Source organism: Akebia trifoliata, chromosome 15 (genome assembly GCF_017979445.1).
Source record: "Akebia trifoliata isolate Shusen 1 chromosome 15, ASM1797944v1, whole genome shotgun sequence".
Classification (NCBI taxonomy): domain Eukaryota; kingdom Viridiplantae; phylum Streptophyta; class Magnoliopsida; order Ranunculales; family Lardizabalaceae; genus Akebia; species Akebia trifoliata.
In genome coordinates this window covers 9,171,161-9,231,738 of record NC_141389.1, presented here as the reverse complement: position 1 = coordinate 9,231,738, position 60,578 = coordinate 9,171,161, and the positions used below count along the sequence as shown (strand labels likewise).

The 60,578-nt window shown below is 34.5% G+C and overlaps 2 protein-coding genes and 1 long non-coding RNA gene across 3 annotated transcripts; all 3 read left to right on the top strand.

Moving 5' to 3' along the window:
* Positions 1-3,388: 3,388 nt before the first annotated feature.
* LOC147384248 (uncharacterized) lies at positions 3,389-14,950 on the top strand. Its single transcript, XR_015172406.1, has 3 exons — positions 3,389-3,477; positions 14,565-14,679; positions 14,793-14,950. It is a non-coding gene; the product is annotated as an uncharacterized LOC147384248 (long non-coding RNA).
* A 21,045-nt stretch (positions 14,951-35,995) lies between these two features.
* On the top strand, positions 35,996-41,711 carry LOC147384247 (UPF0481 protein At3g47200-like). Its single transcript, XM_086424899.1, has 3 exons — positions 35,996-36,057; positions 40,368-40,880; positions 40,940-41,711. The coding sequence occupies exons 1-3, from the start codon at positions 35,996-35,998 to the stop codon at positions 41,709-41,711; spliced, it is 1,347 nt and encodes a 448-aa protein (XP_086281025.1).
* A 16,322-nt stretch (positions 41,712-58,033) lies between these two features.
* LOC147384246 (UPF0481 protein At3g47200-like) lies at positions 58,034-58,963 on the top strand. The gene has a single exon (XM_086424898.1). It carries the CDS (start codon positions 58,034-58,036, stop codon positions 58,961-58,963), a length of 930 nt encoding a protein of 309 aa, XP_086281024.1.
* Positions 58,964-60,578: the final 1,615 nt, after the last annotated feature.

Below are 60,578 nucleotides of genomic sequence, written 5' to 3'. Positions count from 1 at the left end.
TCACTAGTGGATTTGAACTCAATTTTATGGTTGCTGTTGATTTCACAGGTATATAGCTTCCATGCTCTACAATTGGATAACAGAAGAATAACAAAAATAGTAACTCTTCAGGAAAAAAAAAAGCTGTTAGAGGTCTAATGAAATTGCTCATCGGTAACTCATTGAATGCATGACAGGTGTTTTCCTTCCAACTCCCCCTTGTATGCACTGCAATTGGATAGAATTTAATTTCTTTTTGTTTTCATTTACCATTAGTCACTACTAGGAATATGGAGTTATATAAAGAGAGTTGGTGATGCGGATTAGAAACTCCGATGTCAGTTTTCAGTGTTCATGTTAGCGGCCTCTGGTGCAGTTGGCCAGCTTGTTGGACAATTTGCCAAGTTGATGGGTTGCTATGTGGTTGGAAGCACCGGATCCAAAGAAAAGGTAACTTTTATAGGAGGTTCATGTCACCTAGTATCTAAACATAAAAAGCCTCTACAATTATGAGTGCACCACCACATCATTTTTGTCACCTTTGTGTCATTCTAGCATTTTCCCATGGGGAACCCATTACTCTGTATGTAATCATAAATGAAAAGTATCCACTCTGTAGAAGTTGGTGGCATTACAAACCTTATGAATTTCATTTTGCAGGTTACACCAGGTAAACATTTGTGGGGTGTAATTAGTCCATCTGTTACAAAGGAAGAACTAGAAGATGAATTTTTGAAGTTTGGAAGAACAGAGGACTTTAAAATCCTCAGGGACCAAAATTCGGCTCATATCACCTATTGATTATGCTTCCTTCCATGCAAGAAAGATGGATAATCAGGGAGTTGGGAGAGACCAACCATATGGGTTTGGGCCACAACTAGATAGACTTCCAACTGTAAGCATGATTCTTCCTAAAGGCTTACTTATTATTTTTTGGTATTTGTTTATTATCACAGGTTTTATTTTCTAGACTATTTTCCATACTATGACTGCCCAGAGATAGTGATTAATTGGAATAGCTATGCTTTCCTTGTTTAGTCAATTTTTTTTTCATAGGAGATTCATGATGGGACAACTACTTCTCTCATCATTTCCCATGTTAATGACGGTATGTTGTATCATTTTTGCAGCCCCGAGATTGTGAATTGCTCTGCAAGAACATGATTGGATATGCTCACAAAACACTTTGTCGAGGCCAAGTGTTTTTTTTTTTTTTACATTTACATCAGCTCATGGATATAATTGAGTGTTTTTTTTTTTTTTTTTCATTTACATCAGCTCATGGAACTCTAGCTACATTAGTCTTCAATTTGGATTGAAGAAGTATCAATCTTCGATTTCAGATACTTATTCTTCTTGTAAATTTCTCTTCTTTGACAGGTCAAAGAAATGTACTATGGGTGTTGTTTGTTGCTGTTTACATGATGAGGACTTTGAAAAGTATGTAAATCCCAACAGTTTTGTTTACAGAAACTGTTTCTATCTCAGATGCTTTGTTCAAAATTGCTTAAATGCAGTATGTTTTTTAATTTTAAGTAATCCAGTTTTAACTTTTTTTATTTTTCCAGTTATCCGTTTTTTCTTTTTTTTTTCCGGCATTAATAAGAACCATAGGCAGTGTTGCTGACTGCATTTGTAGTTTTTGCCATTTTATTACATCTAACCATCTTGGATATATAGAGAATCTTCATTCTATCTTTCTAAAACCTCACTAGATCATGTGGTGTGGGAGAAGAGTAAGGAAGAGGGAGGTTAAATGTGGAAAGGTGAAGAAGGGGAGGTGGCAAGGGTTTGAAGCTACCTTGAATTTATTGGCTTCGATTTTCTTTTAGTTTTATTTGGCTTGGCCATTTCACCTATTTGCTGCCATATGGTTTAAAGTTTTGGTTTGTGTTGGAATGTAGTGTATTAAACTATATTAAGTGCATGCAATAGAACATAGTGTTCTAACATGTCTTTGTTCCTTGAATCTTTCCTTTTGAGAGCCATTAGTAAGAAATTTAAAGATTCTTGGACATAATATGGCTCATTTTCTGCTCTTTTTTTTTTTTGGTGCTTCCACAGCACCATCGATAACTAAGGTCTAGACATGACACACATTACAAATGGTTTGGTTCAAATTATAATCTCAACATTACAAAACATTATAATGGTTTGGCACATTTTCTACATTTTTTTTGGCCGCTTCCATGCTTTGATTTTAAGGCATGAGAGAAGGATGGTAGGAGTCCTAGTGAGTGTGCTGTTTGTTTGGAGAACTTCAAGTTGTGTGAGAAGTGTTGATTACTTCCAATATGCAAGCATAGTTTTCATGCTCAATGTGTCGATTCATGGTTGTTGATGACACCCATTTGTCCAATTTGTTGAACAAGTGCCAATTCTACGAAGGGAAACAACGAAATTAATCGTTCAGATGAGGTTGAATTTGAATTAAGAGAGATTCAATCAGTTGTAGTTGGGACTTAAATCAGTTCCCATTCATCTTCTGTGCATATAAGCATGTTTGAATTGTGAGTTATAGTTATGGTTAAGTGAAGAAGATCATGTTCATTGTACTGGCACTTAACAGGGAATTTAGTTGGTCAAACTTCATGTCCTCCATGTATTTGTGACTATTCTTCAGAGACCATGAGGTATAATTTGACCTTTCTAATATGTTTATTACTTGATAAATATGAAAATAGTGATGATTTAGTATCTAGGTATCTCTTACTTTTAAGAAATTCTGGAGTATTGGAGTGTTGACTTTGCTGGTAGACATATATACATGCTTGTTGCTCTTTTTGTATGTTGAGTTGAGTATTGGTTTATGCACCTATATGTATCCTGAACTCTGAATATTATACCAAATCAATTTCATATAAAGTAAAATGGTAGATCCAATCAGGTCTGGATTGAGCATAGATCTAACAAAGTTCTCATCTTTTAACAATTTACAGATTTGGATTTCATCAAACCTCCAAGAATAGTACTTGTGTACCATACACAAGCTGATTTTAGGCTTGCACTTCAACTGAACTAAGAAGCTCTTTAAGGTTTGCACTTCTTATTCTATATTTTTGTTTAATTAGATCCCATCTAACTAACAGGTTCAGCATGTAAATGCTTTATGTAGAAAACAGAAAGTCTAGCATCTCCATATATAATCTAACACCAATGCAGATAATCAAACACATTTAGTTTCTCAAAAACCTTAATCAAAGCAACATATTCACTTCTGTAACTTACAAGATTCATGACCATTCTCATTTCCTTTTTTTTATTTTATTTTTTGTTATTTGTTATTTATTACTTATTTGTAGTCTTTGCTTCTATTCTTATTCTCAATTAGATATCTTTTATGGTTTCCATAGTTTTAGTATTGGTTTAAATCTCAAACTCTTTTCAAAGGGAATTCAAGAGGTCAAGGATTGATGGTGCAAATGCCTCAAGTGGGGGGACCTTCTGGCTAGGGCCTTATGGAAATTGATCACTGTTGGCATGGCATTATTGCTAAAGGTGGAACTCCCCTCCAACTTCATTCTTTTTCATGAAATGTATCTCCAGATGTAGGGAAATGTTGATCAAAGGTTGTAGGTCCATCCCCTAATGAAGGGTCCCCAATTGAACTTTTCCTTAGGAATGCTAATTCAATATGTTTCAAGTGAAACATTAATGAAATTAATTTAAAATTTTGAACTAAAGAAATAAATCAATCGGGCTCTCATGAAAAATTATTGAGGGTTCGTGAGATATTTCTTTAAGGACCCCTCCATTTGGGGGTCCAAAGAATTAAATAAATAATGGAAGAGGCTTCTCCAAAAATTTAAAGTCAATCAAGCAAGACTAAGGTCAAGATATTAAAGTCAATCAAGTGAGACTAAAGTAAAAATTAAAGTTAATTAAGCAAGACTGAAGTCAAGAGATTAAAAGTCAATCAATTAAGACTAAAGTCAAAATATTAAAAGTCAATCAAATAAGACCAAAAGTAAAAATCATAATAGAATTCTAATTAAATTATAACTCTATCTAATAGAGTTCTAACTAAAAAACAATTCTACCTAAAATAATTCTAATTAAAATACAATTCTAACTAAAACACAACTCTAACTAAAAGAACTCTAATTAAATACTAACTCTATCCAAATCAATCCTTAAAAAATTTTATAAATAGAGGTGCTCACACCCTATTTTTGTATCAAATCATAAATCCTAGGAAAAGTAGGTCAAGAAGCCTCCCCAACCTTCCCAAAACCTTAATTTTGAAGTCCCAACTTCTTACCTAACACCCATACTTCGATTTTAGCTTTAAAAATACTTAAAAACCTTTCAAAAACACCTCAAAACCCATAAAAAATCTAAAGAATTCAGATCTAAGAAAGAGATACTTCAACTTAGAGATCAGAAATCAGATCCGGTGACAGAACGAAACGAGGAATACTGTACAATAAGTTGTTCTATTAGATCTGAGGGAAAAAAAATCATTGCGTTCGAAAAAGGTAAGTATTTTTTTATTTTTTTTATTGATTAGGTCTTTTTAGCAATGTAGTTCTATTTGGGAATTAGTAAAGTCAATGTTCGGTTCCAAGATCGTAATAATTAGGTGGCGACTCTCAAACCTCAAGGGTCAAAAGCGGATCCGCGTACCCCGCGGATCAAGGCGCTTTCAGTGGCGACTCCACTGGGGACTATTGAGGATTAGACTTGAAAAACCCCAAGTATGGGAGCATTGTCAGGATGACCTAATTTTTTTATTATTTAGTTCGATTTATTTTATTTATTTATTTATTTTTATGGCTTGATTGTGGATGATTTTGGGTATTACATTTTTTTCCCAATTAAGGATCACTTTTGATGACCCCTAAATATTGCAAGATTCAAATTGACCTATGAAAATGATGGAATAATGAAGGTTGGACAGAAATATTAAAAAGTTTTTATAGAATATTCTAGTAATAATTAAGTCTGGGAACCTTTTAATAAAACTTAGATCTCCTCGAGTAGATTAATTTAGAACCTGAGTTCACTCAATTTCGTTATCGGAAGCCTTATATATCATCGATGCAAGTTCAATCTGTAAATCTGAAATTGTTGCTAAATGAAGGTTGGGACAACAATATTAAATATTTTTACAGAATATTCTAGTAAGACTTAAGTCTGGGAACCTATTAATAAAAATTAGATCTTCTCGAGTAGATTAATTTAGAACCTGCGTTCACTCAATTTCGTTATCAGAAGCCTTAGATATCATCGATGCAAGTTCAATCTGTAAATCTGGAATTGTTGCTGAATGAATGTTGGGACAGCAATGTTAAAACATTTTTATAGAATATTTTAGTGAGAACTAAGTCTAGGCACCTATTAATAAAATGTAGATCTCATCGAGTAGATTAATTTAGAACTTGAGTTCACTCGATTTCGTTATCGGGAGCCTTAGATATCATCGATGCAAGTTCAGATTGTATTTTACTAATTCACAGAAAATCTGAATTTATCTAATGTTGGCACACTTAATGTTCCTGAGAGTGAGCTCATCTCAACAATTGTCATTCTATCATCAATGTAACATCTATTGGAATCTCGATTTATTTTGGATCACTCAAAAGTGATCATTGATTGGACCTTAAAATTTTTAAAAATTATGCCTATTGCAATGTTTGTTTGATCAATTATTATATGCCATGCTCATTAATTGATTTGCCATGATCTTGATAGATATATTTTAATGTGCATGCTTTGATCTTAATCTTGATGTGATGAATTATGTGGGTAATATTCATATGATATTCATGTTGTGATGGTTTGATTAAGCCTATGGGCCCATTTGTTTGAAAAAGCCCCGGGCATACCCCACCCTACTGTGCACACACCAATAACACGTTTATATTATTGCATGGCATACTTACACGTCCTATATAGCCAACGTGGCACTAGTGCGTGGCCCGGTCTCTTCGGAGATGCGACGTCATTCATGAAAACCACAACTCCAGTCACGTACCTTAGGGTATATCAAACTGGGGCATCAATACCGTCTGATCAGGTGATTCTAAGAGATGTATTGATGCACCCAGGCTGGAGCGACCTGAGCCTTTTACCTATTGTGAGCCACACAGTCACATGTCCCGATTGCTAACGTAGTACTAGTACATGGTCGGTCCCCTCGTGGGATGCCAAACCATTTATGAAAGCTACAATTCTTGATTCGTACCCATAGGTATGTAAATGATAATCTAAGTATATCAATTGCACTTCTTGGTCAAAATCGGTGCCTAAGCAAGATCTTGCCCTGCTGTACCCTACTGTACGAGGGGGATAGACTACGTCTATTCTAGACGAGAGGTATTTAAATGGGCCCTTGCTCAGCATTGTGCGCCACCTCTCAACTGGAGATCAAACTGGCTATTTTTGACTTCAGAGAAATGAATTGAAGTTTTAGATTATCACCTATATGGTATATCAGACCAAGTCACCACGTATCGAAAGGTATATAGGTGTGCTTGGGCAAGGATGGCCAGATAAATTGCATTGCACGTAGTAAACCTAGAGTCTAGAAGCCTTCCTATAGGTCATGACCTGAACTGACTATGGGTGTTCCCGGGTTGCTTTATTCAATCCAACCAACAGGTAAGTGGGCGGACTGATCCAGAATAATCAAACAAAACCCGTAATATCAGTCCGACCCAATCGGTGAAATGTACCGATTAATTTGAACTACTTAAACCAGTTGGCCCAATTGACAAATGGATAAAATTGATCAATACCAAATCAGTTGGACTAATTGGTTTCACTTTTAAAAATCCAGACCACTTTGTATAGAAAGATTCGATCTTAGGATCAAATTAATTTGTCTAATCAAAGGTTCAATCCCAATCAGGGGTAGACCCGCGTCTAACCTTTCTCATTTTCTTGGTCACTATAACTTATAGTGTATTTGGATTCGATATTTTCCACCGGACTTGGGCTATTCTATACCGAAATTTTAATCATGTGGTTAAAAGTCAAACATTCAGAATCGATAGTTAATTTTAAGTACTCCTAAAAGTTCTAAACCCTCATCTGTGTCATTTAGGATCCGTCAAAAGAGTCGTCTTGTCAAAGTACCAGTGTCAAGTCCAAGTAGTCCATCCACCCAGAAGGACCTTCTCGCTTTGTAGATAATTATCCTTGAGTTTTCTTTGAATTTCAATCCAATTTTCGTCAGTTTTTAAATCCAGTTAGTTACGTTAGTCTTTCTTCAACTTTCAAGTTTTAGTTGAGTTTGTCAGTCTATATTTTTCAATTCTAATAAAATATAGAAGCTTTTGATTATCATGTGTGTAATAATGATTTGAGCATAATATCTAACATGAGGATTGACGTAAAACTCACTAATCAAGCTCGATAAATATTTGAATTAAAGAATACACTCAAAAAGTGCAAATGGGTACTATATTTTCCTTAGAAGAACATGAGAGAATACTAAATTTACTTGAAAAATTCAACAACGTTCCTGCATGGTCTCGTGAGAATATATGGATGGATTGCACCAAAATAGATCAAATCCTAAATTGAGGGTGAACTTCAAAATCAAAGATTATCAAGAATGATGTACTTGAAACTATCGACAAAGGTGTTAAGATCCATAAGAAGGGATTCATCATGTTTTTCACTCAAGTGAAGAAAGTTTTCATTCACAAAAGAATATAAGATTTCTTTTGAAGTTTGGAAATAGTTGAACGAGTCAATGTCAAATACAAAGAACTCAATCACACTCAACTCCGTAGAAGAAGACTGAAGATTACTCCTTCTCAGAAGAAGACTGAAGAATATTTATTCTCCAAAAGAAAACCTTAGTTGACAGAGCAATCCAGATATTGAATTCCTGAAACTTTGATCAAGTTAAACAGCATTTACAAAAGGAGGCCTTCTTTGGTCGAACCATTTTCCTGTCTTACCAAGATGAAGATAACCTTCTTTAGCCCCTCGCAGTCTTTAAAAAAAATCAATAGCCTTTTTTTTCTAAACCAAGCCGACCAACCTTGGGAGGGAATCTTAGCATGAACTACGTTTTGACCTGATCCCAAAAAAAAAAAAATATTTGGGGTACGTAGGCAACCTGAGAAGTTACTTCAAGCCCGGTCATGCAAAGAATAAGGGTATTTTCTTAAGAAAAATGTCATTTAAAAAAATCCCCTATTGAAAGGTTCAAAAGAAAAAAATGCCAAACTAAGGGCATTAGAAAAAAGAATCAAAAGAATTGATAAAAAGAAAAGAATGCCAAACTAGGGGCATTTAGAAAAAATCAAAGAGAGAATATCAAACTAAGGGCATTTTGGGAAGTTGAGCCTTATATATTTTCTTTCTAAACCATATCCTAAGCCCACTTATTAATTCCTCCTGAATGCTAATTGACTCGGTTAAGGTGCAGGGAACTGAGAAGTTGTCGAATTTGTTATACAAGATCATCAAAGAAAAAAAAGAAAAGCCCGCTAAGTCGAAAACCTGAAAAGGTGATTTAGGCAAAATTTAGGGCATAACCATAAAAAAGAAAGCCTGCTAGGTTGAAAACCTGAAAATGCGACCTAGGCAAAAATCAAGGCATCATCAGAAAAAGAAAAACAAAGTCCACTAGATCGAAAACCTGAAGAGGCGATCTAGGTAAAAATTAGGACATCATCAAATGGGAGGAAAGATCCCATCAAGAAGAAAAATTCAGAAGGAAGCTTGTGCAGAAATTAGAAAATGCAGAACCATTCAAGCCACAATATTCATTTTTCAATCAAGAGCTCACATCCAACGAAGACAATGTTGAAGTAAAAAAAATCAGAAATCATCTTGAATATTGTAGGATCTTCAAAAGTATGTTTACTTGTTCAAGTGTTCGTTAATGGAAGATGTAGAATCATCAACCACTTTGAAGAGGAAGATCTTCTATTCTAATATTTATCAAGATTTTTTAAGTCCAGCTCAAGTATTTTTCAAAAGAAATTCGAAAGAAAATGATCAATTCTTTATTGCATATATGATAATCTTAAGAGTCTTAAATTTAAGAGAATGTCAGTTCTTTTATCTATCAAACATCAGAGTCCATATTTTTCAAACGTAATCCATTCCATCAGTCTCGTAGTCAAGTCCCAGTTAAAGCCAACCTTGAAACTAAGGGCATTTTTTAAGGTCATTTAATTCCAAAAATTTTGTTCTAAATCACATGATAAAAAGAAAATCATACAAAAGCTTAAAAGTCCGGTGAAGTCCAATGATAATTACGAATCCAGATGCATGATAAGCCAATAAAGGTCTGATCTTCCAAACTTTGAGCTCAATTTTGAATCATAGAATGAATTAATAGGATTGTGTAAGTTCCTATAAATCTAAGCCTGAGAAATGTGGCTTAGTAAGTTCGAGTCTGAGAAACGAGACTCCAACTTTTTGAATCATAGAATGAGTGGGCTTTTTGAAGTACTTATAAACCTAAGTTCGAGTTCGAGAAACGAGACTCCAACTTTTTGAATCATAGAATGAGTGGGCTTTTTGAAGTGCCTACAAACCTAAGTTCGAGTCCGAGAAACGAGACTCCAACTTTTTAAATTATAGAATGAATAGGCTTTTTGAAGTGCCTATAAACCTAAGTTCGAGTCCGAGAAACGAGACTCCAACTTTTTGAATCATAGAATGAGTGGACTTTTTGAAGTGCCTATAAACTTAAGTTCGAGTCCGAGAAACGATACTCCAACTTTTTGAATCATAGAATGAATAGGCTTTTTGAAGTGCCTAGAAACCTAAGTTAGAGTCCGAGAAACGAGACTCCAACTTTTTGAATCATAGAATGAGTGGGCTTTTTGAAGTGCCTATAAACCTAAGTTCGAGTCCGAGGAACGAGACTCCAACTTTTTGAATCATAAATGAATAGATTTTTTGAAGTGCCTATAAACCTAAGTTCGAGTTCGAGAAACGAGACTCTAACTTTTTGAATCATAGAATGAATAGGCTTTTTGAAGTGCCTACAAACTAAAGTTCGAGTATGAGAAACGAGACTCCAACTTTTTGAATCATATAATGAATAGGTTTTTTGAAGTGCCTATAAACCTAAGTTCGAGTCCGAGAAACGAGACTCCAACTTTTTGAATCATAGAATGAATAGGCTTTTTGAAGTGCCTAGAAACCTAAGTTAGAGTCCGAGAAACGAGACTCCAACTTCTTGAATCATAGAATGAATAGACTTTTTGAAGTGTCTACAAACCTAAGTTCGAGTCCGAGAAACGAGACTCCAACTTTTTGAATCATAGAATGAGTGGACTTTTTGAAGTGCCTACAAACTTAAGTTCGAGTCCAGAAACGTGACTCCAACTTTTTGAATCATAGAATGAGTGGGCCTTTTGAAGTGCCTATAAACCTAAGTTCGAGTCCGAGAAACGAGACTCCAACTTTTTGAATCATAGAATGAGTGGGCTTTTTGAAGTGCCTACAAACTAAAGTTCGAGTCTGAGAAACGAGACTCCAACTTCTTGAATCATAGAATGAATAGGCTTTTTGAAGTGCCTACAAACCTAAGTTCGAGTCCGAGAAATGAGACTCCAACTTCTTGAATCATAGAATGAATAGGCTTTTTGAAGTGCTTACAACAATAAGTTCGAGTCTGAGAAACGAGACTCCAACTTTTTGAATCATAGAATGAATAGGTTTTTTGAAGTGCCTATTAACCTTAGTTTGAGTCCGAGAAACGAGACTCCAATTTTAACAGAATTGTTTAAGTTCCTGTAAACCTTAGCTAGAGTCCGAGAAACGAGACTCCAGCTTTGTTTAAAATCATATTGAATTAATAGGATTGTTTAAGTTCCTTAGCCCGAGAAGCTTGGCTATAATAAGCTCGAGTCTAATAAATGAGACTCATACTTTTTCGAACTCTAAAAAAGAATTTCAAATAGGATTTAATGAAATTCCTACATTGTTATGACTCCAATTATCTCATTGTTCAACCTTGCCATGATTGCTTTCATTGCATAAGCACATTTCAATATTGAATCATTATTGTCAGTAAGAGAAGATCTCTAGGTCTTGACACATTTTTACTCAGTTTCACACAGTACACACACTCACACTTGCACTTTTTAGTCAAGGAGAATTCTTTAAAATTCAAGGATTTGATACTGTCAATGAGAACTCGCGCTCAAGGACCTGACATTTTTTAATTCGGGGAGAGCTTTACCCTCAAAGATTCGAACACCCCGACGAATTGCTAAATCAGACTGCAAAATGAACTGTCACTAGCTTTGGCATTCGGATATCGCACTATCTACCAAAATAGATTTGCTATCTAGTTTGTTTCAACCCTCTGCCAAAGAGGGGCATCTGTAGACACCCCATTTTTGCATCCGCCTGATTAATCAACTCGTCAACCCGATCGCAATGATTCCCAATGATGGATGTTATTTCCATTGCTTTATTTTGTTACCAGAAATGTTTCAGAAATCCGGATGATGTATCTCAAACTGACAAAACCTTAGAAACCACGCTACGCTAGGAAAATACGACTCCAGAAACATAGAAATCATCATCTTGCAGACCCAAAAAGAAGTTTTACGATAAAAATCACTAAAAATGACCAAATTACCAAAATACCCCTAACCTTAAAATATCCCTAGAGCCTACGTTACAATTAGGAAAATCCTTTTGAACACATAAAATAACAAATCGAAATCAAATAAATCATTTCACCAATTTTCATAAAATTTGATAAAATTACGAAAATACCCCTCGTAAAGGTCATGACCCTTTCACACGACAAATTTCATAAATGACACAAGCTAATATTTCCATTGAATTCCTTACGAAAAATCGATTCTAAAACATACAAAATCGACTTAAAACGTGAAAAGTCTTCTCCGGGGGTAAAATAGTAATTTCACAATTTTCATAATTAAAAAATTCAAAATTAATAAATAAAATATTAAATAATTAAAGTGAAACATTAATGAAATTAATTTAAAATTTTGAACTAAAGAAATCGATCAATCGAGCTCTCATGAAAAATTGTTGAGGGTTCGTGAGATATTTCTTTAAAGACCCCTCCATTTGGGGGTCCAAAGAATTAAAGAAATAATGGAAGATGCTTCTCCAAAAATTTAAAGTCAATCAAGCAAGACTAAGGTCAAGATATTAAAGTCAATCAAGTGAGACTAAAGTCAAAATTAAAGTTAATTAAGCAAGACTGAAGTCAAGAGATTAAAAGTCAATCAATTAAAACTAAAGTCAAAATATTAAAAGTCAATCAAATAAGACCAAAAGTCAAAATCATAATAGAATTCTAATTAAATAATAACTCTATCTAATAGAGTTTTAACTAAAAAATAATTCTACCTAAAATAATTCTAATTAAAATACAATTCTACCTAAAACAATTCTAACTAAAACACAACTCTAACTAAAAGAACTCTAATTAAATACTAACTCTATCCAAATCAACCCTTAAAAAATTCTATAAATAGAGGTGCTCACACCCTATTTTCGTATCAAATCATAAACCCTAGGAAAAGTAGGTCAAGAAGCCTCCCCAACCTTCCCAAAACCTTAATTTTGAAGTCCCAACTTCTTACCTAACACACATACTTCGATTTTAGCTTGAAAAATACTTAGAAACCCTTCAAAACACCCCAAAACCCATAAATAAATCTGAAGAATTTAAATCTAAGAAAGAGATACTTCAACTTGGAGATCAGAAATCAGATCTGGTAACAGAACGAAACGAGGAATACTGTACAAGAAGTTATTCTATCAGATCTGAGGGAAAAAAAAATCATTGCGTTCGAAAAATGTAAGTATTTTTTTATTTTTTTTATTGATTAGGTCTTTTTAGCAATGTAGTTCTATTTGGGAATTAGTAGAGACCGGCGTTTGCCGAGCGGGGTTGGTACCTAACACCTTCCAACTCTGTAACGTGATCCCCGAACTTAGTTTCTTATTTTTCGTAGATTAGTTTTTTTTGCCTTTTAGAGTCAATGTTCGGTTCCTAGACCGTAATAATTAGGTGGCGACTCCCAAACCTCAAGGGTCAAAAGCGGATCCGTGCACCCCGCGGATCGAGGGCGCTTTCAGCTAGCCTCAAAGGTACTCTACCAGTAGCATTACTCTAAATGCATTAAAGGATTTTTTTATCTTTTATTTATTTATTTTTTTATTATTATTATTATTATTATTATTAATTTTTTTTTGGGGGAGGGGGGGGGTAGTATCCATGTGAGGTCTAAAATCGACTTGATTTATTTGTGCTGGACTTTCTAATGCTCTATTGTAGATCAACTATCAGGTGCTCATCATGATCAAATGGTCAGGATTGTGCCTTGTAGTAATGTCAATAACTAGGCTTGGGTGACTGGGTTAGTCTGAATCAGCTCGTAATTGATGACCTTGCCCATGGCTTTTTTTTATGGGGTTGCATGCTTTGTGGTATGCACATTGATGGACACAAGGATGACTCTGGTGCTGTCAGTGTTTTTGGAACACTCAGGAGTCTGGATAATATGTTGTATCTCATAAATTGACAAATAAATTCTTGATATGGGTTGCTATGCTGACATATACAAGGTTCAGAAATAATAAGAAGTACCCAACTTGCTGGTGATTTGTATGTACATATACATGTTTCAATGTGTATAAACTTGTAACTCCCTCAAACTAAAAATAGTATCAGAGAAACCATACTGAAGTAGCCAAGTAAATGAAATGGAAATGGACCCATAGCTTGGTTGGTTTGACACATTACAAAGCAACTTTGAGGTCATGGGTTCGGGCATACCCATAAATAAAAGTGATGTCTTGTGGTAGATGTGGGAGAGCAGTCCTAGAGTGATATTGATAATGAAAAATTGGGACTCACCCCTCTATATGCTTGGTCATTTGTAGAAAGCCTAAGTTTGGCTCCATATAGCGCCTTGTAAGTGCATCATGATTTGATATAAACCCATACATACTGATCAATTTTATTCCTTCATTCTAAGGCTTTTCTTTCTTGTGGTGTATATTCTCTTTGTATTTATATTTTAAGGTATCGTTGGCTAGCCTCAAAGGTACTCTACCAGCAGCATTACTGTAAAAGAAATTGTTAAATTCTTTCCATAATTGAGTGTTGTATGTTAATTTGTATCATAATTTGTAAAACTGCTTTAATGCCTAATAAATTCCAAATATAAATTTTTACCACTTTAGTGATTTGCAAATTACAAGTATAATTTTTCTTTTTAAGAAAAAAAAAAAAAAACTTTCTCACAAATCTAGTGGAAGGTTTCTCCTTGTTATTCCTTGTGTAGGCATCAATGTTCTAATTATATTAAAAAAAAAAAAAAAAAGACATAAAACTACATTTAGAAATTCTTATAGATACTTCACATACAACACTCAATTATGGAAACAGAAATTGAGATGCAGAACTTAACAACATCATCCATTGCCAAACACCCCATAAAACCATTGTTCTGAACCCTACTATGTTCTAATTAAACCAATTAGTAGCATGTTTGAGGATTTATGGAGTTGCTTCTATGAGTAAGCACTCCATTCAATCATGTTCCTTAGAACTTTTTGCTTGCATACAAGTGAACTATACCTTACCCATTTATTCATTCAATACACAGGTATATTCCTTACAGGATCATAAAAGATGTTGATGATCAGACTATTGAATTGAAGAATAGGTTAGAAGTCCTCGTGATTTCTTCCCCGGATCGTAAAGATCTTGTCTTCCCAAAGGTAAGTTTCATTCCGCTTCCTTTCTAATAATTTTATTCAGTAATATTCAGATCTTCTTGTTACTTTATTGGTGAGTATTGAATGTGATATTATTTTCGTGATTCAGTTGTCAGGGTGGATGGGAAAATGATGAGACTGTTGGCCAAGCCGCATGTCGTGAAGCCTTGGAGGAAGCGGGAGTAAAAGGAATACTTGATGTATGTTCATCTCATAGCTTGATGTCATAGCTCAACTTCTCATTTTTCTTCACTTTGATTTAAACCATGTTCTTAACTGACATCTCATCAATCAGCTGGGTTGACCACATATCATGATCATCATAACTCTTATCTCGATTATATGGTCAGCCCCATTTTTTCACTTGATGTCACAAATAAATATAACTTAATTAAAATACCAAACAATCTTCGCAAACAAAAACAATCTAAACTTTAAACCTTAGCTGGAATGGGCTATTTTTTTCGACGGTTTTAAGCTGTCGAATATAGTTTTGTCGACAATTTTTAAGGCCATCGAAAATAATTTCTATGGCTTAAGGCTGTCGATTTTTTTTTCGACATGGCCCAATTCGACGGGTGAGACTGTCGCATTTTTCAAAATTCAACGGTTTTGGGCCATCAAATTTATCTTATTTTCACGTAGTGAGTATTATACTAAAGGCTTTTACATTTCTCTTTTCTGTTCTATGCATGCTCTTTTCTGTTTGAGTTTTCAATGTTCGTAGGTAGGAGGACATTGGTCATGTATATATATATATATATATATATATATATATATATATATATATATATATATATATATATATATATAGCATCGGATAATATTATGTGCCTCTATAAGTATTATATTCTATTTTCTAAAGATTGATCTATTGCAGCGGATATCAAGATCCGCCACTATATGTATAATTAAAAATGGATCTCTTGTAGTGGATTGTGAGATCCGCCACTATATGTAGTATATTTTATTAATTAAAAAACTGATCTATTGCAGCGGATATTAAGATCCGCCGCTATAGGTAGCATATTTTATTAATTAAAAAACCGATCTATTGCAGCGGATATTAATATCCGCTGCTATATGTATTATATTCTATTTGTTAAAAATTCGACCTATTGCAGCGGATATTAATATCCGCCGCTAAAGGTACTACCTGCAATAGCGGAATACATTATCCGCTGCTATAGTTAGCGACGGAGGAAACAACGACGGATCTTTGGTTCCGCTGCTCATCGCCGCAATAGCTTTTATCGGTGGAAAAATTACCTTGTAGCGGCGGAAAAATCCGTCGCTGTAGATTAAAAATGTTGTAGTGGAACTACATCGTCAAAATTCAATTTCTAAAATCTGTGGGCCTTGGCCCGTCAAACTTTTATGTCGAATTTTCCAGTTTTCACTGTGAAGTTGTCACCTAGCTAATGACTTCGCTTGATCGATAGTTCTACCTAAGGCCGTACTCTACGATTTTCTTTTTCTAGAGTCATCACGTAATGAAAAAAAAAATATTCGTAGAAAATTCAATTCAGGATATCACAGAATCTTGGATTGGCCAATCACATGAACCCGCATATCTTGAAGGCATCCCAAATTTAAAACTACCCTCATTAGTGCAATTAACTATTCTGTGAGCGAAAAATCCCTGATTGACTTTTTTGTGAGCCAAAAATATCTCATCTGTCTCACATTATTAATCTTTATTCCTAACTTGTAACTACTGTAAGGATTAGAATATGACAAAGGCGAAAAAAAAATAATAGATCAACCATTTCCTTTACTTGGTATGCGAGGAAGATATGATACTTCAAACTTCCATGCAATACTATTTCTTAATTGTACTTCACTTCACTCCTATATGTATATAAAAACTCAAGTACATTTTGCAATGTCCGTACATAACTGGTAACTGCAACTCGGTTTGAGCTGTATTTCATGGCCCAAAGCGATGAAATTAGTTCGGTTCGACGAGAAGAAGTCGGAGAAATGAGCAACAAGGATGCTTGGTTGGTCAACTTAATGAAGATCGACAGTGGTGATATTAAGCCTCGAATTCAAAGCGTACCACAATTGCTGCGTGAAATCACAGACCAAGAAACATGCTTTGTTCCTAGGGGGCATCCATTGGTCCTTACTACCATGGAAAACCTGAGTTTGAGATGATAGAGAAGATCTATGCTGATGGCTCCATAACTCACTTTAACGACGAAGAATTCAGTCACATAATGTTCTTCGATGGATGCTTTGTTCTGAATAACATTTATTGCGTTGTAAATAACAATTACAATGATGAGTTGTTGACATGTCGCCATGTTGAACATTATTTATTGAGAGACTTATTCTTGCTTTAGAACCTACTCCTATACGTGGTTCTAATGGAATTGATGAGCTTGAGATGTGGCACCCCGCCGAACACTAACACAAATCCCCATGTCAGATTTCAAGGTACGAGGTGGCACCTCGAAATTTCGGCATGGTCTCCTCTGTTTATGTTAGCATTCCAAGGCGATTCAACCTGCTCCTGATAAACGACATACAATCCTGCATATAACAAACAAAATATAATACTAGCGGAAGCCTATATACGTCTAATAATGTCCGATAGATCAGAGTGCGGAAGAAGAAAATTATATACAGGATTATACAAAATTCCTCACTCTAACATAATTCCTAACACTCAAGACAGAATCCATAAGACTACCTGGAGAAACTGACACCACTAGGGGGTATAGCCCTAATACTTACCAGGTGACGGACTCTGGTTGTCTATCTGACCAACCAGATGATCATCGCTCTTGTTCTACACTTGTTTCGCCAAGCTTCAGATCTGAAACTAAAAAAAATGGAGAAGGAAAGGGTGAGTAACAATGGTTACCCAGTAAGGAAGCAACAATTTCTGCCAATAACCTCTCCTAACATGAACGAATAAACATACTGAATCATTTTAAAATAAACAAAATTTTACAGAAGAAACCTACGATTAACTGGTATATATAGCCAGGGATGAGCAACTAAACATTTTAAAACTCACATTACATCGATCAGCAGTACTCACTATAACATTCTCTTTTTATACAAATCTAATTGATCAAATGGAAATAATAAACATGCATTTCATTTTATATATCAAAATAAGCAACAGATACATAATACACAATGGTGGAGTATTGGAATTAGAGTGTTGGGATTCACGACTGGATCGCTCCCAGTCGGGACATGATGTTACAATTTCTCTCTGACTTTTAGTTCCTGATTTTGTGGCCGGTCGCTGCACTTACCACGTTTGGTTGACCATTTATCCGGCTCAGGCTGGCCGTTTGACGTGACCGTAAGCAATGGGTCTCTTTTCGATGTGTCAGAACGTTCGACTACTATAGATTGTTAGTGATCACTGACTAATCATCTTCGTCTATGCCTATCAGGCGTGCAAGTGATTCCCAAATATACAAACCATTCGTATACGACCACCTTTACATTACAAGTTCACTGGTAAAGATAGAGAGGAATAAACCCGGATTCCAGTTGTGACTCCACTCTCATACGCGTCCCATACCACGTATGAGTTTGGTGGTCCCTACCGTACATCCCAGGATAGTACACCACTCCGGATGATATGATGCACTATCCCTTCAGGCATTCACAAACTCTTTAACAGCTCACAAAATAGCTACTTATATATATTATTTTCATTTGAAAACAAAAGAGAAATTAACAATACAAGGTTGAGAATAGATATCCAGTTTCCTACCATGCAAGTGTGGCCACCCGGCCTAAAATAAATAACATAACAGAGCGCCTCGCGCTAACAGAAAGTAAATAAACATGCAACCAGTAACATTATCCCTGGATATCCGTTCACCAACCTACATACAACACAACAACGTAAAATGCAGACATCACCCCTCGGGTGTGACTCTGACATTTTACCGTTTCATACCCTTTTTCCCTTTTTTCGACTTTTACAGTTTTCAATCTCTTCATAAAATATCCATTTTCTGATATTCATCAACTCAATATGAGTTCATTGAATATTAAATCACATTTTTCAACTATAGAATTTATTTCTATCAATAATATTGAAAAAAAATACAAATTTCATATCAAAACGGGGTCCGAGCAGTGCACAAGACCCAATTTATGGCAATAACCCGTTAAAATACCCTACCCACGTATAATTTATTAAAAAATACAATTAAACATATCAAACATGCAATTTCTGGCGTGAATTTTTTGAAATAACAAAAGAATTCTATATTTCGGAAATACATCCAAATTTTTTTTCAATAAAATCCTAAATGCAATTTTCACAATCTACGATTACTAATAGAAATTGAGAGTTCCTTACAATCTCTAGGCGAAAGGATCAAAGTGTGTGCGCGAAAATCAAGGCGATCGGCGCGGAAATCGAGACGGGCCGAACTTCGAAGCGGCTGATTTTTGAAATCGACCTGGTGGTTTCGAAGATCTCGATGTGCTCGTCTCTTCTCCCTTCTACGGCGAAAAGCGGTTTGACCTCGAAATCGATGAAAATCGAGGTCGAAGTTACGAAAATCTCCATATAAAAATACGGCTGATTTTTGACTATACGGGGTGAAAAATACGAGAAAACGGAAGGAATTTGGTTGGGTTATGTAGAGAATGAGGCTGCGGGCGTTTCTCCCTTCTGCGTCGAAAGACGGTTTGACCCCGAAACGGACGAAATCCGAGGTCAAAGTTTCAAAATTTCCGTATCCAAATACGGCTGATTTTTGACGATATTGGATGAAATAGAAAGTGAAACGAAGAAAGGTTGGGTGGGTTTTGTAGAGAACGTAGCTGCGGACCTTTTTCTCTTCTGCGGCGATCGTCGAAAATGGACCGTTTGCGAGAGATCTGAAGTGGAAAAATCGGAGGAAAAACAAATTTCTTTTTTTTTTCGCTTTTTTTTTTCGCACTGTTTGGACGAGTGGGGAAGATGAGATTAAAAAAAAAAAATTTATATTATTTATATAATATTTGGGACGAATTCGGTATTTCGCCTATTGTTTTGATCGACGATAACTTAGTCATTCGGTCTCCAAAACTGACAAACGAATACTCTATTTCGCCTAATTTTTCATTCCGGATCTAATGGTATAGTCAATTTCTACAAATTATGTCTCCATCAAAAATTTACATTTTTGGCCTGACGTGACCCATAAACTTGATGTCGTTTTCGTTTTTGGCGATAATTCAACTTCCTGATCTCCAAAAATGACAAATAAATAGTCTATGTTGAATAATTTTTCGTTATGAACCCAATGGTATGATCGAATTTTAAAAATTATTCCTCTAACAAAAAGTCACTGTTTTAGCCTGGTCCGACCCGGTAATCGAGGATTTTGCAATTTTTATATTCGGACTCGCATTTGAGCATGCTTATAGGCTAAACTATGTTTTTCGATCATTTTGAATCTAATGGTGAGGTCAGATTCTATTAAAAATGATCAAAACAAGATCTCACAGTTTTACCTTAAGTCTCACTTTCAAGATTTTCTTAAAATTCCACTATTTATTTTCCTCGAGATACGAATTAAAAATTTGGGGTGTTACATTCTCCCCCCCCTTAATAAAAATTTCGTCCTCGAAATTGAAATCATACCTTATTGAGCTTTTTCGATTACTATCTATTCTTAGTCCCAAGACAATCTCATTTATAATTCATAACCTTATGTCTCCCATATTCCGTCAACCCAATACATTCATTAATTAATCACTTCAATTCAACTCATACTCCAACTAATCTATTATATGTATAACCCTAAGATAACAATCAATTCACCTTGTATCACTTTCTCATCAATGTCTATCAACAACAATCCCTTCACATCTTCTTTATTCTTCATCCTTACTTCTCTCATCAATTACATCGTCTATTATGTTTTACTCATAATTATTATGAATATTACTCCCCAAAGCATAGTCTTACCGCAAACACGCCACTATCTTTATATTCAATTCAATATTACATTTCTACTTATTGTGATATTTCCTCAAAACCTCTGTCATAACCTTTATCATTTAAAATCTTACTCGAGGGGATAAATCCTACATCTATTTTTTCACAATTCTATTAAGTCATTATTAATGCAACATTGTCACAAGATTATTCTTTCTCACATTTTACATCGACCCACCTCCTAACTTATACTCTACTAAATCTCTTTAGGATGGATGTGGGCACAGGTAGGTAGTAGCCGCTGCTTCTACGGAATCATAATCATTACTTATAACTCTTTCATTTCAAAGAGTGAAAAGGAACCACGATCGAAGTCTTGAAGTGAGCGCTTGTCTATAGAAAGCATTGATCACGTAACGAGAACGATAATAATGAATTCTTCTACTGGAAGGCAATCGTGAAAGGAGAAAGCAAAAGAAGAGTTAGAATCGACACCGAGGATAGATAGATAAAAGGAAAAAGATGATCTATCTTTTCAAAGGAGGAGAATCGATTCAAAAGTGTAAAGCAAGAGCTGCTTTATCTAATAGTTCAGTCGTTAGGCCTCCCAAAGTTAAGCCATCTTCAATCGAAAAGAGAGATACGCAACTCCCTGTGTTGATATTCGAGGAAGTAGCTCTCAATATGAAGGATATACAAGAAACACCTGCTTATCTACTAGCGTAATATATGGGTAATTGACTAGACTATTGATATAAAGACTAGCGTACCAATTGAACATCACTTGTCTTTTCACACTTTACAATTATTCTAATACCTATTTTGCAAGTTCTTAAATGATCTTCCAAAAATCTTATTCTTTCTTCGCAAGGCCTTCCAATGGTATAAATAATTTCATTACTTGACCTGTGTCAGTGGTTTCTAGTCTAGCAAGTGTGCAAACTTTTCACAGAATTATATAATCTAGAGGAACCAATATTGAGTAAAACTCCATGTTCTAACATTATAATTAGAAATTGTATCTTCCAAAACTTCGTTGGAGACATGTACTTTCTCCTGGGTCACAATCCTTGCTCGCGACTGTGATAGAGGGCATTATTTCCTAATATGTTCCACCTGACCACACACGTAACAATGTCAATAATTTTTTCTTTGTAGATCTCTGTGGAGTAGGCAGTTGGTAGACTGGGGTTTGTAAGCTCTGAACCTACCTTGTTGATTCCTTTGGCCTTATTGGTATCATTGGAGCTCCAATTGCTCTCTAACTCAGCGATAGAAAACTCTACAACTCAGTAGTGGATGAGTTCTATATTCGGAGGAGATTGGCCTCGAATACATCAGTTTCTTGTCCGGATCTGATCTGGGAGGAAAAAAAATCTGAGGTCGACTAATTTGCCCCTTGGAGGTCTGTAACTTTATCTCTTCTCGTTTTATCTTTTACGTTCGATTTATCGTATCTCTTTAATTGGTAGTCTCAATCATTGACCTCCTGGCCCTTAGGTAGGGTTATAGTCCACTAAAGAATCTACGGGCCTTTTGCAAATCTGTTTGGATAAGTTCAGGCGCATATCATGACAACCTAATGAATATCATATTATATTCGGCAATCGATAGATTACCCTGCACTAATCTCAAAAACTCCTAGTTTTTGATTTCTCGAGCAATCTCAAATATAAATCTATCAACAAATATCCTCTCAAATTCTACCCACTCAAACGATCCATCTTCCAATATATTCCTCTCAAACGTTACTAATGACTGGCATCCCCATCCAACTAGAATATAGTCACCATTATCCACTGATTTCTTGGGTACTACATGACATTGAAAATCTTTCAAATCTTCAAAAACCAGTCATTGACCTCAACCAGTTGGAAAAGTTCCCAAATCTCGATAGACGTAATCGTTGAAAATTATACAACCACATCCTTGGATTTACCTGTCCTTTGGGCTGGGGAATTCTCTTATTCTTCAAAGGCACGACTTTGTGGTAATGGTCTCTAAGGTTGAATAGTATTTCCATTTTGCGAAGAAGTCCAGCGCTTCCTCATTTCTTGGATTTAGTGGTGTGCCTTACAATCGTGGTAAGTCTTGTACCATCTCTCACTTTCGATCGCTAGTCTTGTCTGTTCGGGATGGCACGAATATGTTATCAACTTTATTTAAATCTGGTGGCCTTATTGTTCTTTCAATTGGTTTGTCTAACATCTTTTGAGGCACACATCCTTAATCGATTGATATCAACCCGAACATTATTCTCTTTTATATCCCAATTTACCACATTCGTAATATATCACAATTCTTCTTTTCAACTGATTTAGTGGTATATGTTGTTTCTTATAAATTTCTTCCATCCATTGAGTGGGTATGTTTATCATCTCGCTCCTCAAGTATGATTATTTTTCCTATGAATTTGTTAGTTTCGTAATTATTTGTCTCTTATTAGATACTAATTGTCTTCCTTCTATTTGACTTCGAGGTGGTGATGGTTGTGTTATTCATATTTCTTCTCTAAACTTGTCATGAGACTCAGCCACCTGTCCGATGAATGACATTAGCTGTGCCATCGGGTTAGTGGTCTGATCTAGAATTTGTCTTGTCTCTGTTACATTTCGGCCTCTACCTTGTCTATTCCTCTCGCTTGTGTTTATCCGTAATAAGGCACGTATCAAAATAAGGCCAAAACCACTCTTACGTAACTATGAATTTGTACCGTAGCTTGAAATTTAGTAATGGACCCCATTTCCATTACTAACAGAACAAATCAAGAATCCTATCCTAGGCTTACAAGGCTCTATAAACATCTAGACACGGAAGAACTCATAATTCCAATACGGAATTACTAATGAGCTCGGATACCGAATTCCTATTGACACTTTATGATTATCGCTCTAATATATGTGGTATCAGCCAACTCTTCAAAACATAGCAGATCAGTATCCCATACGGATCTAATACTATGATCTGATACCATCTGTGGCGCCCCGCCGAACACTAACACAAATCCCCATGTCAGATTTCAAGGTACGAGATGGCACCTCGAAATTTCGGCATGGTCTCCTCTGTTTATGTTAGCATTCCAAGGCGATTCAACCTGCACCTGATAAACGACATACAATCCTGCATATAACAAACAAAATATAATACTAGCGGAAGCCTATATACGTCTAATAATGTCCGATAGATCATAGTGCGGAAGAAGAAAAATTATATACAGGATTATACAAAATTCCTCACTCTAACATAATTCCTAACACTCAAGACAGAATCCATAAGACTACCTGGAGAAACTGACACCACTAGGGGGTATAGCCCTAATACTTACCAGGTGACGGACTCTGGTTGTCTATCTGACCAACCAGATGATCCTCGCTCTTGTTCTACACTTGTTTCGCCAAGCTTCAGATCTGAAACTAAAAAAAATGGAGAAGGAAAGGGTGAGTAACAATGGTTACACAGTAAGGAAGCAACAATTTTTGCCAATAATCTCTCCTAACATGAACGAATAAACATACTGAATCATTTTAAAATAAACAAAATTTTACAGAAGAAACCTACGATTAACTGGTATATATAGCCAGGGATGAGCAACTAAACATTTTAAAACTCACATTACATCGATCAGCAGTACTCACTATAACATTCTCTTTTTATACAAATCTAATTGATCAAATGGAAATAATAAACATGCATTTCATTTTATATATCAAAATAAGCAACAGATACATAATACACAATGGTGGAGTATTGGAATTAGAGTGTTGGGATTCACGACTGGATCGCTCCCAGTCGGGACATGATGTTACAATTTCTCTCTGACTTTTAGTTCCTGATTTTGTGGCCGGTCGCTGCACTTACCACGTTTGGTTGACCATTTATCCGGCTCAGGCTGGCCGTTTGACGTGACCGTAAGCAATGGGTCTCTTTTCGATGTGTCAGAACGTTCGACTACTATAGATTGTTAGTGATCACTGACTAATCATCTTCGTCTATGCCTATCAGGCGTGCAAGTGATTCCCAAATATACAAACCATTCGTATACGACCACCTTTACATTACAAGTTCACTGGTAAAGATAGAGAGGAATAAACCCGGATTCCAGTTGTGACTCCAATAATACCACGCGTTCCCATACCACGTATGACGCGTCCCATACCACGTATGAGTTTGTGGTCCCTACCGTACATCCCAGGATAGTACACCACTCCGGATGATATGATGCACTATCCCTTCAGGCATTCACAAACTCTTTAACAGCTCACAAAATAGCTACTTATATATATTATTTTCATTTGAAAACAAAAGAGAAATTAACAATACAAGGTTGAGAATAGATATCCAGTTTCCTACCATGCAAGTGTGGCCACCCGGCCTAAAATAAATAACATAACAGAGCGCCTCGCGCTAACAGAAAGTAAATAAACATGCAACCAGTAACATTATCCCTGGATATCCGTTCACCAACCTACATACAACACAACAAGGTAAAATGCAGACATCACCCCTCGGGTGTGACTCTGACATTTTACCGTTTCATACCCTTTTTCCCTTTTTTCGACTTTTACAGTTTTCAATCTCTTCATAAAATATCCATTTTCTGATATTCATCAACTTAATATGAGTTCATTGAATATTAAATCACATTTTTCAACTATAGAATTTATTTTATTAATAATATTGAAAAAAAATACAAATTTTATATCAAAACGGGGTCCGAGCAGTGCACAAGACCCAATTTATGGCAATAACCCGTTAAAATACCCTACCCACGTATAATTTATTAAAAATACAATTAAACATATCAAATATGCAATTTCTGGCGTGAATTTTTTGAAATAACAAAAGAATTCTACATTTCGGAGATACATCCAAATTTTTTTCAATAAAATCCTAAATGCAATTTTCACAATCTACGATTACTAATAGAAATTGGGAGTTCCTTACAATCTCTAGGCGAAAGGATCAAAGTGTGTGCGCGAAAATCGAGGCGATCGGCGTGAAAATCGAGACGGACCGAACTTCGAAGCGGCTGATTTTTGAAATCGACCTGGTGGTTTTGAAGATCTCGATGTGCTCGTCTCTTCTCCCTTCTACGGCGAAAAGCGGTTTGACCCCGAAACCGATGAAAATCGAGGTCGAAGTTACGAAAATCTCCGTATAAAAATACGGCTGATTTTTGACTATACGGGGTGAAAAATACGAGAAAACGGAAGGAATTTGGTTGGGTTATGTAGAGAATGAGGCTGCGGGCGTTTCTCCCTTCTGCGTTGAAAGACGGTTTGACCCCGAAACGGACGAAATCCGAGGTCAAAGTTTCAAAATTTCCGTATCCAAATACGGCTGATTTTTGACGATATTGGATGAAATAGAAAGTGAAACGAAGAAAGGTTGGGTGGGTTTTGTAGAGAACGTAGCTGCGGACCTTTTTCTCTTCTACGGCGATCGTCGAAAATGGACCGTTTGCGAGAGATCTGAAGTGGAAAAATCGGAGGAAAAACAAATTTCTTTTTTTTTTCGTTTTTTTTTTTTTTCGCACTGTTTGGACGAGTGGGGAAGATGAGATTAAAAAAAAAAAATTTATATTATTTATATAATATTTGGGACGAATTCGGTATTTCGCCTATTGTTTTGATCGACGATAACTTGGTCATTCGGTCTCCAAAACTGACAAACGAATACTCTATTTCGCCTAATTTTTCATTCCGGATCTAATGGTATAGTCAATTTCTACAAATTATGTCTCCATCAAAAATTTACATTTTTGGCCTGACGTGACCCATAAACTTGATGTCGTTTTCGTTTTTGGCGATAATTCAACTTCCTGATCTCCAAAAATGACAAATAAATAGTCTATGTTGAATAATTTTTCGTTATGAACCCAATGGTATGATCGAATTTTAAAAATTATTCCTCTAACAAAAAGTCACTGTTTTAGCCTGGTCCGACCCGGTAATCGAGGATTTTGCAATTTTATATTCGGACTCGCATTTGAGCATGCTTATAGGCTAAACACTATTTTTCGATCATTTTGAATCTAATGGTGAGGTCAGATTCTATTAAAAATGATCAAAACAAGATCTCACAGTTTTACCTAAGTCTCACTTTCAAGATTTTCTTAAAATTCCACTATTTATTTTTCCTCGAGATACGAATTAAAAATTGGGGTGTTACATTCTCCCCCCCTTAATAAAAATTTCGTCCTCGAAATTGAAATCATACCTTATTGAGCTTTTCGATTACTATCTATAGTATCTCATTTATAATTCATCTTATGTCTTATTCCGTCAAACCAATACATTCATTAATTAATCACTTCAATTCAAACTCATACTCCAACTAATCCCAAGATAACAATCAATTCACCAATCCCTCATCTATCAACAACAATCCCTTCACATCTTCTTTATTCTTTCTCCTTACTTCTCTCATCAATTACATCGTCTATTATGTTTTACTCATAATTATTATGAATATTACTCCCCAAAGCATAGTCTTACCGCAAACACACGCCACTATCTTTATATTCAATTCAATATTACATTTCTACTTATTGTGATATTTCCTCAAAACCTCTGTCATAACCTTTATCATTTAAAATCTTACTCGAGGGGATAATCCTACATCTATTTTTTCACAATTCTATTAAGTCAGCATTAATGCAACATTGTCACAAGATTATTCTTTCTCACATTTTACATCGACCCACCTCCTAACTTATACTCTACTAAATCTCTTTAGGATGGATGTGGGCACAGGTAGGTAGTAGCCGCTGCTTCTACGGAATCATAATCATTACTTATAACTCTTTCGTTTCAAGGAGTGAAAAGGAACCACGATCGAAGTCTTGAAGTGAGCGCTTGTCTATAGAAAGCATTGATCACGTAACGAGAACGATAATAATGAATTCTTCTACTGGAAGGCAATCGTGAAAGGAGAAAGCAAAAGAAGAGTTAGAATCGACACCGAGGATAGATAGATAAAAGGAAAAAGATGATCTATCTTTTCAAAGGAGGAGAATCGATTCAAAAAGTTGTAAAGCAAGAGCTGCTTTATCTAATAGTTCAGTCGTTAGGCCTCCCAAAGTTAAGCCATCTTCAATCGAAAAGAGAGATACGCAACTCCCTGTGTTGATATTCGAGGAAGTAGCTCTCAATATGAAGGATATACAAGAAACACCTGCTTATCTACTAGCGTAATATATGGGTAATTGACTAGACTATTGATATAAAGACTAGCGTACCAATTGAACATCACTTGTCTTTTCACACTTTACAATTATTCTAATACCTATTTTGCAAGTTCTTAAATGATCTTCCAAAATCTTATTCTTTCTTCGCAAGACCTTCCAATGGTATAAATAATTTCATTACTTGACCTGTGTCAGTGGTTTCTAGTTCTAGCAAGTGTGCAAACTTTTCACAGAATTAATAATCTAGAGGAACAATATTGAGTAAAACTCCATGTTCTAACATTATAATTAGAAATTGTATCTTCCAAAACTTCGTTGGAGACATGTACTTTCTCCTGGGTCACAATCCTTGCTCGCGACTGTGATAGAGGGCATTATTTCCTAATATGTTCCACCTGACCACACGCGTAACAATGTCAATAATTTTGTCTTTGTAGATCTCTGTGGAGTAGGCAGTTGGTAGACTGGGGTTTGTAAGCTATGAACCTACCTTGTTGATTCCTTTGGCCTTATTGGTATCATTGGAGCTCCAATTGCTCTCTAACTCAGCGATAGAAAACTCTACAACTCAGTAGTGGATGAGTTCTATATTCGGAGGAGATTGGCCTCGAATACATCAGTTTCTTGTCCGGATCTGATCTGGGAGGAAAAAAAATCTGAGGTCGACTAATTTGCCCCTTGGAGGTCTGTAACTCTATCTCTTCTCGTTTTCTCTTTACGTTCGATTTATCGTATATCTTTAATTGGTAGTCTCAATCATTGACCTCCTGGCCCTTAGGTAGGGTTATAGTCCACTAAAGAATCTACGGGCCTTTTGCAAATCTGTTTGGATAAGTTCAGGCGCATATCATGACAACCTAATGAATATCATATTATATTCGGCAATCGATAGATTACCCTGCACTAATCTCAAAAACTCCTAGTTTTTGATTTCTCGAGCAATCTCAAATATAAATCTATCAACAAATATCCTCTCAAATTCTACCCACTCAAACGATCCATCTTCCAATATATTCCTCTCAAACGTTACTAATGACTGGCATCCCCATCAACTAGAATATAGTCACCATTATCCACTGATTTCTTGGGTACGACATGACATTGAAAATCTTTCAAATCTTCAAAACCAGTCATTGACCTCAACCAGTTGGAAAAGTTCCCAAATCTCGATAGACGTAATCGTTGAAAATTATACAACCACATCCTTGGATTTACCTGTCCTTTGGGCTGGGGAATTCTCTTATTCTTCAAAGGCACGACTTTGTGGTAATGGTCTCTAAGGTTGAATAGTATTTCCATTTTGCGAAGAAGTCCAGCGCTTCCTCATTTCTTGGATTTAGTGGTGTGCCTTACAATCGTGGTAAGTCTTTGTACCATCTCTCACTTTCGATCGCTAGTCTTGTCTGTTCGGGATGCACGAATATGTTATCAACTTTATTTAAATCTGGTGGCCTTATTGTTCTTTCAATTGGTTTGTCTAACATCTTTTGAGGCACACATCCTAATCGATTGATATCAACCCGAACATTATTCTCTTTTATATCCCAATTTACCACATTCGTAATATATCACAATTCTTCTTTTCAACTGATTTAGTGGTATATTGTTGTTTCTTATAAATTTCTTCCATCCATTGAGTGGGTATGTCTATCATCTCGCTCCTCAAGTATGATTATTTTCCTATGAATTTGCTAGTTTCGTAATTATTTGTCTCTTATTAGATACTAATTGTCTTCCTTCTATTTGACTTCGAGGTGGTGATGGTTGTGTTATTCATATTTCTTCTCTAAACTTGTCATGAGACTCAGCCACCTGTCCGATGAATGACATTAGCTGTGCCATCGGGTTAGTGGTCTGATCTAGAATTTGGTCCTGTCTCCGTTACATTTCGGGCCTCTACCTTGTCTATTCCTCTCGCTTGTGTTTATCCGTAATAAGGCACGTATCAGAATAGGCCAAAACCACTCTTACGTAACTATGAATTTGTACCGTAGTTGAAATTTAGTAATGGACCCCATTTCCATTACTAACAGAACAAATCAAGAATCCTATCCTAGACTTACAAGGCTCTATAAACATCTAGACACGGAAGAAATCATAATTCCAATACGGAATTACTAATGAGCTCGGATACCGAATTCCTATTGACACTCTATGATTATCGCTCTAATATATGTGGTATCAGCCAACTCTTCAAAACATAGCAGATCAGTATCCCATACGGATCTAATACTATGCTCTGATACCATCTGTGGCGCCCCGCCGAACACTAACACAAATCCCCATGTCAGATTTCAAGGTACGAGGTGGCACCTCGAAATTTCGGCATAGTCTCCTCTGTTTATGTTAGCATTCCAAGGCGATTCAACCTGCACCTGATAAACGACATACAATCCTGCATATAACAAACAAATATAATACTAGCGGAAGCCTATATACGTCTAATAATGTCCGATAGATCATAGTGCGGAAGAAGAAAAATTATATACAAGATTATACAAATTCCTCACTCTAACATAATTCCTAACACTCAAGACAGAATCCATAAGACTACCTGGAGAAACTGACACCACTAGGGGGTATAGCCCTAATACTTACTAGGTGACGGACTCTGGTTGTCTATCTGACCAACCAGATGATCCTCGCTCTTGTTCTACACTTGTTTCTCGCCAAGCTTCAGATCTGAAACTAAAAAAATGGAGAAGGAAAGGGTGAGTAACAATGGGTACCCAGTAAGGAAGCAACAATTTCTGCCAATAATCTCTCCTAACATGAACGAATAAACATACTGAATCATTTTAAAATAAATAAATTTTTACAGAAGAAACCTACGATTAACTGGTATATATAGCCAGGGATGAGCAACTAAACATTTTAAAACTCACATTACATCGATCAGCAGTACTCACTATAACATTCTCTTTTATACAAATCTAATTGATCAAATGGAAATAATAAACATGCATTTCATTTTATATATCAAAATAAGCAACAGATACATAATACACAATGGTGGAGTATTGGAATTAGAGTGTTGGGATTCACGACTGGATCGCTCCCAGTCGGGACATGATGTTACAATTTCTCTCTGACTTTTAGTTCCTGATTTTTGTGGCCGGTCGCTGCACTTACCACGTTTGGTTGACCATTTATCCGGCTCAGGCTGGCCGTTTGACGTGACCGTAAGCAATGGGTCTCTTTTCGATGTGTCAGAACGTTCGACTACTATAGATTGTTAGTGATCACTGACTAATCATCTTCGTCTATGCCTATCAGGCGTGCAAGTGATTCCCAAATATACAAACCATTCGTATACGACCACCTTTACATTACAAGTTCACTGGTAAAGATAGAGAGGAATAAACCCGGATTCCAGTTGTGACTCCACTCTCATACGCGTCCCATACCACGTATGAGTTTGGTGGTCCCTACCGTACATCCCAGGATAGTACACCACTCCGGATGATATGATGCACTATCCCTTCAGGCATTCACAAACTCTTTAACAGCTCACAAAATAGCTACGTATATATATTATTTTCATTTGAAAACAAAAGAGAAATTAACAATACAAGGTTGAGAATAGATATCCAGTTTCCTACCATGCAAGTGTGGCCACCCGGCCTAAAATAAATAACATAACAGAGCGCCTCGCGCTAACAGAAAGTAAATAAACATGCAACCAGTAACATTATCCCTGGATATCCGTTCACCAACCTACATACAACACAACAAGGTAAAATGCAGACATCACCCCTCGGGTGTGACTCTGACATTTTACCGTTTCATACCCTTTTTCCCTTTTTTCGACTTTTACAATTTCAATCTCTTCATAAAATATCCATTTTCTGATATTCATCAACTTAATATGAGTTCATTGAATATTAAATCACATTTTTCAACTATAGAATTTATTTCTATCAATAATATTGAAAAAAAATACAAATTTTATATCAAAACGGGGTCCGAGCAGTGCACAAGACCCAATTTATGGCAATAACCCGTTAAAATACCCTACCCACGTATAATTTATTAAAAAATACAATTAAACATATCAAACATGCAATTTCTGGCGTGAATTTTTTTGAAATAACAAAAGAATTCTACATTTCGGAGATACATCCAAATTTTTTTTCAATAAAATCCTAAATGCAATTTTCACAATCTACGATTACTAATAGAAATTGGGAGTTCCTTACAATCTCTAGGCGAAAGGATCAAAGTGTGTGCGAGAAAATCGAGGCGATCGGCGTGGAAATCGAGACGGACCGAACTTCGAAGCGGCTGATTTTTGAAATCGACCTGGTGGTTTTGAAGATCTCGATGTGCTCGTCTCTTCTCCCTTCTACGGCGAAAAGCGGTTTGACCCCAAAACCGATGAAAATCGAGGTCGAAGTTACGAAAATCTCCGTATAAAAATACGGCTGATTTTTGACTATACGGGGTGAAAAATATGAGAAAACGGAAGGAATTTGGTTGGGTTATGTAGAATGAGGCTGCGGGCGTTTCTCCCTTCTGCGTCGAAAGACGGTTTGACCCCGAAACGGACGAAATCCGAGGTCAAAGTTTCAAAATTTTCGTATCCAAATACGGCTGATTTTTGACGATATTGGATGAAATAGAAAGTGAAACGAAGAAAGGTTGGGTGGGTTTTGTAGAGAACGTAGCTGCGGACCTTTTTCTCTTCTGCGGCGATCGTCGAAAATAGACCGTTTGCGAGAGATCTGAAGTGGAAAAATCGGAGGAAAAACAAATTTCTTTTTTTTTTCGTTTTTTTTTTTTTCGCACTGTTTGGACGAGTGGGGAAGATGAGATAAAAAAAAAAATTTTATATTATTTATATAATATTTGGGACGAATTCGGTATTTCGCCTATTGTTTTGATCGACGATAACTTGGTCATTCGGTCTCCAAAACTGACAAATGAATACTCTATTTCGCCTAATTTTTCATTCCGGATCTAATGGTATAATCAATTTCTACAAATTATGTCTCCATCAAAAATTTACATTTTTGGCCTGACGTGACCCATAAACTTGATGTCGTTTTCGTTTTTGGCGATAATTCAACTTCCTGATCTCCAAAAATGACAAATAAATAGTCTATGTTGAATAATTTTTCGTTATGAACCCAATGGTATGATCGAATTTTAAAAATTATTCCTCTAACAAAAAGTCACTATTTTAGCCTGGTCCGACCCGGTAATCGAGGATTTTGCAATTTTTATATTCGGACTCGCATTTGAGCATGCTTATAAGCTAAACTATGTTTTTCGATCATTTTGAATCTAATGGTGAGGTCAGATTCTATTAAAAATGATCAAAACAAGATCTCACAGTTTTACCTTAAGTCCCACTTTCAAGATTTTCTTAAAATTCCACTATTTATTTTTCTCGAGATACGAATTAAAAATTTGGGGTGTTACATGAGATCCCTTCATATGGATCTCCTTCACCATTTTCGGACCAAATTGCTTGGTAGAAATGGCAAGCCTCACCAATCTCGATTGAACTATGGCATATGGCAGACATTTGGCACAGTTAAAGAGCTTAGAGCCGTGGGGATTAAATTCAGGCAAAGTCGTTTGTAATCTTCATTATAATTTTGAAACTGCATTAGCCCACAATTGGTTCCACATTGCCAATGATGTGTACAACTCAGATGGTAAATTCTACAAATAATAAAATCATACCTCCTTAATGATTCAAAACTGGTTGAGCTGAATCATTGATCATGACAGGGCCTTGAGCAACAAAATTTGACACTACAACTAAGGATAGTAAAAAATGCATATTTGAAGTAAAAGATAGAAAATGAAAATCCAATACTCATCTAAAATCAGTTTAACATAGTAGACTAGCACATTAATGTTGACAATTACATATTTTATATGTTGTATTAATAATTATTATTTGTAAATATTATACTTACAAATAATATTGATAATTACGTATGTTATCGATACTTTTCCCTATTTGTAATAATTATAATTATTATATTAAAAAAATTAATTAGTACTTACCAATAATAATTATTGTATAATTTTTCATAATTTTTCTTTAAAATGAAGGAAATTTTTTACAAAAATAATAATGTATTTTATAATGATTAAATAATTAATAACTTAAATGAATTTTTAACAATATAACAAATTAAAAAAAAAAATCATATTTCTTATCCGATTTTTTCAAAGTGAGAGTGGGGACTCTATGCCAATCTATTATATTTTACAAAAAAAAAAAAATTCATTTTTCCTAATGATTGTAACTATTATACTAAAAAAAAGCACTTAATACTTACAAATAATATTGAAAAATAACTAATATTGATAATTACATATATTATTTGTAATTCTTCAAAATACCTATTATTTGTTATTTTTAATAATTATATTTATTATATTACAAAAATTATAATTAATGCTTACACATAAAAAAATATATATTATTTTTAATTTTGATAATTTCATAAAAATAATTATTTTTTAATAATTATAAAATAATTTATTGTTATTTTTATATTATTTTTCCTATTTTTAATAATTATAACTATTATTTTTAATATATATTTTTAATGATATTAGTCAAAGAGCTTGAAAATGATTGGTTTGAAAAAGAAAAAATAATTGAATTTTGGTTATAGGTTGAAAATGTATTTAGGTGTTTTTTAAGTTTATGAAAGAAGATGAAGGTGAAAGGGGACATATCATCAATTTGAAAACACAAAGGTATCTCAAATATTCTCAATCATCCAAAAATTTGATGTGATAGGAGCAACAAGGTAAATGGCATGTCATCAATTTGAAAATATCGATGGTATCTAAAATATTTGAGAAATGATAGCGAAACGAAAGCGGTGGGAATTAATATCAAGAGGAGTAATATAAGTTGTTTAAATGACATTTATTTTCGACCTACCATGGTTGGTGGAGCAAAATTCAACTTCTTCACTGAATTAGATAATTCTGTAGGATTTTCTACATATTTTTGTCATTAATGGCCTACATTACAATTTTGAAAAAATCATGCAAAATTGAACCTAAAATTTCTTATTTCGTGCAATGGATGATGGTGAACGCTCTCGGTTGAGTTGTTATATACATTTCTATGTTCTGTGTAAAGACTCGTGAAAATTGATTTGACTAGTTCGAGTTATCTTGTCTCACACTAGTGACATTAGATCTCTAATAAAGAATTAAAAATGTATGAGAAATACAAAAGACAATGAAAATATTCTTCATCTAATTTATCATTCATGAATGCGTGGTGTGGATCCTAGAAAAGTTGACTTCTGAGTCGTACTGGACTAACGTTGAAATTGACATCGTTTCACACATTGGGGTGCACATAACCATAGATGCTTCTCACTCGTATCTCGATGAAAAGTATCTATGATTCTGTACTCACATCCAGGTCAGCAATATTTCACATCCATCAAATGGATCATGATATGATTTCATAATCGGGTCAGGAGATCATGATATGACATCATAATCTTGATGTCATCAAATGGTCATGATAGGACATCATAATCGGGTCAAGATATCATGATACTGACAAAAACACATGTGGTTCATGTGGTAAGATTTATGAGACAAGAATTAATTTTATGAATATGACGCCTAACTAGATTTTTAAATAAGCTTTTATTACGAACCAAAAATGGGTGGTGTGGATCCTAGAAGAGTTATGAGTCGTACTGGACTAATGTTGAAATTGAAATCGTTTTACACATTGGTGTGCACATAACCATAGATGCTTCTCACTCGTATCTGAATGACAAGTATTTATGATTCTGTAATCACATCCAGGTCAGCAATGTTTGGAGATGTAAATTTCAATGTTGCTCCGGCATCAACATACCTCAAATCAAAATCCATCAAATGGATCATGATATGACGTCATATGGTCAGGATATCATGATATGACATCATAATCAGGTCAGGATATCCATCAAATGTAAATTTCAATGTTTGATCAATTTAATCGAATACTTAAACCAATCAATGTGACAGGTGTACAAACTTTGAATAGGGCACCAGATATTTTTCACTACTAACCATGTAAGACTAGTTTGCATCTTTAAGAGGTCGTCATTATAAAAACCCAGGACGCCCACACCTTTCGACATTGGAATCATTTGGTGCTTGTTAGGGTTTGTTTTAGTCTCTCTGGGGAAGAAGCCACAACTTACGGGTTCTATAATATACTAAGAGAAATGGAGCATTTAAATGTGGGCAGCCCAAACCCAAACACAAACGGGTGTGGATCTGATGCTTGGTAAGTTATTTTCCTTGTGGACTTATTTTAACATCAAACAAGGGATGTCAACGGGTTGGTTTTGGTTGGGCTCCTAAAAGAATTGAAATCAAAATTGTTCAATTTTATTGGTTTTGGTTTCTCTTGGTTCTAGTTCCAATTCTCAAAACTTATTGGGTGGGAACAAAATATGACTGTGCAAGTTGGACGGGTTAGAGGGTCAACTCGGTTCAACCCAAAATGTAGAACCTTCAACCCGACCATTAGGTTAGAGCTCATTAACCTAAACTCAATCTGAGATTGAGCTTTTAAAATCAAGTTGGGCACGAGTTAGCCCAACTTATATAATTTTGGGCAGGTTGGACGGGTTAATGTCATTGAGGAAGTCTATTTCATTTTGATCAACACATAAATTATATTTTATATTTAAAAAATAAAATACAATATAAAAAATAAAATCACTAGACAATGTATATCCCTAAAAGAATCTAGTCAGCCATGTATCTGTTGCTTTGTCTCATCTATGGAAACAAAGAAACCAAGTTGACTCATTCAAGTCATCTTATATGGTATTAGAACTGAAGATTTAAACGATTTTTTAATCAAAATATATTTATGTATCTACAATTATTATTTTTTCTAACTATAAGGTTACTTAATTCAAGGACTTTTAGCATAAAAATTTCATAAGGTTATGGCAATGGCAAAAAATGACCACTTTTCTTTTTAATACTCAAAATAGGGTTATTTGCTCTAGGAACTCATTTTTTTGGAAATAAATGCTTCCACCTACAATTTTTTCAATAAACCCTTGAAAAATATTCCATTGAAATAGAGAGATTCATTTCCTATAATAAAAAAGTCATTGAGCTCACCTATTAGGATCTCGATTTGAGAAACGATAGTGAACCTTATAGATCTGCCCACTCTCGTGCTCGATATCCTCTATCTATTAGAGCTTTCCACTAAACATTATCACTTTTTCTTCTATTTCTTTCATTTAAAAAAAAATCATTTATATATTCTTATAATAAATTTCTCCTCAACAGTTTTGACAAACCGAAAATGGTAGCAAAAAAATTGATTTTACAAAATTTTAAGCTTTTGTTCATAAAATTTAACTAGTGTCAAACTTCAACTTTGGAATGTATTGTACCGTCGAGAATCAACGTTACCTATCGTTGAGGTTTGATGTTGTAGACCATTTTTCACTTGCAAAAACTTCTGATATTCTTAATCGTCAAGGTTCGATTATTGGTAATGTTGAGCCTCGAGGTATAATATATTCTAGTGTCAATATTAGCCACTGAGTAAATTTTTTCAACAAAACCTTTAAAATTTTGCGAAATTAATTTGTTTCGTTACCATTTTCTATTTATATAGCTAGTGAGGATATATATATTAAGGTTATAAGAATATATAAATAATTTTTTTTTAAAGAAAGAAATGGAGGAGAGAGTGATTATCTTTGGTGGAAAGCTCCAATAAATCGTGAATCAAATAGAGAGTGCATAGGTCTACAAGGTTCACTATCATTCTTCAGATCTAGAACCTCATTGATGAGCTCCAATAACTTTTTAATGGTTTTGGTAGAGAGAATAATGAACCCCTCTCTCCATTTTGATGGTTTAAAAGGTTGGAAGGAAGAAAGTTACAATTTAAAAGAATATTTTTCAAGGGTTTGTTAAAGAAATTGTAGGTGATGGTATTTCTATATAATAAAAAAAAAGAGTAATTGTAGCAAATAACCTAATTTTGATTGTTAAAAAAAAAGTGGCCCTTTCTTTCCATTTCCATAAACCAATGTAATTTTATGCTAAAAGTGCTCAATACAATATCAAAAATGAAAATTTTATGTTCATAAAGAAATCACTTGACTTGGTCGAGCTGAGGGCGAGACATCTCAGATTTTGGATGAGTCACTCTGATGAACAATTCAAATGACCTCTTGCTCGGCTGTGTTGTCTGACCTTAGACGAGTCAATGTGATAATCATGATTGATAGTGACTTAAGTAGACTTGGATCTCTAACGATCAGAGTCAAATAAAAAATACGGGAAAATTATTAAAACAATAATATATTAATTAATAATTATTAAAAAATAATATTTTTTTTTCAAATTTATCAAAAAAGTAATAAATCGATGGTTGATTCACTAGTTTTCAACTTGACAAAAATACCCTCACGAAAAAAAGCAATCCAATTGTCGGTTTTCATTTATTATTTTTTTAATACTTATAAATATGAATTCTTTTACTAATTATAACTAATATATTATTTTTTTTTAATTTATTATTATTACTTTTTTGATAAATTATTATAATTATATTTTAATAATAATAATAATATTATTATTATTATTATTCCTAAAAATTATTATTAATTGTTTGATAAATTCACTATATTATTCCCAAAAATTTACTATATTATTTTTTGTAGTAATTTTCCTAAAATTATATTATTTTATAATTATTCAATAATAAGGAAAAATATATTATTTTCTAACAATATTTAAAAATAAAAAATTTAAAAATTATTTGATATATTTTACAATTACATTTTTATAATTTAGAAACTTATAAATTAATATACTAATTCTTTTAATAATTATAAATTAAAATTTTATTTTTTTATAGTTTTCCTACTAATAAATATGTAATTATTTATTTTTTATTATATTTATTTGTAGTGTAATCCTAAAAATTATTATTTTTTAATAAATACGACTATAATATTAAAAAAAATTTATAATTAATAATTACAAATAATATCAAAAAAACAAAAATATTGATAATTACATAAATTATTTAGTAGTTTTCAATGTTTGTAACTATTAATATATTAATAATTATTAATTGTACCTATTATATTAATAATATAATATTGAAAACCAAATAATGTTGATAATTGCATATTTTATGTCTTGTATTAATAATTATTATTAGTAAATATTATACTTACAAATAATATTGATAATTACATATGTTATTGATACTTTTCCCTATTTTTAATAATAATAATTATTATATTTAAAAAATTAATTAATACATACAAATAATTATAATTATTATATTATTTTTCATAATTTTCTTAAAAACGAGGGAAAATTTTTTACAAAAATAATAATGTATTTTATAATTATTAAATAATTAATGATTTAAACGAATTTTTAACAATATAACAAAAAAAAAAATTTAAATCATATTTCTTATTCGATTTTTTTCGAAGTGAGAGTGATTAAGAGTGAGAATGGGGACTTTTTGCAGCTCTATTATATTTTACAAAAAAAAAAAAGTTCCTAATGATTATAACTATTATACTAAAAAAAGTACTTAATACTTACAAATAATATTGAAAAATAACTAATATTGATAATTACATATATTATTTGTAATTCTTGAAATTACCTATTATTTGTTATTTTTAATAATTATAATTATTATATTAAAAAAATTATAATTAATGCTTACATATAAAAAAAAAATTATTTTTTATTTTGATAATTTCTTAAAATAATTTATTATTATTATTTTTTTATATATTAATTTTCCCTATTTTTAATAATTATAATTACTATTTCATATTTTTTCTTAACTATTATTTTTAATATATATTTTTAACAATATAAGTCGAAGAGCTTGAAAATGATTGGTTTCAGAAAGAAAAATTATTGAATTTTGATTATAGGTTGAAAATGTATTTAGGTGATTTTTAAGTTTATGAAAGAAGATCAAGATCAAAGGGGACCTATCATCAATTTGAAAACACAAAGGTGTCTCAAATATTCACCAATTAATTTGGATTTCTCCCGTCCTCCATTAATTTGGAGGTTTTGGCCCGAAAAAAAAAAAAAAAAAAAAAGTTCGATAATGAAAAATTTTACATCTTAGTCCATCAAATTTTATGAAATTTAACTATCTTGGATTGTCGAATATGACATTTTTTCATGTTGCGGACTTTGCCCCTTGGCCAAGGGATAACTATTTGTTACAATGTTTTTTTACAATACCATTTGACTGTCGTTTATTCTTTCAATGTTTTTTTACAATACCACCGGATGCAATTGGATCTCGTAAAATGGATTTGCATCCAGGCAATGTAAACAATGTTGTAACAAATTGTTGTCCTCTCATCCCCGGAAAGATGGGGAATGCCTATGACAACAAATACATATATATAGAAAAAAAAAATTGAATATAACATCTAGTTTGGCTGAGTTCCTAATCCAACTCGGCAAGTTTACTTGTTGGTTGCAACCAGATTAATGATATTTAAATTGAAACTCAGCGAGTTAATTGGAGTCATTTATCTTTTGTGTTTGTCCTTGTAGTACTATAACAATCACAGAAGATGAATCCCAAAGTGATCGACGGACTAGTATGATCCTAAAGGTTCCAAAGGTACTGCGAGATATCGAAGACCACAACAAATGCTTTGATCCTATGGTGTTGTCGATTGGCCCTTATCACCATGGAAACCCCGAGTTCGAGATGGTACAAAATCTCAAGATTGCGTGCGCTCGACAATTTGTCTCAGATCCTGATCTTAACAACTTCTATAGCATGGTTAAAGAAGAGGCTACTAAAGCCAGGGCTTACTATGATTGGCCCATGATTGACCCGAGGTTCAATGATGACGAAGAGTTCGCATGGATGATGGTCCTTGATGGTTGCTTTATTCTGCATTTCATTGATTGGTTCACAGATACAAACATGTATAGCGAGTTGGACAAACATATAAGTATTTTCCCTCTCATATGGAGAGATTTGTTCTTGCTTGAGAACCAACTCCCATATGTAGTTCTCAAGGCATTCATGAGCTTCAAATACACTGAAGCTAAATGGCAAAAAATGGTTGATAAATTCGTCAATGCATGGTTAATCCCCTAGGCTCTTCTTATAGTGAGGATGGTGCTGAAAGCTATGATCAACAACATCTTCATCAATCTATTGAGGTTGAGGAAGATGGTCAACAACAACCGCTTCTTCCTCAATCTAATGGGGATGGGGGAGATGATCAACAACAACCGCTTCATCTTCTTGACCTTCTTTGGACCAAACTGGTTGGTTCTCGTCATCACGATGCTGAGACATCTAAGCAATCTTTTTTGAAATGGAGATCACACCCTTCAATCTATGAGCTTATAGTGGTGGGAATTAATATCAAGAAGAGTAAGACAAGTTGTTTAAATGACATTCATTTTCAACCTACCATGTTTGGTGGAGAGTTGTTACTTCCTCAAATGGTCATTGAAGAGGATACCAGAGAAATGTTTCTCAACTTGGTTGCCTATGAGAGGGGCAGATATCCATATGATTGTCCAGTTAGTTCTTACCTCTGTTTCATGGATGCACTCATTGATGATGCCGATGACGTGAAGAAACTGCGGTCCGCGGGAATATTACACAATTTTCTTGGCACCAACGAACTAGTGGCCGATCACTTCAACAAATTGGCCGTTAGATTGGTGCCGGATGATGATACTTATTCACAAGTTCAAATGGGCATTGATAAACATTACAATAGCAAAATAAGGGTTTCCATTGGAGAATTTGTGCACTCTCATTTTCGTGGTCCCTGGTCTTGTATAGTTACCATTGCTGCAGGCTTTACTATCCTCCTAACTTTCCTTACAACCATATTCTCACTCTTAAGTTATTTAAAAGTGGTGTAGAGAAGGTGCTTGTTGGTGCAAAGTCTATAAAAGTTTAGAGGGATTTTCTTCGATGACTTTCTTTATAATTGGGATGGGATTCGGTGTATTTCGCGTGAGTAACGTCTTATTTGTAAGGTTTTGCTAGGCTGGTGGTCACCAGGAATGGCCTGGTGTGTTTTTTTTTTAATGAAATGCTATTTATCCAAAAAAAAAAAAAAAAAAAAGTTGTCTCCCCTTGTTACGGCCCTCTTTCTTATAACATATAAAATATTTGTTTTTTTTTTTAGTAAAAAAAGGAAAAATTGTTATGGAATTCCTTATGTGGTTCTTTTAGAATATTTTCTTTATTGCCATTTCCTTCTCTTAGCAGCAATCAACTGCTTTGGTTGTAAGCCTGTAATTCAATTGGTCGACCCATATGCTACAATGCTCAACACCATGAAATCATCGATATAAGAATAAATTACCTTTGATTTGATTTTATTGTTACCAATTAATGTGATTCTTCCTATGAAGTCATTTGTTACACCTTGTTTGGGGCAGCTTTGTTTTGAAAAAACACGCTTATGCAAAATTATCATTTTTCTAAGAAGCAAAATTAGAGGCGTGATGGTAATATGACTCGCCAGGCGGTATACTCAAATGACTCCATGACGTGACAAGTTCGGATACCATAGATCTGAACGCCACGGGATATGCGATTGCATTCCCCCATAAAAAAATGTATCCTGAGGGAATCGTGTACCCTAAGACGTACAGATCTATGGCTCCCAAATTCGTCCACGTTATGGAGTCATTTGAGTATGCCAACTAGTCAGCATATTATCAGGACTCTCAAAATTATTATCTGGTGATATTATCTAGTAAAGTACTTTTGGAAATGTACCCTTGACCAAAAGTCAGCACTCATTAGTCATGAATATCAAAAATACCCTCCTAGGACAAGTTACTATAATGCCATTCGATTTTTGAAAAGAAGATTAAAATGGATCTCATCAAAGTGTAGAGTTTGTCTTCTTTCATGAAATAAATTCATCCTTTAAAGTTTTGTTCACCAGTTCAGCTTCTTCACTGAATTAGATAATTCTGTAGGATTTTCTACATATTTTTGTCATTAATGGCCTACATTACAATTTTGAAATAATCATGTAAAATTGAACCTAAAATTTCTTATTTCGTGCAATGGATGATGGTGAACGCTCCCAGTTGAGTTGTTATATACATTTCTATGTTCCGTGTAAAGACTCACAAAAACTGATTTGACTCGTTCGAGTTATCTCGTCTCACACTAGTGGCACTAGATCTCTAATAAAGAATTAAAAATGTATGAGAAATACAAAAGACAATGAAATATTCTCCATCTAATTTATCATTCATGAATAAAGGGGGGGGGGGGGGGGAGATAAATATTATTTGTAATGATCTCTGTTGATCTCTGTTATTTGTAATGATCTCTGTTGATCTCTGTTGTAAATATATTCATGTGTGAGTTTGGAATAAAGGGAAGGGTCCCATTAATTTCCAATTTGTCACTAAAAAGGAAAAAGAATTTGAAAAGGAGCCTAAACTAGCGAATTTTCACAATGTGAAAAAGCCTAAATTTGATGGCCCAAGACCATCAAATTTCATAAAATTCGACGGACAAAAGGGTTGAATTGGCGTCAAAATTTTATTTTCGATGGGCCAAAACTGTCAAATTAATAAAGGAGGGGAGAAATTCGACAACTCCAAACCATCAAATCTAGGAACATTAAGAATTTCAATGGTCCTACACCATCAAAATTCAATTTCTAAAATCCGTAGATCTTGGCCCATCAATTTTTTCTGTCGAATTTTTCAGTTTTCACGTACACAATGTGGAAAAAGCCCAAATTTGACAGCCTTGGGCCGTCAAATTTCATAAAGTTCGACGAACCAAGAGGTCGAATTGGCGTTGAATTTTTCATTATCAAATTTTTTTTTTCTGATGGGCCGAAACTGTCAAATTAATGAAAGATGAGAGAAATTTGACAGCTCTAAGCCGTCAAATTTGGGAACATCAAGAATTTTGACGGTCCTAGACAGTCAAAATTCAATTTCTAAAATTCGTAAGCGTTGGCACGTCAATTTTTTCTGTCGAATTTTCCAATTTTCACGTAGTAGTAGTGTTTTCGCTGTGAAGTTGTCGCCTAACTAATGACTCTGCTTGATCGATTGTTCTACCTAAGGCTGTACTCTACAATTTTTTTTTCTAGAGTTATCACGTAATGAAAAAAAAAATTGTCCGTAAAAAATTCAATTCGAGAGATCATAGAATCTTGGATCGACCAATCACATGAACCCACGTATATTGATGGTATCCCAAATTTAAAACTATCTCATTAGTGTGATTAACTTTTCTGTGAGCAAAAAATCCCTGATCGTCTTTTTTGTGAACCAAAAATATCTCATCTGTCTCACATTATTAATCTTGATTCCTTTTTTTTTTTCGATAAATAGTATTGTATTCGAAAAACAAACTCAAGTAGTTGAGGAGACCAACTTGGATATTCTTTACATTACAGCACTACTCACGCGTAGATCAACAAATCCTATCCCACTTATACACAAAATCCTCAGAAAACAACCCCCTAAGTTCCTTATACACTTTGGACATACAAAAGATAAGACCCAAGATGACATAATCGTTTGCGGATAGTCCTTCTGTTTTCCTTTGAAAATGCGTCTATTCCTTTCAAACCACACCCCCCAACAAATCGCAAAAGGAGTAATAGTCTACAACAATCTTTTTGTGCCACTAAACGGATGTCCAATTGACGACCATCCCATGAAAATGTCATTAACTGACTTTGGTAGGTAAGTTGATATCCCAAATAACTTAAGAAAGTGCGCCCAAATGTCATGTGAAAACTTGCAGTGGATTAGAAGGTGATCCGAAGATTCCCTATTATCCATACAAAGCATACAACAACTCGTCCCGCACCATCCTCGCCGCATCAACAAGTCTGTCGTTTGTATCCTTTCTAAAACCGCCGTCCAAGTAAAGTAGGTGACTTTACTTGGCACTTTTGGGCCCTAGATTGAAGCATAGGGAAATATTGACTCCCCATAATTGCACAAGGATTGGTAGAATGAGCGTACCGTAAATCTTCCATCCTTGCTTTCCGACCATATTCTCTCATCTTCCCTTCCCCTATGTAACACGACACTAGAAGCGTAGCCCACTAGTCTACCAACTTCTTGAAGGTCTAAGTCATTAATGTCCCTTCGAAATCCAAGATCCCATGCACATTCTCTTCCCATAAGTCAACGGACAGATGTGATTGCTTGCCCTTTCTTTGATGATATGGAATATAAGGTTCGGAAGACCTCCATTAGAGGCCGATTGCCACACCATGTGTCCTCCTAAAACCTCACTCGGTTGCCTATACCTGCCCTGAACTTTATTCTCATGTTGAACAGTGGGATGATCTTCATGATACCCTTCCACAACCCACACCCATGTGGTCTTGTTGATCCGCTTTCCCATCCCATTCGGCTCGTCTTGTATTTGCTTTCTATGAACTGTCTCCATAAGCTACCCCCTTCGTTCCCAAACTTCCACAGCCACTTTCCTTTCAAGGCCACATTCATCTCCCTGAGTCTCCTAACACCGAGGCCACCCTACTTCTTAGATGAGCAAACTTGTTTCCAATTGACGAGATGATGCTTTCTATTCCCAACTCTGTCATGCCATAGAAAATTACGGAACAGCTTGTCTAACCTTAGTTCTACGCTTCGAGGTGATGAGAGAAGAAATAGAAAATATATTGGAATGCTAGAAAGAACACTTTTTATTAAAGTCAATTTACCTCCCTAAAAAAGGTAATTGGCTTGCCACATGGCTAGTTTCCTTTCTACTCTCTCCACTATCGGATCCCAAATCGCCATCTTCCTATAAAGAGCCCCTAGAAGCATCCCCAAGTAGGTAGATGGTAAGCTTCCTACCTACCATCCCAACGATGCTGCCAAGAGATTTACACATCTAACCAAATCGATCAGAAGGACCTTACTTTTCCTCATGTTGACTGGGATACCTGACATCGCTTCGAAGCAAGAGAGCAACCCACCTAATCTCCTTGTCTGCTCTATGGAGTCATCCAAGAAGACTAAGGTATTATCTGCAAATTGGAGATGTGAAATAGAAACCGAACCTGCCCCTACTGAGAACCTTGAGATAGAGCCATTTGCAACCCCTCTTTCCATCATCTTGGCAAAGGCTTCTGCCACTATGATGAATAAGAAGGGTGATATAGGATCCCCTTGCCTTAAACCTTTCGTGCCCCTAAAGAATCCGTGGGGCGATCCGTTCACCAATACCAAGTAAGATGGGGAAGTCACACACGCCATAACCCAAGTAATCCATTTCCTACCAAAACCCATCCTCCCCAACATGTAATCCAAAAAATTCCAATTGATGTGGTCATAGGCCTTCTCAAAATCCACTTTGCATACCACCCCCGCTTTACTTGATTTCAGTCTAGAATCTATACACTCATTTGCTATTAGAACCCCATCCAGAATCTGTCTCCCTTTGACGAACGCACTCTAATTGCTCCCTATTAGTCCTTGGATGACCCCTTTCAATCTCCTGGCAATGATGCTCGTGATGACTTTGTAGCTAGTATTCACCAAACTGATGGGCCTCAGGTCCTTAATATCCTTAGTTCCCGCCACCTTTGGAATTAGAGTGATGAAAGTACAATTGGAATCGCGATCCAATATGCCATTTCTAAAGAATTCCTCTATTAAGGCGGTGAAATCACACTTAATTACTTCTCAACAAGTTTTTTAGAACTCCACAGGAAAACCGTCTGGGCCCGGAGACTTATCACTCTTCATGCTTGAGATAACCTCCCAAACCTCATCTTCTACCACGAGTCTTTCCAGCCATTCGCATTGTAACTCAGAGAGACTAGCAAACTGTAACAAATTAGGTACCAGTCTCTCCCTAGTTCCATCCGTATACAGTTTCAAGTAGAAAGCTATTATCTCTTTGACAACCGCTTTTTCCCCTTCTAACCACTCCCCATTCACACGCAACCTGGTAATGTGTTTGTTTTTATCTCGGGCATTGGCCATACAGTGAAATTTTTTTGTATTACCGTCCCCTTCTTTAAGCCATATAATTTTGGATTTCTGCTTCCAACTGATCTCTTCCAAAAGAGTCAATCGTTGATATTTCTCACGAAGGTTCTCTCTCGATATCCTGTCGCTCGTCAGAATTAGACTCGTCTCTTCCTTACAATGTAGGTCTTCAATTCTTGAAAGGATATCCTTTCTCTGCGCATCCACCTTATTGAAGGATTCCTTGTTCCATTCTTACAATGCATTCTTTAAGGCCTTCAATTTCTTTCTAAACACCTCCCTTGCTATTCCTACAAAATAAAAGCTCCTCCACCATTCAGTTACCAACTCCTTGAAGTTATGGTGTTTCAGCCACATCAGTTCAAAATGGAACGGGATGGGACCTCTATTGAATGGCCCTGCTATCAACTGAATAAGGCAATGATTAGATACCAGATTCGGAATAGCCATTTGAAAGACTTGGCAGAAGAGTGATGTCCAATCCTCTGGGACCAAAAATCTGTCCCGTTTGTTAAGGGTGGGTATAGCTTATTGGTTAGACCAAGTGAAACTTCTACCTTGGAGTGGGATGTCCATTAAATTATTTCGGCTCACGAAGTCACCAAATTTCCTCATTCTAATTGTTATCCTCGATCCTCCTTATTTCTCACAAGTGAACCTAATGACGTTAAAGTCCCCACCCAAACACCACAGACGATTCTAGTAACTGCCCAATTCATCCAACTCTTCCCAGAATTGTTTTCTCTCCCACTCTCTAGTAGGTCTGTACACTCCCAAGAACACCCAACTATCTACCTTTCCTTTACATCGATACAATATAGAAATAGAAAAAGCTGCCACTAAGTAGTCTTCCACCTCGATCAACCTCTTATCCCATACCACCTAAACACCCCTTGTTGTCCTATTTGCTGTAATGTACTTCCATCCTAGGTTCCTCCCTCCCCAAATATCGCATACTACCTCCCTGTCCACCTGGTTCAATTTAGTTTCTTGTAGTGTTAGAATGTGTGGTTTTTGTGCCTTGATTATTGCCTTGACCATCGCCTTTTTGGCCTTGTTGTTGAGACCGCGCACATTCGAAGAGAGAAATCTAATTGTCATTAACGATCTTAAGTTTTCTCCCGCTTCTTAGGACTAAGGACGAGCCCACCTTGGTCATAACCCCTGCCTTGTGCAATTCCTGGACTTCTTTAACTAATCTGACTTTCATCTTCTTTACCTTATTTTCGTCAATCATCTCAACTCCTTTCCCTTTGCACAAACACCCTTGCTGTCCTAACTTTTCGTGCTCCTCCTCTGTACTAAGAATTACTTCCACCTCGTCCCGTATAGTAGCTTGTTCCATAGCTAACGGATCATCCTCTCTGATCACTGTATCATAGCAATCCCCAATCTTGTTCCGTTTCTTGAGAGCCAATTCAAACAGGATGCCAGCACCTTCTGTGTATCCTTCATTAGAAATCCCAATAGCCCAACTAATCTCGCTCAAATTGCGAATAATCTAGTCGGCTAGAACATCCACTGTCTGATTCTTCGAGTTATTCCTACCCCAATACCTCAAGCTCTCTATTCCTTCTACCATTGCTAAGGTGGTGGTACCCGTTTCAGTTACAGTTTCCACTTGTGATACATCTTCTGTACCAGAACTTATATGTTCTCTTTCAAGAGCCAACTCCCCACTACCGCAACTGTCTCTCCTAAGCTTCGATCCTTCGATAGCCTGTAGTAACTGTACAAAACCTCCCTGAGCCAAAACACTTTGTTCCCCCCGCCTTCATTCATCTATCGGTCCCTGTTGCACCATCTCAGACCCTTCTGATTGAGATCTACCCCTAAATACCTGCTTACACCCCGTTGTCTCCTCTTGCATCAACACCATAGCTCCCTTAGGAGTTGATATTATCTCTGCCTTATCTCCCTGACAAGTCACCTTATCCGGATCACCAACCCTGCCAACGTCTAGCTTCAACATGTCCTGCATAAGTTCTCCTTTGAGAAATCCATGGCTCACGAAGTCCATTCCTACGGAGTCACTGGCATTCTTACTGGCCAGATGCTTCTATGTTAAGTCTACGTAATTATCTCCTGTAATCTAACAAACATCTGGGCCATCTACTTGGGCTAGCTCAAGACCTAACTGAAAACATACCTTTAAGTATGTTGGTCCGTCTAGGATAGGTATTTGGGCTGTCTCGCAACAAGGCATGTGTTTCTCTATTGCCGCTGGGCTTGGTTGGGTGGACATTTGGCCTACCTCGTGACCGAGCTGAAGATTACCCATTGAACGTGGTGGGCCTAGAAGAATGCCCTCATCACTCTCATCACTCTTGGCTTGTGCTTCAATGTCATACAATAGTAGGCTGCCAGGCCCGACCGGACGATCCATTGTCCATGAGGCATGTTCGTTCTGCGCATTTGAATTACCGCCTAGTCCAACAGTCTACCCCTCCTCACTCTCGGGCTGTTCATTAAGTCCAACAGTCAGTGGGCTTTTTGGCCCAATTACTCGATCCAACGGGTATATTGCCTGGCCGCTTTTCATGTTAACTTGTGTTGGTTCTAGGACTAGACCACTCAGCTGGCTCATCTCAACAACTGCTGCTCCTATGATGTTGACCCCTACTGTTTCTGCCAATCCATCACAGGGCTCATTTGAGGCACTACTCTTGCTTGGTCCACACTCAAGTGCAACCATCTTCCCCTTCCTAGGATCTGACAGGCCTGATTTGTTTCCACCCGAGTTGGTCCTTGTCACTGTATTGTTATCTGAGAGTGCATTAAAACAGTCTGACACTGTTTGCCCTGCTAAGCATACACCATTTTTACTAACGCCCGGTATCATCCTCTCTAGCCCACTCTCCCTATTTTTAGACAGATTGATGCCCACTGTCAACGTTGCGTTCCTTACTGGAATTTTGATCCATCTGGGGATATCCAACGCTCTCCGTCTTACTTTGATGCTAGCTACAGTGAGATCTACCAAGGATCGAGTACACTCCTTAACTTCCAAGAGACCCCTTAGCATGTCACCAATGAGAGTAAAAGACTTCACTTCCCACCTATGGAACGGCAGCCCAACGATGTCTACCCATGTCCCAGCCTGTGACCACTTTCCTGTAATACCATTACAGTTAGCAAACCATGTTCTCAAGCTAACCACATTGCCCTGGACTTTGATATGTTTGAGATTTTTGAAGACGTCGAACTCTTCCCTACTGTGGCACACAAATACTCTTTTATTAGGCCCGCATGGTTTTAGTACAAGTTTTCTAGAATTTGGGACTATGGAGTTGACCACCCTCTCCGCCTCTTCCCAGCAAATCGAGTTCTCCCCTATTTCACAAATGATTGCCCACCTCCATACACCGAACTTTTCTGTTGTGCCAAACTCAGTGTTAGGAGATGGTTGTTTCTGAAAAGCGTTTGTTTTTTTTTCCAAGCACAGAACTACCACCTACCTCTCTCCTCCAATGACTTTCGTCAATTGCTCCCCTTCTACTCAATGCCTCGCCGAGGTTACCCTAGCCTGCACCTTCATCTCCTTCAGGGATCAAAAGAGAGGGGTACCAACCTTGTCCTGAATATTCCTAGATTTTTAGAAATCGACCATACTCATTCGCATATCCTCTCGCCATCTTACAGTGTCCCATAACCGTTGACTTCTTCTAGAACCCTCTGTCTGTTTCCCAGCTCTTGGCCTCCTCTAGAGTCTGTGCCAACCATAGCCTTTCTTGTTCAAGCAGCGCAAGCTTCGACCCTCCTTTATCTCTTCTCTCCACTATCCTGAGTGTGTGGTTGTTTTTCACCCTGCATCTCTGAATCTCGAAGACCTTGTGGTCAACTTGGACTAGAGCGGCCCTCCCCACCAGAGAGTATTTCGCATATCCTCTTTATTCCTAACTTGTAACTACTGCAAGGACTAGAATATAATCAAGGTGAAAAAAATGAAAAATAATAGATCAACCATTTCCTTTACTTGGTATGCAAGGAAGATATGATACTTCAAACTTCCATGCAATACTATTTTTTCATTGTACTTCACTTCACTCCTATATGTATATAAAAACTCAAGTACATTAAGCAATGTCCGTACATAATTGGTAACTTCATCCCAGTATGAACTGTATTTCATGGGCCAAAGCCATGAAATTAGTTCGGTTCGACGAGAAGAATTCGAAGAAATGAGCAACAAGGATGCCTGGTTGGCCAAGTTCATGAAGATCGACAGTGGTGATAAAAGTGGCAATATTAAGCCTCGAATTCAAAGCGTACCACAATTGCTGCGTGAAATCAAAGACCATAAAACATGCTTTGTTCCTGGGGGGGCGTCCATTGGTCCTTACTACCATGGAAAACCTGAGTTTGAGATGATAGAGAAGATCAAGCCTGCATTCTCTCAGAGATTTTCCTCAGATTATGAGAAGAAGATTGAAGACTTGTACAAAAAGGTTGTTGATGTCACTGCTAAAGCAAGGAAGTACTATGCTGATGGCTCCACAACTCACTTTAACGACGAATAATTCAATCACATAATGTTCCTCGATGGATGCTTTGTTCTGAATTACATTTATTGCGTTGTAAATAATAATTACAATGATGAGTTGTTGACATGTCGCCAAGTTGAACATTATTTATTGAGAGACTTGTTCTTGCTTGAGAACCTACTCCCATATGTGGTTCTGATGGAATTGATTAGTTTGAGATCCATGACTTCATCAACACGATGATTGATAAGATAAAACACTGTTCCCAAGGACATTGTGGAGATCAACAGCCACTTCATCTCCTTCACCTTTTTCGAACCAAATTGCTTGGTGGAAATGGCAAGCCTCACCAATCTCAATTGAACTATGGCATTTGGCAGATATTTGGCATAGTGAAAGAGCTTAAAGCCGTGGGGATTAAATACAGGCAGAGTCATTTGTAATCTTCATTATAATTTTGAAGCTGTATTAGCCCACAATTGGTTCCACATTGCCAATGATGTGTACAACTTAGATGGTAAATTCTACAAACAATAGAATCATACCTCCTTAATGATTCAAAATTGGTTGAGCTGAATCATTGATCATGACAGGGCCTTGAGCAACAAAATTTGACACTACAACTAAGGATGGTAAAAAATGCATATTTGAAGTAAAAGATAGAACATGAAAATCCAATACTTATCTAAAATCAGTTTAACATAGTAGACTAGCACATTAATGTTGATAATTACATATTTTATGTGTTGTATTAATAATTATTATTTGTAAATATTATACTTACAAATAATACTGATAATTACATATGTTATTGATACTTTTCCCTATTTTTAATAATTATAATTATTATATTAAAAAAATTAATTAATACTTACCAATAATTATAATTATTATATTATTTTTCATAATTTTTCTTTAAAATGAAGGAAATTTTTTACAAAAATAATAATGTATTTTATAATGATTAAATAATTAATAACTTAAATGAATTTTTAACAATATAACAAATTAAAAAAAAAAATCATATTTCTTATCCGATTTTTTCAAAGTGAGAGTGGGGACTTTTTGCCACTCTATTATATTTTACAAAAAAAAAAAAAAAAAAATTCATTTTTCGTAATGATTGTAACTATTACACTAAAAAAAAGCACTTAATACTTACAAATAATATTGAAAAATAACTAATATTGATAATTACATATATTATTTGTAATTCTTGAAAATACCTATTATTTTTTTATTTTTAATAATTATAATTATTATATTACAAAAATTATAATTAATGCTTACACATAAAAAAATATATATTATTTTTAATTTTGATAATTTCATAAAAATAATTATTTTTTAATAATTATAAAATAATTTATTATTATTTTTATATTATTTTTTCCTATTTTTAATAATTATAACTATTATTTTTAATATATATTTTTAATGATATAAGTCAAAGAGCTTGAAAATGATTGGTTTCAAAAAGAAAAAATAATTGAATTTTGGTTATAGGTTGAAAATGTATTTAGGTGTTTTTTAAGTTTATGAAAGAAGATCAAGGTCAAGGGAGACATATCATCAATTTGATAACACAAAGGTATATCAAATATTCACCAATTTGATAGAGGGGATGTCTCAATCATCCAAAAATTTGATGTGATAGGAGCAACAAGGTAAATGGCATGTCATCAATTTGAAAATATCAATGGTATATAAAATATTCACCGAAACATAAAAGACATTTATTCACCCAAAACCTTGGGTGGGGGTGGGGGAACATAGGGCTTCTCAAATATTTATCAATAATCACATGATGGTGTCTAAAATATTTGAGAAACGGTAGTGAAACGAAAGCGGTGGGAATTAATATCAGGAGGAGTAATACAAGTTGTTTAAATGACATTCATTTTCGACCTACCATGTTTGGTGGAGAGTTGTTACTTCCTCAAATGGTCATTGATGACAATACCAGAGAAATGTTTCAAAATTATTATTTGGTGATATTATCTAGTAAAATACTTTTTGAAATGTACCTTGACCAAAAGTCAGCATTCATTTGCCATGAATATGCAAAATAACCTCCCAGGACAAGTTAATAAAATGCCATTAGATATTTAAAAAGAAGATTAAATAGATCTCATCAAAGTGTAGAGTTTGTCTTCTTTCATGAAATAAATTCATCCTTTAAAGTTTAGTTCACCAGTTCAGCTTCTTCACTGAATTAGATAATTCTGGAAGATTTTCTACATATTTTTGTCATTAATGGCCTACATTACAATTTTGAAATAATCATGTAAACAATGAAACCAAGTTGACTCATTCAAGTCATCTTATATGGTATTAGAACTCAAGATTTAAATTATTTTTTAATCAAAATATATTTATGTATCTACAATTATTATTTTTTCTAACTATAAGGTTACTTAATTCAAGGACTTTTAGCATAAAAACTTCATAAGGTTATGGCAATGGCAAAAAATGGTCACTTTTCTTTTTAATACTCAAAATAGGGTTATTTGCTTCAGGAACTCATTTTTTTGGACATAAATGCTCCCACCTACAATTTTTTAATAAACTCTTGAAAAATATTCCATTGAAATAGAGAGATTCATATACTCTAATAAAAAAGTCATTGAGCCCACCTACTAGGATCTTGATTTGAGAAACAATAGTGAATCTTATAGATCTGCCCACTCTCGTGTTCGATATCCTTGATCTATTAGAGCTTTCCACTAAACATTATCACTTTTTCTTCTATTTCTTTCATCTTTTAAAAAAAATCATTTATATATTCTTAAAATATATTTCTCCTCAGTACTTTGACAAGCCGAAAATAGTAGCAAAAAAATTGATTTTGCAAAATTTTAAGCTTTTGTTCATAAAATTTAACCAGTGTCAAACTTCAACTTTGGAATGTATTATACTGTCAAGAATCAATGTTACTTATCGTTGAGGTTTGATGTTGTAGACCATTTTTCAGTTACAGAAACTTCTGATATTCTTAATCGTCAAGGTTCGACTATTGGTAATGTTGAGCCTCGAGGTATAATATATTCTAGTGTCAATATTCGCCACTGAGTAAATTTTTTGAACAAAACCTTTAAAATTTTGCGAAATTAATTTGTTTGGTTACCATTTTTCATTTATATAGCTAGTGACGATATATATATTAAGGTTATAAGAATATATAAATAAATTTTTTTTAAAGAAAGAAATGGGGGAGAGAGTGATTATCTTTGGTGGAAAGCTCCAATAAATCGTGAATCAAATAGAGAGTGGATAGATCTACAAGGTTCACTAACATTCTTCAGATCTAGAACCTCGTTGATGAGCTCCAATAACTTTTTAATGGGTTTTGGTAGAGAGAATAATGAACCTCTCTCTCCATTTTGATGGTTTAAAAGGTTGGAAGGAAGAAAGTTACAATTTAAAAGAATATTTTTCAAGGGTTTGTTAAAGAAATTGTAGGTGATGGTATTTCTATATATTAAAAAAAAGAGTAATTGTAGCAAATAACCTAGTTTAGATTGTTAAAAAAAAGGCCCCTTTCTTTCCATGTCCATAAACCTATGGAATTTTATGCTAAAAGTGCTCAATACAATATCAAAAATGAAACTTTTATGTTCATCATAAAGGAATCAATTGACTTGGTTGAGCTGAGGGCGAGACATCTCAGATTTTGGATGAGTCACTCTGATGAACAATTCAAATGACCTCTTGCTCGGCTGCGTTGTCTGACCTTAGACGAGTCAATGTGATAATCGTGATTGATAGTGACTTCAGTAGACTTGGATCTCTAATGATCAGAGTCAAATAAAAAAAACGGGAAAATTATTAAAATAATAATATATTAATTAATAATTATTAAAAAATAATATTTTTTTCAAATTTATCAAAAAAGTAATAACCCGATTGTTGAATCACCAGTTTTCAACTTGACAAAAATACCCTCACGAAAACTAGCAATCCAATTGTCGGTTTTCATTTATTATTTTACTAATTATAACTAATATATTATGTTTTTTTTATAATTTATTATTATTACTTTTTTGATAAATTATTATAATTATATTTTAATAATAATAATAATAATAATAATAATAATATTATTATTATTAATTTTTTGATAAATTCACTATATTATTCCCAAAAATTTACTATATTATTTTTTGTAGTAATTTTCCTAAAATTATATTATTTTATAATTATTCAAAATAAGGGAAAAATATATTATTTTCTAACAATATTTCAAAATAAAAAATTTAAAAATTATTTGATATATTTTTCAATTACATTTTTATAATTTAAACTTATAAATTAGTATGCTAATTCTTTTAATAATTATAAAGTAAAATTTTATTTTTTATATTTTTCCTACTAATAAATATGTAGTTATTTATTTTTTATTATATTTATTTGTAATGTAATCCTAAAAATTATTATTTTTTAATAAATATGACTATAGTATTAAAAAAAATTATAATTAATAATTATAAATAATATCAAAAAAACAAAAATATTGATAATTACATAAATTATTTAGTAGTTTTCAATGTTTGTAACTATCAATATATTAATAATATAATATTGAAAACCAAATAATGTTGATAATTGCATATTTTATGTCTTGTATTAATAATTATTATTTGTAATATTATACTTACAAATAATATTGATAATTACATATGTTATTGATACTTTTCCCTATTTTTAATAATTATAATTATTATATTTAAAAAATTAATTAATACATACAAATAATTATAATTATTATATTATTTTTCATAATTTTCTTAAAAACGAGGGAAAGTTTTTACAAAAATAATAATGTATTTTATAATTATTAAATAATTAATGATGTAAACGAATTTTTGACAATATAACCAAAAAAAAAAAATTTTAATCATATTTCTTATTCGGTTTTTTTCGAAGTGAGAGTGAGTAAGAGTGAGAATGGGGGCTTTTAGCCACTTTATTATATTTTACAAAAAAAAAAAAAAAAAGTTCCTAATGATTGTAACTATTATACTAAAAAAAGTACTTAATACTTACAAATAATATTGAAAAATAAATAATATTGATAATTACATATATTATTGGTAATTCTTGAAATTACCTATTATTTGTTATTTTTAATAATTATAATTATTATATTAAAAAAATTATAATTAATGCTTACATATAAAAAAAATTTATTTTTTTATTTTGATAATTTCCTAAAAATAATTATTTTTTAATAATTATAAAATAATTTATTATTATTATTATTTTTTTATATATTAATTTTCCCTAGTTTTAATAATTATAATTACTATTTCATATTTTTTCTTAACTATTATTTTTAATATATATTTTTAACAATATAAGTCGAAGAGCTTGAAAATGATTGGTTTTAGAAAGAAAAATTATTGAATTTTGATTATAGGTTGAAAATGTATTTAGGTGATTTTTAAGTTTATGAAAGAAGATCAAGATCAAAGGGGACCTATCATCAATTTGAAAACACAAAGGTCTCTCAAATATTCACCAATTTTATAGAGGTGATGTCTCAATCATCCACAAATTTGATGTGATAGGAGCAACAAGGTGCCTAAAATCAATGAAATGATAAATAGAAATTTATATATATATCAAAATATATAAATATTTATCAAAATATAAATAGATGTTTAAAACCCAGAAAAGTTGGACACACAAGGGTGCCTAAAATCAATGAATAGATTTTGGGGGAGGGGTGAAAAGTAGAAATTGTGGAGTGAGAGGCAGCAACCCAGTAAAAATATAGGGGCATCTCAAATATTAAGCAAAATGCAGAAGGGGGCTCTACAAAATTCAAAAAAGTTGTGGAGGTGGGTGTCAATTGCCTTCCCTGGCTCTGCCCCTGGGACGAAGGGATAACTATTAGTTACAATGTTTTTTACAATACCATTCTACTGTCATTTATTTATCAATATTTTTTTACAACACCACTAGATGCAATTAGATCTTGTAAAATGGATTTATGTAATCCATTTCATAAGAAAATTCAAAGGGCCAAGGTGCACAAATTTTAGTATGTTCCCGATTCGATGGTTTAGAACCGTTGAATTTCTCCCGTCCTCCATTAATTTGGAGGTTTTGGCCTGAAAAAAAAAAAAAAAAAAAAAAATTCGATAATGAAAAATTTTACATCTTAGTCCATCAAATTTCATGAAATTTAACTATCTTGGATTGTCGAATATGACATTTTTTCATGTTGCGGACTTTGCCCCTGGGCCAAGGGATAACTATTTGTTACAATGTTTTTTACAATACTATTTGACTGTCGTTTATTCTTTCAATGTTTTTTTACAATACCACCGGATGCAATTGGATCTCGTAAAATGGATTTGCATCCAGGCAATGTAAACAATGTTGTAACAAATAGTTGTCCTCTGATCTCCGGAAAGATGGGGAATACCTACAACAACAAATACATATATATAGAAAAAAAAAAAAAAAAGAATTGAATATAACATCTAATTGGGCTGAGTTCCTAATCCAACTCGGCAAGTTTACTAGTTGGTTGCAACCAGATTAATGATATTTAAACTGAAACTCGGCCAGTTAATTAGAGTCATTTATCTTTTGTGTTTGTCCTTGTAGTACTATAACAATCACAGAAGATGAATCCCAAAGGTTCCAAAGGTACTGCGAGATATCGAAGACCACAACAAATGCTTTGATCCTGTGGTGTTGTCGATTGGCCCTTATCACCATGGAAACCCCGAGTTCGAGATGGTACAAAATCTCAAGATTGTGTGCGCTCAAGAATTTGTCTCAGATCCTGATCTTAACAACTTCTATAGCAAGGTTAAAGAAGAGGCTACTAAAGCCAGGGCTTACTATGATTGGCCCATGAATCATGGGCCGAGGTTCAATGATGACGAAGAGTTCGCATGGATGATGGTCCTTGATGGTTGCTTTATTCTGCATTTCATTGATTGGGTCACAGATACAAACAAATATAGCGAGTTGGACAAACATATAAGTATTTTCCCTCTCATATGGAGAGATTTGTTCTTGCTTGAGAACCAACTCCCATATGTAGTTCTCAAGGCAATCATGAGCTTGAGCTTCAAATACACTGAAGCTAAATGGCAAAATATGGTCAATCAATTTGTCGATGTCATGGTTAATCCCCTAGACTCTTCTTCTAGTGAGGATGGTGCTGAAAGCTATGATCAACAACATCTTCATCAATCTATTGACGTTGAGGGACAACCGCTTCTTCCTCTTCATCTTCTTCACCTTCTTTGGACCAAAGTGGTTGGTTCTCGTAACAATGCTCAGACATCTAAGCAATCTTTTTTTAAATGGAGATCACACCCTTCAATCAATGAGCTTATAGCGGTGGGAATTAAAATCAAGAAGAGTGAGACAAGTTGTTTAAATGACATTCATTTTCGACCTACCATGTTTGGTGGAGAGTTGTTTCTTCCTCAAATGGTCATTGATGAGGATACCAGAGAAATGTTTCTCAACTTGGTTGCCTATGAGAGGGGCATATATCCATATGATTGTCCAGTAAGTCCTTGCCTCTGTTTCATGGACACACACATTGATGATGCCGATGACGTGAAGAAGCTGCGGTCCGCGGGAGTATTACATAATTTTCTTGGCACCAACGATCAAGTGGCCGATCACTTCAACAAATTTGGCTGTTAGATTGGTGCCGAATCCTGATGCTTATCAAGTAGTTCAAATGGGCATTGATAAACATTACAACAGCAAAATAAGGGTTTTCATTGGAGAATTTTTGCACTCTCATTTTAGTCTTCCCTGGTCTATTATAGCTACCTATGCTGCAGTCTTTGCTATAGTCCTAAGTATCATTCAAACCATACAATCATTCCGGGTTTATCTTTAATTAGTAGAATTAATTAATGTGAATGTTCAATTAATTTTCATAGGGTACTAAAACTTAAGTTATTTAAAAGTGATGTAGAGAAGGTGTGTCCCCTTGTTACCGTCTCCTTCTTATGACATATAAAATATTTGCCTTCTTAGTAAAAAAAAGAAAAATTGTTATGGAATTCCTTATGTAGTTCTTCTAGAATATTTTCTTTATTGCAATTTCCTTCTCTTAGCAGCAATCAACTGCTTTGTTTGTAAGCCTGTAATACAATTGGTTGGCCGATAGGCTACAATGCTCAGCAGCATTAAATCATGGATTTAAGAATAAATTACCTTTAATTTGTATCTTTTACCATTTGAAACGTGCATTTGTTATTATTTTATGATACGGCCGAATTTAGTCAGCAAGGACATCCAAATTCATATTTTCTATATAAATTAATCTTCAAAATCTCTAATAACCACTAAACACAAATTTCTAAATTAAGTAAATTCCCATAATCCACGACGTAGTACTTGTTACATAATTAGAGTTGTGAAGGTAATATGACCATGATTTTTAAACTCGGTATCTTGTCTCATCTCGTTAAGCTCTGATACCGAGTTGACTTGTACGATATGTCTCGTTTGAATTGTCTCATTTGACATTGAGACAATGATTTCTAACCATTTAAAAATTCTGAAAAAAAAATTCAGAAATGATTCCTATTAAAAAAATGAACCCAATAAAATATAAAAAAAAAAAAAAAAATCGATTTGAAGGTGAAAGAATAGAAGGTTGAGGCTTTAACTCATTTGTCTCGGTTAACTTGGATGAGATTTCGAAAATCTCGTTAGATACGTCCCGCTTAACTCATGAGTTAATCATTTTCTACGTTGTCTCGTTTGTATCGTCTGAGATATTGAAAAATATCGTCCGAGACGACTCACTTATCTTACGATACGCGGTCGTCTCAAAATACTTTGTGTGTTGATCTCATTCAGTTCTGATACCAAGTTAATTCGGGCGATACGTCTCGATATCAAACGAGTTTAAGAACCTTGAATATGACTGCCCAGGCGGCATACTCAAATGACTCCATGACGCGACAAGTTCGGATACCTTGGATCTGAACATCACGGGATATGCAATTGCATTTTCCAATAAAAATGACCCCGTGGGAATTGTGTATCCCGATGCGTACAGATCTATGGTTCTTAAACTTGTCCACCTCATAGAGTCATTTGAGTATGCCAACTGGCGAGACATATTATCAGGACTCAAAATTATTATTTGGTGATATTATCTAGTAAAGTACTTTTTGAAATGTACCCTTGACCAAAAGTCAGTATTCATTAGCCATGAATGTCCAAAATAACCTCCTAGGACAAGTTACAAAAATGCCTTTAGATATTTAAAAGAAGAAAAGAAGATTAAATTGGATCT

What these genes read in the sequence shown, in the direction of transcription:
- LOC147384246 (XM_086424898.1), top strand. Translation starts at nt 58,034, where the DNA reads ATGGTACAAAATCTCAAGATTGTGTGCGCTCAAGAATTTGTCTCAGAT.
- LOC147384247 (XM_086424899.1), top strand. Translation starts at nt 35,996, where the DNA reads ATGGAGCATTTAAATGTGGGCAGCCCAAACCCAAACACAAACGGGTGT. An exon ending in GGGTGTGGATCTGATGCTTG is followed by an intron (nt 36,058 to 40,367) that starts GTAAGTTATTTT and finishes TTGTCCTTGTAG; the next exon opens with TACTATAACAATCACAGAAG. An exon ending in AAATACACTGAAGCTAAATG is followed by an intron (nt 40,881 to 40,939) that starts GCAAAAAATGGT and finishes CTCTTCTTATAG; the next exon opens with TGAGGATGGTGCTGAAAGCT.